The sequence below is a fragment of the Diadema antillarum genome, unplaced genomic scaffold, assembly GCF_040938485.1.
Source record: "Diadema antillarum isolate AM-2024a unplaced genomic scaffold, OU_Dant_1.0 seq00001628_RagTag, whole genome shotgun sequence".
NCBI classification, from domain to species: Eukaryota; Metazoa; Echinodermata; class Echinoidea; order Diadematoida; family Diadematidae; genus Diadema; species Diadema antillarum.
Window position 1 is genome coordinate 235,290 of NW_027272337.1, and position 72,089 is coordinate 307,378.

At 36.9% G+C, this 72,089-nt stretch overlaps 3 protein-coding genes, 1 long non-coding RNA gene and 1 pseudogene across 4 annotated transcripts; 2 read left to right on the forward strand and 3 right to left on the reverse strand.

The window, feature by feature from the left end:
* Positions 1 to 6,328: 6,328 nt before the first annotated feature.
* Positions 6,329 to 9,688, reverse strand: LOC139711232 (uncharacterized). Its single transcript, XR_011709502.1, has 3 exons — positions 9,206 to 9,688; positions 7,456 to 7,541; positions 6,329 to 6,485 (listed from the first exon to the last, which is right to left on the reverse strand). It is a non-coding gene; the product is annotated as an uncharacterized lncRNA (long non-coding RNA).
* A 9-nt stretch (positions 9,689 to 9,697) lies between these two features.
* LOC139711231 (myelin regulatory factor-like protein) lies at positions 9,698 to 14,716 on the forward strand. Its single transcript, XM_071623149.1, has 4 exons — positions 9,698 to 9,976; positions 10,828 to 10,930; positions 11,757 to 11,837; positions 12,548 to 14,716. Exons 1-4 carry the CDS (start codon positions 9,810 to 9,812, stop codon positions 12,647 to 12,649), a joined length of 453 nt encoding a protein of 150 aa, XP_071479250.1. The 5' UTR covers positions 9,698 to 9,809; the 3' UTR covers positions 12,650 to 14,716.
* A 7,375-nt stretch (positions 14,717 to 22,091) lies between these two features.
* LOC139711226 (glycerol-3-phosphate phosphatase-like) lies at positions 22,092 to 33,655 on the reverse strand. Its single transcript, XM_071623143.1, has 8 exons — positions 33,517 to 33,655; positions 29,911 to 29,978; positions 29,027 to 29,119; positions 27,936 to 28,076; positions 27,336 to 27,395; positions 26,405 to 26,555; positions 24,582 to 24,681; positions 22,092 to 22,940 (listed from the first exon to the last, which is right to left on the reverse strand). The coding sequence occupies exons 1-8, from the start codon at positions 33,596 to 33,598 to the stop codon at positions 22,718 to 22,720; spliced, it is 918 nt and encodes a 305-aa protein (XP_071479244.1). The 5' UTR covers positions 33,599 to 33,655; the 3' UTR covers positions 22,092 to 22,717.
* Positions 33,656 to 33,838: 183 nt separating this feature from the next.
* LOC139711225 (endoplasmic reticulum-Golgi intermediate compartment protein 2-like) lies at positions 33,839 to 44,145 on the forward strand. The gene is made up of 11 exons (XM_071623142.1): positions 33,839 to 33,948; positions 34,806 to 35,061; positions 35,519 to 35,674; positions 36,707 to 36,824; positions 37,550 to 37,712; positions 39,038 to 39,125; positions 39,856 to 39,954; positions 41,007 to 41,104; positions 41,463 to 41,625; positions 42,506 to 42,591; positions 43,954 to 44,145. The coding sequence occupies exons 2-11, from the start codon at positions 34,956 to 34,958 to the stop codon at positions 44,029 to 44,031; spliced, it is 1,155 nt and encodes a 384-aa protein (XP_071479243.1). The 5' UTR covers positions 33,839 to 33,948; positions 34,806 to 34,955; the 3' UTR covers positions 44,032 to 44,145.
* Positions 44,146 to 45,813: 1,668 nt separating this feature from the next.
* Positions 45,814 to 47,344, reverse strand: LOC139711229 (uncharacterized; annotated as a pseudogene).
* Between the last annotated feature and the right edge of the window lie 24,745 nt (positions 47,345 to 72,089).

The following is a 72,089-nucleotide window of genomic DNA, read 5'->3' on the forward strand; positions in this document are numbered from 1 at the left end:
GCATGGTTTTGAAATGGAAGAGTGGTGACAATGTGCAAGAAGATTGCATATAATGGTGTGTGTTTGTTGTATGTAAAGTGTAGACGTGATGACATTCTGATAGAAACTTCATGTTTTTGTGTTTAAGCATATGCATGGTGTGTGCGTGTACGTATAGAATTAAACTGTTGAAGTGGTGACATTGTAATACATTAATCTATATTATACATTAATCTTTATGTTTGTGTGTTCATGTACATGTATGCATGGTTTTGACAATTGAAAAGTGGTGACATTGTACAAAAGAGATTACTCATAATGGCGAGTTTGTGTGTATATATACTTTTAAACGGTTAAAGTGGTGACATTTTGGTACATAAAAACTTTGTGTGTTTATGTATGCGTGGTTTGGAATTGTAAGAGTGGTGACATTGTAAAAGGAGATTGCAATTAATGGTGTGTGTGTGTGTATGTGTGTATCTAAATATAAACTCTTTATGTGCCACAGTGGAAACCCCCTGTGTGCCACATTGTTCTGAGACACCAATGTGGTCATATGTTGAGAAAACAATCTATTTTCCAAATCTATAAAACCTTTATATATCTCTGTTAAAGTGTATACAAACTGAGCCAAATTGTCGAGAAAATACCAAGCTTTGCTTTGATTGTAAATTCTATGACAAATCTATAATTGCTTTTCTTTCAAATGCCCTGTAGCTACAATGTACATTTCTGTAAATGCATGACTTTTGCACAAAAAGCAGTGACAGAGACTTAGAATTTGCACACAAATTGAGTATGAAACACTGCTAGTTAGTCAATCATCGCATTAAATGCAAGTTATAGACAAAAGGAACGGAATCGTGAGAAACGCTTTCATTCGCATGTGTCACATTTAAATTTTGAGTACAATTTATGTTAAAATGGTGACATCTTAATACATAAAATCTTTGTGTGTTAAAGATGTATGCATGATTTTGAAATGGAAGAGTGGTGACATTGTACAAGAAGATTTCAAATAATTGTTTGTGTGTGTATACATACTTGTAAAGTGTGAAAGTTATGACATTCTAATACCAGGTACACAAAAACCTCATACCAGCTTTAACACATGGTTTTGAAATATGTTATCAGAGCGGTGATATGCAGATTGGAAATAATTGTGTGTGTTTGTGGTATGTGCCTTCCATCTCTTAAAGTGATGACACTACAAAGTAACTTTATAAATTTATGTCTAACAGGTGCATTTATGTATGCATTATATGTTTTGACATGTACAAAGAGTGGTGACATTGTTCAAGAAAATGTAAATAATGGTTTGGGTGTGTGTATAACTACCTTTAAACTGTTAAAGTGGTGACATTCTAATACAGAAAAACTTTGTGTGTTTACGTGTGCATGGTTTTGAAATGTAAGAGTGGTGACATTGTACAAGAAGATTGCGTATAAATGGTGTGTGTGTGTACATCTTGTACGTACATGTAAATTGTCAAAGTGATGACATTCTGATAGAAACTTCATATGTTTTTGTGTTTAAAGGACAAGTTCACCTTCATATGTATGTGGATTGAGTGAATGCCACAATATTAATAGAACACATAAGAGAAAGTTTGGGGAAAATCGGACAATCTGTTCAAAAGTTATGAATTTTTACAGTATCTGCACAGTCACTGCTGGATGAGAAGACTACTACAGTGTATGATGTCATATGTGTACAACGATATAAAGAAAATAAAAAGAGAAATTCACAAAACTTCACTTTTTGAATAAAGTGCACATTTCTTCGACATGTTACTGACATATGTTAAGGGTAGTATTATTCCCCCTGCCTTCTGAAAAAGAGAAGTCAAGTGTTCTTTTGTTATGCGAGAAAAGTGAAAATATGTTGAATTTTCTTTATTCTTTCTTGATATCGTTGTACTCATGCGACATCACAAGCTACATTGTATACTAAGTAGTCTTCTCATCCAGTCTTGAGTGAGGAGAAACTTCAAAAATTCATAACTTTTGAACGGGTTGTCCATTTCTCCTCAAACTCTCACTGATGTGTTCTACTAATATTGCTCCATGCACTCAACCCACATGTCTATGAAGGTGAACTTGTGTTTTAAGCAAATGCATGGTTTTGAAATGTAAGAGTGGTAATGTGGGGATTGGAAATGATGGTGAGTGTTTGTGGTATTTATACTTATGTATTCTTGCTAACTCTAAATATGTGATGATTTTCTTATACATAGAAGCTTTATATTTATAAATTCTTGTTTTGTATGCATGGTTTTGAATGGAAAGAGGGGTGACTTTACACTACACGCACCATTATCAGGAATCTCCTTGTACAATGTCACCACTCTTACATTTCAAAACCATGCATGCATAAACACATTTAGATGAATATGTCACCACTTTAACAGTTTAATTCTATATATTATAGACACACTCACACACAAACACACACACACACACACCATAAGTTGGAATCTTCTTGTACAATGTCACCACTCTTGTATGCCAAATCCATGCATACATAAACACACAAATATCTATAGTCTCTGTTTTAGATTATATTAATAATGCACATCCACACACCATTATTTGCAATCTCCTTTTACAATGTCACCACTCTTTAATATTTCAAGACCATGCATACATAAGCACATAAACATAAAGATTAATGTATAATATAGATTAATGTATTACAATGTCACCACTTTATGTATGATATAGATTAATGTAACAATGTCACCACTTGAACAGTTTAATTCTATACATGATACACACACACCGTGCATATGCTTTTAAAAAAACACAAAAACATGAAGTTTCTATCAGAATGTCATCACTTCAACACTTTACATGTATAACAAACACACACCATTATGTGCGATCTTCTTGTACAATGTCACCACTCTTCCATTTCAAAACCATGCATACATAAACACACAAAGTTTTTATGTATTAAGATGTCACCACTTTAACAGTTTAAAAGTATACACACACCATTACTAGGAATCTTCTCGTACAATGTCACCACTCTTACATTTCAAAACCATGCATGCTTTTACACATTTAGATTAATGTTTAAATGTCACCTCCTTAACAGTTTAATAGACACACACACACACACACACACACACCATAAGTTGCAATCTTCTTGTACAATGTCACCACTCTTGTATGCCCAAACCATGCATACATAAACACACAAACATCTATAGTCTCTGTTTTAGATTGTATTAATAATAATACACATATATATCCACACCATTATTTGTAATCTCCTTTTACAATGTCACCACTCTTATTTCAAGACCATGCATACATTTAAACACATACAATTTTTATGCATCAAATGTCACCACTTTAACAGTTTAAAAGTATATACACAAACACACACCATTATTAGGAATATCCTTGTACAATATCACCATTCTTACATTTCAAAACCATGCATACATAAACACATAAACATAAAGATTAATTAATGTATAAAGATACACTGTAAATGTATTACAATGTCACCACTTCATCAGTTTAATTCTATTTATACACTCACACACACACACACAAACACACACCATAAGTTGCAATCTTCTTGTACAATGTCACCACTCTTCATATGTCAAAACCATGCATACATGAACACATAAACATAAGATTAATGTATAATATAGGTTAAAGTATTACAATGTCACCACTTCAACAGTTTAATTCTATACATTCACACACACACCATGCATATGCTTAAACACAAAAACATGAAGTTTCTATCAGAATGTCATCACTTCAACACTTTACATGTATAACAAACACACACCATTATATGCAATCTTCTTGTACAATGTCACCACTCTTACATTTCAAAACCATGCATCATAAACACACAAAGTTTTTATGTATTAAGATGTCACCACTTTAACAGTTTAAAAGTATATACAGATACACACACCATTGTTAGGAATCTCCTTGTACAATGTCACCACTCTTACATTTCAAAACCATGCATACATAAACACATAAACATAAAGATTATTTGTATAAAGATAAATGTACTTATGTCCCCATTTTATCAGTTTAATTCTATATATACACAAACACACACAAACACACACCATAAGTTGCAATCGTCTTGTACAATGTCACCACTCATTATATGTCAAAACCATGCATACATGAACACATAAACATAAAGATTAATGTTATAATATAGATTAATGTATTACAATGTCACCACTTAACAACATATATACATACACACACACACCATGCACATGCTTAAACACAAAAACATGAAGTTTCTATCAGAGTGTCATCACTTCAACACTTTAACAAACACACACCATTATATGCAATCTTCTTGTACATTGTCACCACTCTTCCATTTCAAAACCATGCATCATAAACACACAAAGTTTTTATGTATTAAGATGTCACCACTTAAATAGTTTAAAAATACTCTTACATTTCAAAACCATGCATACATCAACACATAAACATAAAGATTAATGCATTTAGAAATAAAATCTCACCACTTTAACAGTTTAATTCTTTATATTATAGACACACACACACACACACACGTACACACACCATAAGTTATCTTCTTGTACAATGTCACCACTCTTGTATGCCAAAACCATGCATACATAAACACACAAACATCTATAGTCTCTGTTTGAGAATGTCATCACTTGCACAGTTTAAAAGTATATAATATGCACTCACCCACACAATATATCTTCTTGTACAATATCACCACTCTTACATTTCAAAACCATGCATACAAAAACACCAACATTTGTAAAATGTGAATGTATTGTTATCACTTTAAGAGTTAGAAAGATATGATATTCAAATGCACACCATTATTTGCAATCTTCAAGTCACCACTCTTTCTGTTCAAAACCATGCATACAAAACAAGCATTTATAGAGCTTCTTTGTATTTATAAGAAAATCATCTTATTTCGAGTTAGCAAGTATACATATTCACTACCACAAACACTCACCATTATTTCCAATCTGCACATCACCACTCTTACATTTCAAAACCATGCATATGCTTAAACACAAAAACATTAAGTTTCTATCAGAATGTCATCGCTTCAACACTTTACATGTATATACACACACCATTTATATGTAATCTTCTTGTACAATGTCACCACTCTTACATTTCAAAACCATGCAAACAATGTACATAAACACTCACAGTTTGCTATAAAAATGTCACCCCTTTCACAGTTACAAATATATACACACATCATTAGATGCAATCTTCTTGTACAATGTCACCACTCTCACATTTCAAAACCATGCATAAAAATGTATGCACAAATACATACACGTATATAGATGAAGTTTCTTTCATCAGAATATACATTCAAACAATTTTGTTCTAGCAAAAAGGTATGTGCATTTTTTACGCACAATGCGAATGGTAAAATTGTAGCCATAACATCACACTTTCATCACATAAAAATATATTTTCCTGTGCAAAGAGCAAAAGAAGTCGCTTCTTTATATTTTAAACACAAAAAAGTAACCCCCAATCAAAATGACATACCTTTTTAATGAAAAATTGTTGAGTGAAATAACCGAGCAGAAGTGTTTCCATACTTGACTAGTTTTTTAATTAAAATGAGATTGTTCTGTTTAGTCATGCATGAGTTAGAACACATTAAATGCAAAAATGTCACATTTCAGAAATCGAAAGAGTATTTTTTGTTTTGTTTTTAAGGGCACAAGTGTAAGTTGTGTGCTCATTCATGTAACACTCAATTTCACACAGAAGTTAGTAAATACTAGTAGGTATAGAAACAATCCTGCCAAGTTTATTTATTTTTTTTTTTACAACAATGTTTCATTAAAACCTGATGCCATTTTCCTCAGGGTTGACGGGAGTTATTATTATTTTTTTTTGTTGTGTTGATATTGCATCTTCTTTAAAGAGCACACAATTCTGTTCAGATGGTACAAACAATGGGAATCCTGTGAGACCTGAGACAATAATGGCAGATTTGTGAGCCGGCTCATCTTCAATGTACATTATGCAGCTTGTAGCTTCCATTTATAAGTGCAACCATTCTTTGTTTTTTGTTTTGCGCACTTGACGAAAAAGTTACAAGGGTGTATTCCATGGCAACCATTTACCATTGAGAGTGTGCATAAGAAAATTGCGCATCTATTACATTTTGCTAGATAAAAATCACTGAAATATTTTTAGAGATAATGAATAAAGGCTAGGGGGGAACTTACTTCTTTGAGGAGAGTACAGAAAGATTTCATATTACATAAACAGTATGTTATTACATAGGGTATAGAACATATGTATTTGTACTCACTTTCTCCACTTCCTACATATTGTATGAAATCACAAAACTAATACAATTTGACTTATCTAGAAGGAATACTGATTGCTTACTGTGTCTTTCGTCTAATCAGGTGCCTCGTCATCAATGTCTATGTGTGAAGATGCCTGTCCCTCCCTTCTGTGACAGTATCCATGGGCTGTACGACAATTGGATAAATCATATGACAAAGTTTCGACAGGTCATCATTGGTTTTGAGAGCTAGCATAATGTGCAATGCTTAAGCCTACGCAAAACAACAACAACAAAACAAACAATGTCAGTACCCACTGGACCGACAAGAAAATTGAGCATGTATACCTTTTGCTATTGCTAGCTAAAAATCACCATTTGATATTTGTAGAGATATATCATAAATAAAGGCTGGGGGGAGAGAACTTACTTCTTTGAGGAGTGTATACACAATACAAAGAGATTTGACATTTACTTGAACAGTAAGTATATTATTACATAGGGTATAGTACTAACTACACGCAACCGCACGTCTACCCTCTTGTAGATGTTGTCATTTTCAGCGGTGGGTGTACGTTTCCTTTATGAATATCTTTATTCATTGTAGAAAACTGAAATGCACAAATACATACACGTATATAGATGAAGTTTCTTTGATCAGAATATACATTCAAACAATTTTGTTCTAGCACAAAGGTATGTGCATTTTTTACGCACAATGCGAATGGTAAAATTGTTGCCATAACATCACACTTTCATCACATAAAAATATATTTTCCTGTGCAAAGAGCAAAAGAAGTCGCTTCTTTATATTTTAAACACAAAAAAGTAACCCCCAATCAAAATGACATACCTTTTTAATGAAAAATTGTTGAGTGAAATAACCGAGCAGAAATAACCATTGAGAGTGTGCATAAGAAAATTGCGCATCTATTACATTTTGCTAGATAAAAATCACTGAAATATTTTTAGAGATAATGAATAAAGGCTAGGGGGGAACTTACTTCTTTGAGTACAGAAAGATTTCATATTACGTAAACAGTATGTTATTACATAGGGTATAGAACATATGTATTTGTACTCACTTTCTCCACTTCCTACAGAAATCACAAAACTAATACAATTTGACTTATCTACAAGGAATACTGATTGCTTACTGTGTCTTTCGTCTAATCAGGTGCCTCGTCATCAATGTCTATGTGTGAAGATGCCTGTCCCTCTCTTCTGTGACAGTATCCATGGGCTGTACGACAATTGAATAAATTATAAGTTTCGACAGGTCATCATTGGTTTTGAGAGCTAGCATAATGTGCAATGCTTAAGCCTACGCAAAACAACAACAACAAAACAAACTAGAACCGGAATTTGTCAACACTGACAAATTAGGTGATCTACATCTGAAATACATGTACGTAGCAGACAACAAGCTTTACGTAACACACAAAACGCAAGGGCGTACGTAAAATGTTACCACGGTGCTTCTGGTTGAGAGTTCGTGGTAGCTAGTTCGTTCATTTTGTGAATCATCGCACAATCTACTCCGAAAAATTCAACAATAAGGTCTGGATACCAACAAAACACCAAATTCAACTCAATCATCAGCAAAATATGATGTAGGTGAGTGGTAAAAATTATCTTACTGTTAAAATCAAACAAAATAAAAGACATTTTATGTGATTTTGCCGTCAAAAGCGACGATCGTTTACAACATTAATAAACACTATATGTCAGACTGCTGTGCGAAGCACAGCGGTCTGGTTAGGCTAGATAGTACATGTATTAGTACTCAGTTTCTCCACTTCCTACTGGTACATACTGTATTAAATCACATGTTGTGCATAATTATGCAATGTCACCACTCTTACAATTCAAAGTTACATGTATGCATATTTAATATGCTTTAATAGACATACAAACATGTACATGAAGTTTCTATGTATTAGAATGGCATCACTCGTTCTCTATCATTGTTTTTTTCCCGGCCCAACGCTTAGAAATATGATATTAAGTGCTTTATAAATGTTATGTATTATTATTATTATTATTATTATTATTTAACAGATCACAAGTATAAATACACACACACTTGCTTTTTGCAATCTTCTTGTCATTGTAACCACTTGTGCACTCTTACATTTCAAAGCCATTATGCCTACATGTACTTATAAACAGCTGTGGAGTGTGGTACTTTGTTAGTGGAAGAAGATAAGGAGAAGGATAAAAAGGAGAATGAATAGTACACTATACCCATAACAAACCAGAACAGGAAGGAGGCTTAGTAGCTGTAGCACCCGAGTGCAAAGAAAGCTGATGAAAAGACAGATGGTCGGAATGAACAGGGGAGAAATTGAAGACTAAGGTAACAGAACATGAAAAGCATGACAATGATGTAACTGTTAGAGGAGGAAGGGAACAAAGGAGAATTAATGGTGAAACAGATGATGGAACTAGAACTAGAAAAGGATAGCAGGAAGAAGGGGAAGAAAATGGTTAATGGCTGACTACGGTATTATCATTATTGTTATTATTTCATTCATAAAAATTTGTGCATGATAGCAGAACAGAACACTTCGTTCATATCACTGCAAAATGCGTCAGAATTCTAGCCTACTCTACGCTAGGCACTTTCTTCTGTAGAACCAGTATACGGCAGGATTTCTACGTGATCTGGTGTCTGGTGATTCGCACATTTTTGGTGCGGTGAGCTGAGAGGCGGCGTGCAAGAAGAGGCCAGGTGGGCCATTGAGGAGTGGTCACAGAGGCCTACTACAATTTGTTATGTATGGGACTGAAGATTTGCCGTCGTTGCTACAATACGGACACGCAGTGGTGTTGCCTATTTCACGAGTATATCTTACCTTTAAAAAAATAAAATTTAGGCCTATCCAGTAGTCATCACTAACTTACCTTTTCCTTCCGAAGACACAGCAGATGAACAATGTCTCGTGCGAGTTGAGAGAGACGTCTACGTCTAGCTAGCTTCACACCTCCCCAGCAGTCAATTTTCTTCGTCATGTTAGCTACTAGCGATCGCCGGGTCGCCCAGCGATATTTGCGAGATGACGTCACGCGGCGTACGCGTACGCGTAGGTAGAGCTCCACATAACTGGTGACATCTCCGACAGAAAATTTATGGGGATTCCCCGGGTGTAAGTGAGAGATGGCGCTGTTCAATTTTTCTCCTCTGTCAGGGTATTTGCTTGTTCCTATCCAATTGATGACTATGCTCAGAAAACAGTATAATTTGAAAATTGACTCCATAGGGGGTTCCTCTTCGTAAATTTATGCTCAGTTACAACCGATGACGTCACCAGTTGTCTGTGTGTCACCAGTTTGAAGGTGTGTATCTATATGCATGTCATCGGTTGTAATGGGTGCACAAGTGCACACACACACACACACAAATCCACAAATATTTAGGACAGCTCTTTGTAAAATCTCTCAGATCTTTTTTCTTTTTTAAAATGTGTATGGAATTTTGTTATGCACATCCAAGAGGGTCTTCTAGATCATGTGCTATTATCATGCATTTTACCATTCTGACATAAAAGTTTTACCATTAATGTGTCTTTTTCCATTATTCCCACCCCTCCCTTCCCGTTGTAGGAATGGGAATTATTCTTGTGGAATAACTGTGCCTCCCCATTTCCCTGTGAAGTTCACCCAGTTGGAACTGAAGTAAGTACTGCATCCTACACTGGTTGTATAGTGCGTTATGATTTGCCTGTATGATGCACAATGCCATACTGTTGTGTACCTCTGCCCTACTTTGGCAAAAGGAAGCAAGTGACATTTTTATGAATATTGACTTTTTTATTGATTTGGCATATTTGAGGCATGCTCTATTGAACTGAAAAATCCAAAAGCTACAAGTTTGGTCCATTTCTGAGATATTTGGGTGGCAAAAGGAAGCAAGTGCACAAAATTGCATGAGAAAAATTGGCAAAAGGAAGCAATTAACAGCCTCATGATGTGATTGTCACATGCTTCCCTTTGCCAAATCATTTATATTTACACACAATCTAAAATACTTTGGCAAAAGGGAGCAAGTAAAATCCTAATGATATGATTGTCACTTGCTTCCTTTTGCCAATTTTTTTACGTTTGCTACAAATCTATAATACTTTGCCAAAAGGAAGCAAGTAACATTCTCATCATATGATTGTCACATGCTTCCTTTTGCCAGATTTTCCATGTTTGCTACAAATCTATAATACTTTGGCAAAAGGAAGCAAGTCATGTTATGATGTTGCTGCATTATTGAGCTCATGTTTGGCCCCCCCCCCGGAAAAAAAAAAAAAAAAAAAATCTTTCTTAAAGCATAAAAATTACCTTCACCAATTGTTTGGTAATTAAGGGTATGGGCACTGGAAAAAAGAAAAAAAGAGATCAAGAAATGGAGGAGTTTTAATTGATATCCCAGGGCACCAAAAACCATATGTACATGTAATGAATCACATCCAATAAAGAGTGAAAAAGAATGCTTGAATACTGACACCTCTACCCCACTCTGCCCCTTCTCTCCTCAGCACGACGGGAATGTCAGTCATGGTGCTGTGTTCTTGGACCAGTGGCTCCTCATGTCTCGAGCAGATTGAGTCTCCTGAGTCAGCCAGTGCCACATTCTCCACAGTAAGTCCTGATTTATTTATTTTATTTATTTATTTTCTTCTTTTTTTTAACTGTGATTCACAATGGCTGTAGAAACAAACAGAAAGCTTGTTACATTATACTGGGTTGTGAAAGTTTAATCTGATTTCAGATTGTTGTACTCTGCCTAAAACCGACTTTTCAATTTTTTGAGCAATTTAGATGCATTGAAATTGTGCACCTCATACATTTTTATTTTTATTTTTTGCATAAGTCTCAGATTTTTTGTTTTTTCCGCAGTTATTTTGACACCTTGATTAGAACTGGTAGAGAAAATCCTGCGATCTCTTTGGTGGAGGGTAGGGTGTTGATTTCTACGGGCCGCACAGTGCCTCACTGACAATAGCCACTTGACTGTGAACATGGTATTGTGCACTATCCAGTAAAGCATTCATGTACTTGGTAAAAAAAAAATGCCTGTTGGCCAGCTAACCATGCATAGAGTAATTACTGGATACATTTTTTGTTTGTTTGTTTGTTTGTATGTTTGTTTATTGCAAGCCAAAGAGAAATGTATCCAGTAAATTTGCCTTCCGGTTACTGTCTTACATGGCCAAAAAAGGTATTTTTGGCAAAGAAATGGTCTCGCATTCTATAAAACAAATGATGCCCATGTCTTTTAATGTGTCAGGAGGGAAAGTATGCATGCAGTAACTGTAGAATTTAGCCTATTAAAGTGTACACCATCACATCAATATATTGTGTCTGTGCCTGAGTGTATTTGATGGGGGAGAATTGTCATTCATCGATATGATCTGCTTAATTCTCACCAGTATCTCCTCTTGTCTGTGTGTTTCTGTATTCTCAGGGCTTTTCACACACCTGGGACATGCCGGTCGGGGTCTTTCAAAACAGTTCCTACACATTCCGCATTATGCCACTATCAGAGGTAAGGACACATGGCCGATCATGTGATTTACAGTAGGACCTCGATTATCAGGCCTCGTCAGGACAGGCGGGCCTCCGGATAATTGATTTGGCCAGATAAGAGCGTTATGCTCAAATTCATTGCTTTCTAGCACATAATGCAAATGTTATTACCAATTTACCAATCATTATGATTATCTGCATGACATTGTCATGTGTGATACTTCACATGATACAGAAATAAAATGAAATATGAGTAAGATATCCCTTCATGTATTGTCTGTTTGATTAATATTGACTGACAATGAGATTGATATTGCGACATGTCGAATACTGCCGCTGCATTGTACTGTAACCACTGCTGTGCACTCAGTGCCAACGACAAGCGTGGCACCACTACATTGATATTGTCTTATGAACTATAAACTTAAAGTAACGGTTCGCTGTGATGATTGAAATATGTCCCGTCATGTATGTGCATGATAATAGTTGAACGTGTGTTTGTTTTGAGTGAGGTATGGCGCTGAAAATATGTGAAAACATAAAAAAAAAAATGTCAGCCAGTCCACGTCTGGATAATACAGGAACCGCATGATCGATAGCCAAGTAATCGAGATCCTATATTCTTTTGATCCCCTCCCTGGCAACCTGTGATTATCTGCAAGTATCTTATGGCAGTCCTTTTAGTTTGTCTTGACCGTTACTCTTTCCTTTATGCGTCTTCCCTTGTAGGTGCAGACGTATGACTGCACACAGGACAGCAGTCTGATAGGAATGGATTACATGGAGTATAGCTTCAACTTCGATCGGGACCTCTCCCTCTGCCCCGCGTAAGCGAGAACGCTCTGCACCCCATCACCGCCGGCTGGACATACCCCGCGGTTTCTGTTCCGTTGGGTCCGCGAAATCAGCGACGGTTATTTTGGATGCAGATATCAGTGGGAATAGCATCTAGAGATAATGCCTTTTCCATGTTTTCGTGAAGGTATCTCGACACAACAATAAATAATCATCATGGATATCTTCTGCCACAGCTGCTTTTCATTGAGTGTGTAATAACTCTCAATTCATTCTATATTTCTTCATCTCTCTTCTCTCCCATTTAACAAAGAAAAATCTTTGGCTGAAAGGCATCAGGAAACTATTTACCTTTCAGTAATTATCTCTCTAAAATTGAATTGCTGTTATTGTAACCCATTCCGTATACACAGGTCCCAAGACGGATTAGTACTACCCAATCCAAATTTCATTCTACTCACCAGTACTGCGTATATCACACATTCCTAATATTACGTGACCTGTCATATGAAATTCATTTTCATTTTCTTCATTATCAATGCAAGTTACCATGGCATGTGTATAGTAAGTGAATGCCCTGCCCTCAGTAAGGGCTTGTAGGTGGTGAAGCTAACAAAAATATATAGAATTTTGTAAAAAAAAGCAAAAAAAAAACATAAGTTCTGCGTAGCAGATGTTATACTTTTGTTCATTTTCATACCGTATATACTCTGTGTGAAAGGTCACTTCTTTTAATGCAGTACTAGCATCTATATTAAGAATTGTTCTCGCAAGTTTGTTCAGTACATGGGCAGCCCTTTGGATCATGAATTTATGTCAAGACTTTATAATCAACTGCAGCTTCTTTCAACAGTAGTGCCCTGGAGTTTGCGTAATTTGAGGAAGATTCTCGCGAAATTGCGTCAAATTTGTTATGATGCTGAAGAAGTGTAATCATGAGTGTGAACATGCATGACTTTTAATACCATGAGTCATCAAACACATGTATGCAGGTGGAATGTTTAACAAGGGAAGCTGATTCGTGCAGGGATCACAGTGCATAAGGTTCAGGAGTGAATTATGAAATATAAATGGGGAAATGTAATTGTACCGTGGAATTTCTTAATTGTTTGCAGCAATACTGTTGTTGTGCACGATCAAACATAGGATTTTTTATTCATTTTTTTTTTTTCCATGGACAATGTTTTATGCAAGAGACATTTATGGAGTGTCTATTTCAGAAAGTTTCAGAAATTCTTTTGCATGAGCACACTTCATGTTATTGAAATGATTGTTTTCACAAGTAGGTGTATCATTTTTAGAAGCATGTGGACTGTGATCATTGGATAGACATGTAAATTCAAAGAACACCTGTAGGTTGTGTGCTCAGCCACGACGCAGGCACAATGTTTGATACGATAGCACAGAAGACCTGGATGAAACATGTGATTCAGGTAATATTTCAAGCAGCACTAGATAAAGGTCAGTACTGCTAAATTTTGTCTTAGCATTTTGCAGATCGACGACATGCACTATGGCCTTGTCATGCTCAATTTCGATGTGTTTCTTCTAATAGATTGAATGTGTACATTGTTAACATTGGCAAGGATACTTACATATATATATATTAAAAAAAAACAATTATGTGAGCACATTGTACAGTTCATGTGTTTACGTATGTAATCACCATAGACAACTTAATAGTACTTTTGAAAAATAGAGCCATATGAGATTTTTATACTGTGATCAATTTTATTAGAAAATGATTATGATCAAAAGAAAAAAAAAAAAACTATTCTTTTGTTTGTATATATTGCATCTGTCAGAAATAAGTGTATTTTTATAGCCTCTAGGGCACATATTTGAAAGTGCCAGTTTTTAATGGTATTGTAATTTCAAACTGTATGTGTGACAATGGTAGAGGGTGTCCCTGTTTGCGCGTTTTATATCCATTTGCGAAAGCCATGACCTTTTGTGGAAAGCAATATCCTATTAAAAAGTGATACTTAAGCCATGTGTGTGTACATAACGTAGTGTAAGTTTACTTGTGTAAGAATGTGATTGAAAGGAATTGTATGGTCCAATTTTCAAAGGCTTTCTGCAATTAGTGTTTCATACGGGATGGTAAAATGTAATACCAGTGGCGGATCTGGGGGGGGGGGGGCACACCGGGGGCCTGTCCCCCTCTTTATTTGTTGTTAAAACAAAAGAAATAAAAAGAAAAAAATGAGATGAAACCCAGAAGTATCACCAAAAAATATTGTTTGCGCTCCCCCCCCCCCCCCCCCCCTTTACAGAATTCCTGGATCAGCCCCTAAATACATACATTCATCAAACAATATCAGAGACCGTACTAGATCAGCATGTTCAGTTGAAATGTACGGTCAGTTGAAGGGGTTCGCAGTTGTGAAATTTTGTGATAAAAAAAGGTTAAACTCACACGTGGTAACACTGCTCTAAAAGTCACACACTTCAAACCACAGCTAGCACATTCTCTGTTTCTCTGTTACATATTGTAAATACTAAGCTACATGTATATCTGTATGACCATGTGATTCTGTAATTTAATTGAGTCCCCACCCCCCCCCCCCACCCCCAATTGAAGTCACAGTAATTATACTCTTGTTTTGAAATGCATTGTAAATAAATTGATAGAATATTATATACAAGACATAATTTTTAAATGTAAGCAAAGAGTGCATTTTCCTGTGGGAGAATTACATCCAAAAGTATATTCTCTAAACCGTGACTAAATTGTCTGATTTGATCATGTGTCTAAAAGATGTAAAATCATGGAGAAAGGAATATACTGATAATAACATATGAAAATGTGTTGAACTTTATCCTGTGTACTTTAATACTACTTTCAGGGTGATTGAGTGAGAGGGAAAAAAGTTTTAATGTTTGAATTTTTTCTTTTTTTTCCCCTTTTTTCTTGTACAGTGTATTTCTCTCTGGGTCATTAAAGTACACCAATAATACCTGAGATGTAGACAACATGTACAGAGTTTTCCTGCTAGTAGTTCATGGTAAATTTGGATTTATGTAGACATCAGCTCAGTTTATGCTATGTTTCCCCACACAGAATATTACAAAGTGGTGCCATCTCGATGTAGGTCGTGCATGCTACAAGCGTCCAACATAAATACGAATTTGTGGGACTAACGGATGTGTAGTACTGAACTGTACTGTAGTTCTCAAGCCAATGCTTTCGGGGAATCAAATGCGTAATGTAAAAAAGGATTTGCAGTGAAACTACCTAGAATAATTAGTGTACCTCAAACTGTCGACAAATTCCAAATCTGCGTGTTCTACACTCCATTTTGTACATTCCAAAACATTTGAATGAATTCATTTATAGGTTTTTATCTTTCTCTCTCTCTTTTCCATCATTCATTGCATCAAGCACAAATGCAGAAAAAAAAGAAGCTTTATTACGGAAAGTGTGCCACATTTTCAGAAATAAGAAAATAAAGGAAAACAAAACAAGTACTTTCCGTTTGGTTTTACCTGCAAAGAAGTCCAAAGATTAGTCACCGTGTACTGTTGATGATACCTGCCATATTCAAGTACATATATATTATCGTTCCTTTGGGTCTCTTACAATGACACTGTATAATGGAATGCAAGTATGTGTATCTGTGTACCGATGTGTTGATTTTCAGTGGCCTTGAAGGTAAGGCTTGTGGAATTGTGATTTTCTGTGTGACACATTGTCAAAGAAGAAGGAAAAAAAAAAAGAGACACTGACCGCAACTTTCACCACACAGCCACATGTTCGAGAATGTTTTACACAAAACTGGTGTGATTTCGAACCAGAAAAAGTGCCGATACTTGTATTTTGTACTCTTCATTGTCCTTTATGGTTACACTCTCTCACATGGATGCTTACAAATAAATTTCAACACAACCACAGTCACTCTCCAAAATGCTTGTTTTGTCAGAGTACTGTATGAAATTGTTTTGTGTGTTTGTGTGTGTGTGTGTGTGTGTTTGTTACGTACTTTTGTTCCAAGAGAAGGTACATTGTACTTTCATTGTACTCCCAGTACAACAAAGTCCTCGGGACCAGCATATTTCTTTTGTTATAATATTGAAATTTTGTTACAACTGTACAAGTAAAAAAAACAAAAAACACACAGCCGATGATTTTGCGACCTGGATTTTTATTTTGTTGTAACCAGAATTTCGTTATAACCGTGTTCGCTGTAATGGGACAACTGTAGCAGCATGGCAAATTCTGCAACGCGTGATGCTCTCGCTGCGACATTTTATGACTTTTTTCTTTCAAGTATCGCGCAACTTTTGAGACCAAATTTGTCGCCCCCGTGCATACCGTTTTGAAGCCATGACCCTTTGAAAAAAATTTGTCGACCCAAAAATTGCTCAAAAACATGATTTTGTGTACAAAAATCAAATGTAAATTGTGATTTTGTAATTAATTCATATAAAAATAAATATTTTTACTTTCAATGGCTGACAATGATTTACTTTAGCCTGATTATGCTTTAAAAACTTTCTGCGACAAATTTTGACGAAAAAAACAAAGAAATACACAAGAAATTCAATAATCAATAAAATACATAAGAAATAATTATGAAGCCGAATTTTTGCTTCAATATTATTGTTGAGGATATTGAAGAGAATATGTTCACCAAAAATTAGAAGTCTTGGAGCTTTATTTTTTGATTTATAGGCAAAAAAAAATGCATAAATTAGCATAAATTAAATAATATAAAGTACATTAATTAAAATTTGAAAAATCTAACTATACAGTCTTGTAGATTACATTCGCCTCTACCTTAGTGCAAATTTTCGCGAAGATCGTGCGATCCATGACCGAGATCTGAAGGGGGGCCAAAAAGGCCCCCCGGTGGTTTCAAGTCCCTCAAAAAACCCAGTGGGATTAGGGTTAATAATACCCCCTTTCCACCCTCAGAATTCTGCAATAACGTTTACGCAAGGTTAGCATCCATGGTCGTGGTCACGACAGTTCTTATTTCCCTGATTTGGCTCTTGCTACGAGACGCTGGTTGCCATTCTAGCATGAATTGTTATCCGAACATTTTTCATGAAATGAGATCTGTGTATGACGTCTTCAAAGCACAGCATGAATACATGCACATCTCCAAACCGAAGCATTGCAATGTGTATTTCAACAACCAGAACAAGAAAAAAAAATGTTGAAAATATGAGCAAGAACACAATTACTTTATCGCGGAAAAGAACTCTGTGGTTTGTGGGCAACTCTTACATGAGTTTAGCACAAGACTTGGGTGGTTTTGTTCCATTTTCCTTCCTATTCCCTAATTGTGCTTGAGAGGATCTCACTGAGGTAAGATACACATTATAGTCCAGAGAGGAGTTTCGTGGGTTGCATGCTGTTTGGACATGAAAATCAGATTTAGAGAGGGGAAAAAATGAATGATTACCTTTATTTTAGATAAACTTGTAAGAAATTGAAGAATTGTTCACATTCTGCTTGAATTTGGATCATTGCCTCCTGGTGATTGATTTTACTCGGATATTTGATACTAAACTCTTGTACATGCACACACACACACACACACCAATATACACTTCATCATACACACACAAAAACAACAACAACAAAAGAACAGTTAACTGTGCATTCAAAATTGTTACATTTTGCTGGTAAAGTTTCCTATAAATGTAGAGATTTACACTTCGGTCTCTCCACGCCAATAGAAATAGAAAAATTGAAAAACAATATTAAAACAAAAAACAAAAAACAAAACAAAGCAAAACAAACAAACTCATGCAACACTGATACCAAGACTTTAGCGATTACAATGTACAGGAATATGCAATGCCTCAACATTATTACTTGTTAAGGCCGGGTAGCGTGGGAGAAGCTACATAATCCAGCTGAATTAATCTTCATTTGGTACCCACCGGGGTACTTTCACGGGGTACTTGTTTTTTGGAATTATCAAATTTATTCAGGCCTTGCCATTGCATTATATCCCTGCATTACCGGGTCTTCAATTGGCAAAGCACACTGTCCATTCCAGGCATTACCACAATAGAACATTTATCAGTGGCGGACACAGGGGGGGGGGGGGGGGGGGGGGGGTGGCGCAACCGGCGCATGCCCTCCTTTATTTTTCATTAAAAACAAATTAAAGAAAAAAAAATGAAATGAAACACAGAAGTGACACCAGCAATATTAGTTGCATCCCCCTTTACAGAATTCCTGGATCTGCTCCTGATAATGCCTTTCACTACTGTGCTGTACAGTTGAACCTCTCGTATCCGGACAAGTCGGGACCGGGGCTCATCCGGATAAGGGATTTGGCCGGATACGGGAGACTCAATGCTTTATACATGTACATATACATACACATGTACTGATGTAGCCCATTGTAGTACCACATGTAGTAATGTGTATACTGCAACCTTTTCATTGTTACATTGGGGGATGTTTGGGGATGTTAAAATGTCTGAGGGAAAGCAATATGGAAGGAAATTTGATGTAATGTATGTTAATCATGTTGGAAGTAATATGTAATTCATGTGTGTTTGTGTAGGAGTTTTCAAGGAGTTGGGAATCCCCCTTTCCTCCCGTAATTATTTAAAAAAAAAAAAAAAAAAAAAAAAAAAAAAATCACGGCGAGATTGCGTCCGTATAATAGAGAGACCCGGATAAAGGGAGGCCGGATAATAGAGGTTCAACTGTATAAGCTTGGAATTCTGGTGATTACACAGAATACGGATTGCTACATTTTACATTGTATTCCCATTCATAATGTTTCTGGAGTGGCCTTGAATCCCAGTGTGCATCTAGAACGTGTAAGTTCTCCTCAAAAGATATTTGAAGAAAGAAACCAAAGTACAGTGCAGTACAAACACACAAACAAACATCTAAACAGTATACATTGTACATGTTTCTTTTATACGGAACTTTTATTAAACGATATTCTCTTTCAACGGCAGCTTTAGAAAGTATTAATTATGCGCACTATGATTCAGTTCTCATGCTATTAAGCAATTGGAGAACTAGCTTCAACATTTTCCAAATATTTTCATTTTTAAAAAAATACTACATTTTATAAAACACACCCATGCACACACACACACGCACACACAAGAACAATACAAATTATATGGCAGAGGCATTATTACACCAAATAGGGAAGAGATTGCAGGAAGTCAACTGGACCATTTTGCTCTATGAAAGTGCTTTAGTACCAAACTTAAATAACAGACAATGGCTCTAACTTTATAGTACACTTGCAATCGAATTCCTGTGATAAAGCTAAGAAAACACATGTGGCACTGCACATATTGCTGTATTTCAAACTTAATTTGTCACAATCAATAGTGTCCTACGCCCACCATCGATCCACAGACATTGAAAGTTTATAATGTGGTAGAGAATTAGCAGGTGTGCTTCTAGAGAACTGAGTTTTGGTACAAAAGTAGTCAATTTTGTCATGCTACATTTCTTTGAAGACATAAGATGAACAACTGCAGCCGACTCAAGTAATGGAATTCTTCTTCATAGGAGCGAAACTGGGACACTGGGGGATTTCCCTAGCAAATGAAACTCGGCCACGTGTGTAATAATTGAACATGCAGAGATCAAAAGGGTTCAACAGAAAATAAGTGCAAGCCCACTGTGACTATCTGTAAATACGACTGACCAGAAAAGAAGTTTTGAAGAATTCTACCCATGATCAAAGAGTCGTTCTCCTGCATACAAATGATTTGGACTGAACAGGAATATCAAAGGAGGACTAATAAACCTACTGTATAGACTGAACATTCTGCGAGTTTTTTATGTTTGCAAATTTTGCGAGTCAGGTGCTATTCGTAAATTTAAAGACACACAAAAATATTGACTCTGATCCCAACATGAATGTGACGTGCATGTATACATTTCTCCATTCAGTTCTGTACTCCGTGATCGTGAATTCAACCACTCACAAATTTGATAGGAAGTCCTGATTTTCAAAATACTATGAAAACTCGCTAAATATATATGATTGGCATATTATACAGTAATCCCCACATGATTTCATCATCCCACACACAATCAATATTGCATCAGATCCACCACCTTCCAGTTCGGTAGACTAGGGGTCAATTTTCCTTTATGAGTACAATGTATTTTCAGCACATCTGTAGATCTGATATGAAGTGCACCAACTTGACCATGTCATCATCAGTCAGGAATGCAAACGAGCGGGTTCTAGGCTGATAATTAATATGAGAGATTATTCCAACTTTCCACGTTAGCATCAGCTAAAATAAGCCGAAATACTTTAAATTCACACTTTACTGTCTTTAGTTTTGATATCATACAAACGTATTTATACTCTGTGACAACCATTGCAAATTCCCACAAGCAGCATTCACTTTATGAGCTATCTTTACTGTTCTTTTTTGTTTATTTGTCTGTTTGTCTGTTTGTTTTACAAAGTTTTTCACCTGCCATTGATATAATCTCTGGTAACCAGCGATGTTGGTTTGAGAGAACAGATGGGCCAATATATGAATGCAAATTCACATCTATACTAGAAAAACATTCAGAGAGTAAAGACCTCCACCCAGCAGCTCATTTCCACCCATTCACTCCTGCTGAAAATTGCCCAATTTCCCAATATACAGGGATGCCAGTGGCAAATTGCTCTTGGGCCGGAAATTTTTTTTGTGAACGAAACTGATGTGCGCGAAGCAGCAGCAGCATCGCGCTAGTTTTGCATGACAGTCGTTTTGTGATATTCTCATGCCCAAGTATATGCGAAACATACTACGGAAATCGTGAAAGTGAATGTCCCGTAAGTTTAGATGATCATATTTTTTCGTTTTTCTTTCTTTCTTTCTTTGTTTCTTTCTCGTGTTTTCCGGCTTTCCCACACAGACGGAAATAATATCACAAAGCCGGAAATTGGACACCAAAATATGAAAAAGCCGGAATTCCGGCTATTGCCGGAAAACTGGCATCCCTGAACTATATAGAAGCCTAGTGTTTTCGTCAGCAGCTTCCTGCATGCTGCACGGCGCCTCAAGCAGAACACGCGCTTTAATACACCTATTCAAGCAAACCTGAAATATGTGCAGCTTGAACTCTAAAGTTCATTGACCCTATCTGCTAAAATATCAAAAATCCTTCAAAAACTCACAAAAATTCGCTGATCATTACCAAAATTTAATCTTATCTGTTCTCTGTGTCATTATCAACTTTTCCTATAAGTTTCATCTAAATCTGTCCACAACTTTTGAAAATTATTTTGCAAACAGACAAACCAACCTTGACAAAGACATAATGTCCTTCCTTAGCAGAGGTAACAAGGCTGTTGTGAGTGGCATCGATGATGATAATGATGATAACAATATGAGGATGATGAACAGGGTAATACAACTGTGATGGCAGTATATTAAAACAAAACAAAGCTAACCTGGGGCATACACATATCTTAAACTTTCACAGATATAACATAACATATACATAAAATATGCTCTTGGACACAATTTTCAAACTCTCTACATTTTGCAAGCTGCTCTGGACTATATGACAAAACTGGCACATCAAATAGTGACTCTTCACACCACAGCCAAACTGTGTAACACCGGGGAACAGAATGATGCCGCACAAACGAAATGCAAGTGTAGTGCAGCAGCATTACAACAGGTTCAGTTTGATACCAAGGATTGTGTTTCCACAGAAATGAGGCTTTATGGAAGGCAAGTGGTAAAAAGGGATGGTACAGTTTTGATTGAGATGGGGCTTTATGTTTCCAACTCTTTTGTGAGATGACAAAAATCTCTTTAATATGAAATATGAAAGAGCATATGAAAGAGAGGAATTCAAAGTCTATTTGATGAAAATCACTTTTGAAATGTCCAAAACACAGAGGTTCTTATAAAAGGTGGGACCCACCTTTCATCAGGACCACTTTGTTTCACTTTGTTTTGGGATATCTCAGGATTTCAAAATGGAATTTCATCAAATAAACGTTGAATCATTCTTAGAAGTGTATGCTCTTTCAGATGTCAGTTGTGGTTTCAATTATCTAGCAAAAAGTTAGATTTTGAATGCCAAATCTCAACCAACATGTTATCCCTTTAAACTGCATGAGACCTATGTTGGTACATCTATCATTCTATAAGTTTGCCTAAATGGCCAATGGACTCGATGTAGAAGTCGGGCACCATCCTCCTCTCCTCAGGACTCTCGCTACCTTGGCAACGGAGGATCTCCTCCTCGTTGGTGATACCGGTCAGTACGGCCAGTGTCTGCAGGCTACAGTTCTTGCCGAGGAGAATGTCCGTGCTGAGGCGGTCGCCCACCATGACGGTCCGCGCGGGGTCAACCTTGAACCTGGAACACGGACAGCAAAGGTGTGAAACAGATGTCCAACTGGAGTTTAGAAGAGTTTCTCAGTTGAGACTGAGCAGGGTGAACTTCGTTTGAATGACGCTATCTTTGGAAAGATAGTCCCAAAATATTCAGCAATGTACCTCAGCAAATAATCTCCTATACATAACAAGCTGCTGAGTGGCTTGTGACGGACATTTTTATCATTTCTCGAAGATGGTTTGCTTGGATCAAGCTTAGTGTTTCCATGCAGCTACCATTTTTGATAAAAAGCTCTGCTTGAGTGCATTGGAATGGTACCATTTCAAATTACTGAAATTGTGTTATAAACCTCATAATTGAGATTCTTATCACTGATTGGTCAAAAGTATATCATGTGACAGGACGCAGTTCCGTCTATCATTGCCTCAGGGTTTCCAGGTCAAGTGATAGAAAGCCAAACCCCTTGTAATAGTAAGTCAAAACCCTTGTGATAGAATCTGTAAAATCTCCTCGACTTTTGCACACTTAACAAGTACACGTAGACTTCGCGCGCGGTGTCCGCACCCCCTCCAACGATGTTCACTGTAATACGCGCATCCTACATATTTTAACACATGCACAATCATCACACACACTAGCTATTAGCGTACAGGCATGTTTCGACATGGCATGGTGAGTGCTCCTCCGTGATTTGAAGTGAGTTGAATGCGGAGCCGGAGGGTTTGGAGCAGTTCTACTCCAGGATTTGTATGAAGCAAAGACAAATCTCAACAGACAATGTTGGAAATATCGAATTAAACACAAGCGACGGGAAGTTGGATACTGTAATCTTCAGTCAAGATTTTATGCAGGAGCTCGCAGAAGGCCACGTGAGTAATCCTGGCTAGTCTACGAAATGTATGAAAACAATGCAAGCAAGCGCTGTGGCCTGTTTAGCTCTACGATAGAACCAGGCATAGGGCTAGACCAAGAATCTACTTCGTATTTGACTAGCCCAAGATCTTGACATAGCTAGTAACTAGTTAAACCTAGTCTTAAACGATGAGGTATATATTTTTAAGACAAATATTAATTGCTCTGTGTTGGGATGGTGGTGGATGATGGCTAACGCCTCGGGGTGATAGAAGGGTCGGTATGAAAAGCACCATGGGAATGATTATTTCCACCATCGTCCTCATGAGCAGTCAATATTTGTATTCTTGACTAGCTAATGGCAGACTGCAGCACTGAATGATCATTGCTACCTAGGGATGGGATTTGCTCAAGATGAAAGACCACAGATCTGAGACACATTCATGACAGTGATGGGCCAGAAATAACATATCACTGCTAAATGTAGGTTTCATTGCCTGACAATTTGGTTGAACACTCGAGGAAAACTGAACATTTTATCTTCAGCATGATAGCTTCATTTACTCATAAAAGAAATAATTTGTTCAGTCTAATGCACTGGACTGTTGTTTCTCTGTGTATTATTCTCCTGTTAGTCCAGTTGGCCAGATTGAATAACTTGTCAAACTATTAAACTCAAACATGATTTAGCAAAAACAAACGTCCCCATTTTTTGTCAATGTTTGAAAGCCATAAAATGAGGCAGGCAATTTTTCTTTCATTAAACATCGCTAGCTTTTACATCTGTCTATATACATAAATCACACTTACTTTTCTTGAATGCATTCAAACATGAACCTCTGTGGCTTTCCCATGACAGTTGCTCTCCGCTTTGATGCAGTTTCAACTGGCACCACTAGTGAGCCTGTTCCTAGTTTTTGGATAAAACACACACATGCAAACAAATTAAGAGAAAAGAAAAGAGAACAAAACATCGTTTCCCTTGCAAAGGCAACTTTCTGTCGGTGAAAAACTCTGACATTGGCTTGTTTGACCTCAAAGATTCAACTTATTCTCTGAATTTAATGTTTATAAAAAAGGAGGATTCTGCAAGTCAATTTTTGTGACCAAAATCCCTCTTTTTATGTATTGTATATTGAAAAGCACTTCTTGAAACAGATTTTGTTTTCAAATGATAAACCTGGAAATCAAAGGAGTAATTTGAAATAAAGAAAAAAAAAAGACACTTTAATACTAGTTTGACTTTTTACTGAATACAAATAAAAAACAAGAGTTAGCATCACTAATGTTTCAAAAACACTTCTAGCAATATGCATCCTACACTTGTCAGGTGCTTTTTGTTAAAGTCAAAGATTTTTGTTGTTGTTGTTGTTGTTGTTATTATTCTCTTCTTTTTCTAAATGCTATTCATAGTTCTTTGTATGGTGTACATACTGGTATAATGAGAAAATGTTGCTAATGTCACTGGACTAATATTATGCCAGTAAAAATTGTGTTAATTCAAGTCTCATTTGAATATTACAAAACTAGTTTCACGAGGCTTAGGGTTCCCTAGTGCTCATAAACCAATTACACATTGCACAATAACATCATGACTTATTCCTGTAAGAATAAGTGTATCTGGCTGGTATTCATGGGCCTTTTTAATGTTACTCAACCTTACTTGTTCATTATAAACAAAGTGCAAAAGCACTCTAGCATGAGGAAGTACAAAGTCTATGATGTTATGCCTGGGTACCAAGACATAAAAGCAATTGATTGCTTGATTTTGCGTGTGGATGCTACCCTGATGAAAATAACGTTTGGAACTGTTTTTACTCTCACAATGCACATAATAAAGAGCAAGCAAAAGAAAAATGTCCCCACATGAGATAGCACCCCTGGGATATACAAGGAACATGAACTACAGAGTAGCTGCATTCATATGCATGTCATTATGAAAGTCTGGTCTTTATAAACTCACTGACACCCACATACATGTATTGCAATTTTCATACAAAGGGTTACTGTATAACATCCCTGTGTCCAGATAGCAATGAACACTGCTCCCTGTTTTATCCTTGACTATCTTCCCATTACAACTGTGGTGCATGACCTTTAAAGTGTGTTAACCCATTGGAGACTAGAGCAGAGTATACTCCCTCAGGTGTCTAAGGGAAAATGTGTGTTGTAGCAAAATCAGTCCGTCCTCACCTGGTTATTACAGCCTTCATGTGGTCAGGCACTCAGCCGTGTTTGCCATGCTTTTTCAACTTTTTCAATAGCATTCAGTATAGAAAACTCACCCAAACTTGACCTAATTGAAAGTTAAGCCAGTGCACTGAGGTGTAACAATGAGCCTCTCTCTATAGTCTATACAGAAAGGCCATGGAGACAGGAAGGGGATTACCTGGAAAGTGGATTACATTGTAGATGATCTCTACTCATTGGCCATTGGTTTCCAGACATCAACAAATGGTGCACTTCAGTTGATGTGCCAATCAGCTGACAAAGCCCAGTATTGTAAAGATTTAAAGCCCCTTTCAGCAACCACCTGAGCCCCACCCCTACTACACCACTCCCCTCATCCCCCTCCCCCCCAACACACACACACACACCCCTACAAAAGAGAACCCATGGTCTTCAAGGACTACCTGGTACAACGACATCTGAGCCTTTGACAGGGAACTGCGGGTCCTCGTTTGTTGCGATGAAGAAGCTGCCGGGCCTGTTGAGATATGATGCCGCCCTCATGATCTTCATGTAGCTGAAGTGGTGGTCGAAGCCCAGAACGACACCCTTCACCTACTCAGCATAGGAAAATGACGATCATTATTGCAATGACAGTACCAGGATGGCGGTACCAAATATCAGTCTGTGCAACTTTTTGTGGGGATGTTTACTGGTAGTCATGGTTACAAAATACTACCTATGCACAGCACTGAAAAAATAAATGTTTAAATGTATATTTGCAAAGACATTTAAATGAAGGAAACTTAATGATAGTTATGATATCATGATAAACAGACTGAAAATCAACAAGCAATAAACTGAGGTCATGCACAACTGCAGCGAAAGAGGCAAACAGTGTACAATGTGCAGGAAGCATTTTTTTTTTTAAATCCCATCAGATATTCCTGAAAATGTATACACACTGTATCTAGTCAATTTAATTCATCAAGTCCGAGGGGAATTTTGCCGCAAAATTTTCATCTTAACATCACTGAATTGAGAACCCTGAATTTTTCTGCACATCTCATATTTCAGAGAGTTTAGAAAGAACTAGTGATATTCATAAACCTCCACACAAACAGACATTTAATTTACAGAACTTTGTTACTATGAAAGAGAAACAGGACCTTTGTCACAAAATATGTTGGCAATTCATAAATCACTTAATCATTCAAGATTTTTGTTTTCTTTAAATTAATAGTTACAACACGGTCTTGAAAAATAGAATGTTTCTTGAAAGCATTCATGCATTGTGGTCGCTGAATAATGTTTCACTAGGGGGTTTACACCATGGCACACATAACGGTAGAGTTAAGTAAAACTCTCTACCGTTAGGTGCACATACCAACTCACCTCTGGATCGAGTGTTACTTCCCCTGTATGCTCCAATACATTGTCCGGTGAATGGTCAGGCTGTTCAAGAAAATTTTAGAGCAGGAAAGGACAGAAAGGAAGCCAAAAATTAATTTGATCCATAGGCTGAATTTTCACACCCTAGAAAATTCATGGAAAGAGTGCATACTCTCAGAAATGTAAAATCTGTTGCTTTTGCAGTCTAGAAAATTTAAAAAAATGGCATTCTCAGGGAGAAAGTATGTTCAATTTTTAATTTTGGAAGAAAATATCAGTCAACATGAGACTTGTAGTTCTGTGTATGTGATAAGAGTTTGCCTTCCATAATTCTTCACAGAAAAAAAAAAAAATCACTTCAAAAATTTCGCATGTCACTATGTAATATCAATGTACAAACTGTATGAAGAAACAGACAGCACATTGTAACTGGAATGAGGAAATGGTGAAAAAAAAAAAAATCAAAAGTTGTGACTACATGTAGATAGATAAATCAAGACATCTAGATGGACATACAAACTATCAAAAGGGAGTGACAACATGACACATGCGGTATCTTCTGTATTGAACAATAACTAGGAGGCAGGGTCAAAGGTTACCTACTCCTGTGCCTGTGTATGCGATGCCGTGAAGTTTCATCTCTTCTTCCATGCCCTTTGACCCCATCAGGTAGACCTTGCCGGAGAAGTTCATCTTGTACTTGAGGTAGAGAGCTGCAATGTACGCTGTGCCAAATATCTCGTCCTGGTCATCAACCACAGAGAGAGAGAGAAATCACAGATTTTTGCAATAAAAAACAGAATGTTACATGTTTTGCAACAAACAATATGTGGTACGTCATCAGATTACTCATACAAACTTGAAGATTACTGAAGGAAGAAAAATGCACCTACAGTTGACGTTGGAAATAATCTTACAATATACTTCTTTTCTAAGATATTTTTCTTGCAAAAAAGTAGGGCAAATTGGGTATCTATTTAAAGCTGCTTGATAACTGAAGTGTAATAATAATTGATTGAATTCTGAGAACTTTCTTGCAAGAATTTTCTGATTGATTAACTATCATTGTCACTTGTAATTGATTAAGTTATGAATATGTGTCATATTACTACTGTAATAGTAGTGACAGAATGATGATAGCATGATAATGATCATTATTTACTGGATCATAGTACTACATCCAATCAATATGTACAAAAAGAGTTGAAAATCACCTAGGTTCATCATCACGTTATGACAAATAAAAATATTCGCAATAGTCTTTGTTAATTTTTTTTTTCCAGACATAACAGTGAAAATGAGTAATTTTCCAAAATTTCAATGGCATATATGCAATATTAAAGGAACCTATCAAAATAAATGGTTATCTTAATATCATTTTTCAAGAGTACATGTATAAAGACTAAAAGAGTATTAACAGATCAATGTTGTAGTCATGCACCTGCCCTGACTGAAGTTGTACTCATGATTTATGGGCACACCTTGTATGTAGCTTGGAAAAATGACAATGTTATCAACAATTAACAAACACAATATTACTGTATCCTGCACTAAAACAGGCACTGGGGCTGACTGGGCACCACAATCACTTTCTGTACTAGAGTATAACAATTAGAAAACTAAACTGTACAATGTTCCAGGAGATCACTACTAAAGTGATATGAGCTTGCACTTGCTGACAGATGGGATCGTACCTTGGAAACCACAAATCCCATCTTGTTGAACTTCTCCAGGTATTGTGTTCTTGACTTTGTGCTGTTATTGGTGACAAACAGAGGTTGCTTTCCCTTGAAGGATGAAATTTAAAACAAAAGAACAATCAAAGTTAATCTCATCTCATAGAAAGTACTGTGCATTCTCTGAAGGATGGTATGCAGAGACAGTGCACATAATTTAACTACACATAGGTATGTTCCTGGAAGAATTTCCTTTCATACATGTAGTACCATGATGCTCCACCCCCTCCACCCCCCCCCCCCCAAAAAAAAAAAACAACAACAAACAAACAAAACAAAACAAAACACCGACAACAGCAACAATGAACTATTTTCTTCTAGATTACAGTTACATGACTTAGGTTTACAGGTAGGGTAGTTTTCTTTCTTTCTTTCTTTTAATATGGTACAATTTAACTTTTTCGATATGAAGAAAGTATACAAGATAACCTGTTGAATTTCCTTTCATTCTTGTCAACAGTACACAAATTCTAAAGACTGTAATTAGGATTTGAAAAAAAAAAGGAGAAAGCAACAGCATGTTATCTTACTGAACCAATATTACAGTAGCCCCATATAAAACGCTAGAAGAGTTGTGTCAACCCTCAAAATGTTTACCACAAGGTCTAAAGAGATTGAGAAATAGAATCCTGACACATGACTTACAATGTAGCAATGCAAATATAACGGTATGTCAGTTGTGGCTGAATACACTGGAGTTCAAGGATTTTTAGATACTTCAGGTAAGAGCTTTACAGTGGTCTAAAGCCTGGCTCTCTATATTCAATTGATCTATTTATCTAGTATAAAGCAAAGTTACAGGTTTGGATATGGCCAGAGCAGGCACAAAAACAGACACTTACCATTGATCTAAGTTTGTTAATGGTGTCCACTGCCCCAGGTATTGGTGTGGCAGAGTGCCATAAGACCCCTATGGATGCAAAGAGAGAAAAATAAAATGAATACCATATATAATACAAGCCTATTATTGTCAAAATGCATATGAATGTCCCCAATCCAACAGCTGCTATTGATTGCTGGTGTATACACTTTGTACTACTGTAGACGGCTTCAACCTCAAACTCTACTAGCAAGTATAGACCGATTCGGGTTCGTTGAGGGCAGCAGACAATTTGTAGCACTGTGCGCAGCCATTAGCTCATTTTGCGGTGTCCCAGCCGACCCCCCCCCCCTCTCCCCCACCCCACGGGCAACATGTTTATCGTGCACTTGTAACAAAGGTTCGCGCACTAAGCAAGCATTCGCGCACTCAGTACGAGACGCCCATTGGCTAAAGCAACCATGCATCAGTTTTTCATTCCGTGCGCGTGCTAATGTAGGGAGAGGGGTGGGGGAGTGGGGGGGGGGGGGGGTCGGCTGAGACACCGCAGTAATGGCGCTGCCCATGCCAAAAATACACATAGCGCATCACAGAATCAGTCTATAGTATTTACACTCGTAGCACTGATAGAAATAGTGAGATTCCTACATGTGTAGCAAGTGTATTGTAGGTCTATTTGCTAGGCTAGTGCAAATGACTTTGTACAATACAGGGACTCTATTTTTTTAGAGTATTACAGTGGGGGATAGACTTACACTTGTTCATTCACTTGGGTTTCTAGTAGTAAGTAACACACAGCTGAACACGTCTTCAGTTCCACATCCAAGAGTGTGACTATGACCATATACCCAATGTACATGCACAATGGGACGGGATGACTATTATTGATGCTAGAGATTGAAGATAGGTATTTGTGTTTAATTACTTCCTAATAGATTGGTGGTGTAAAATCTGTATTGTTACATACCAATATTGTGTAACTTGGCAAAATGATAAAAATCAAGATTAGGTCTGCAACTTGTATGTTGTATGAAATATAAGCATGGGATCATAACATTTTGTTGTATACATTAGTTTAGTTATCTGTAATTCATGTACAGCTGTACATTAAAGCCAACAGGACCTGAGGAATAAGAGAAATTTACATGTTTGTGATAAGAAAATCAAGTACATGACCTACAGACTCTCAAAAGACCAATACTGGACTACTGCTCAACAGTTTGGGAGCCCCACTCTGGGGACACTCGTAATCAGATCTTAGACTTACAGTAAATAGAGATAGACTGGAAGCTGTAAAAGACAGAGCACCATGATTTGTTAAGCGGGACTATCAAGATTCAGTACAGAAGCATCATCAACCATGAAATGTGAACTGGGCTGCTGGGAAACGCTGCAGTGACGCATGGAGATTGGTAGGTAGGACTAGGAGCAGGACTCATCATTACATTCCGCGGAGGTGCTTGCGGCCATGCGGGTTGTCGGCCTATCCATTGGCCATCAGCCAACAGCCATCAGCCATCGGCCATCAGCCAATCTGAAAGGTCCTTCAGAAGTCACCCTCTACAGACTACAGTCTCAAGTAGTACAGTGTACGAGCTAGTGTCAATAAACTCTCAGATTCTACTTAAATTACTAGTCTAGTCTAGACTGCCACAAATACAATCTGCTACTAAGTTAAGTACAAGACTAGAACTAGAATCTACTAGTACTTAGTAGTACTAGTACAAGTAGTACGAGTACGAGAGTAGATCATATAACCGGACGCTTTTTTTCCGTGGCTCTGAATTCCGTACTCAGAGGATGATATTTCAGCTAAAAATAACACCACTTATTCACAGACTCCTGGAAATTACGAATTCAGCCAACTTATGTCAATTGTTCGCTCCAGTTTTTAGAAAATATGCTTCTAACGTGAACCCTTCTAAAAAAAGTTGTCTTTTTGCGCGGTGCAAAATCGCATTGTAATTCCGGACACAATTTTTGCAATGGAATACCGGTAATCGATGTCTTTAGCACCTTGTCCTTGCACCAGAATCACAATTTATCCCACAAATCACTGTTCACATTCTCACCGAGCGGACTACAAAGAAAAAATTGGCAAATGAGGCTCAAATTTTGTATTTTACAGTAAAATGTCTATCTTGAACATTTCGAACAGTTCGCACGATAAAACCTTATGAAAAAAATCACCAATCGAATTTTATTACGTGCTTTGTCTATGGGAGCGCGAGTGTCGAGTTGCGGCCTCGCCGGCCCTTCCTTAGCACCTAACTTTTTGCATCGTTCGCATTTGAGGAAGATAGCTTCAAATTTTCGGTATCGATCAGGGAACTTGTGGTTCTATTGGAATTTTCACTACTTCAGCATTTTTCCTCTATAATATATGAGCAGGATTTCATAGAATTTCGGTGACGAAATGCACATGATTTAAACATGCATTAGTGGTCTATATTGACTATGAGTATGACGAGGTGCGGGTCATTCAACTAGTGAACTATCTCAAAATCTGAGGTAAAATGTGAATTTCTTCGCGTTTTTACATTTTTATGTCGCATTTTTGCAATTTCCGTCCACACAAAGTTCTCTGAGCTGAGGCTAATCTACGAAGTCTCGCGTGATCGCGCGTACTGAATGTCATCGATAATACGCAAAAATGTGCGTGTCCGGAATTACCATATTAATACCAATACCATACCTATTACCATGCTGTCCGGTACTAATACCATAATTTACCTGTGGCGGCTGTGCTGTGGTCTAGCAGACCCCCTGCCCTAGATTTCTATTAATGTAGGCACCTATACTATAGGTAGGGCCTATTGACCGATTCGGGTTCGTTGAGGGCAGCAGACATTTCATGGCACTGGGCGCAGCCATAGTGGGTGTTTCAGCCGACCCCCCCCCCCCCCCCCCCCCCCCCCACTCTCCCCCCACCCCGGGCAACATGTTTATCACGCACTTGTAACAAAGGTTCGGGTTCTAAGCAAGCATTCGCGCACTCAGTTAGAGACGCCCATTGGCTAAAGCAGTTTTTCATTCTGCGCGCGTGCTAATGTAACGTTAGGGAGAGGGGGTGGGGAGTGGGAAGGGGACACCGAGTGCCAGTGGACACCGAGTGGGAGTGGGAAGGGGACACCGCTGAGTAATGACTAATGGCGCTGCCCATGCCAAAAATACACTTAGACGTGGTTCTAGCGCGTCACAGAATCGGTCAATAGTCTATCTGTACTTGTAGTACTAGTAGTTTTGTACACAAGAGTTCTAAGACGTCTAACACTTAAATTTACATAGTACCGGTATTAAATTTAATTTAGAAGTACCTAAAGTAAGTTTATTCTGCTATTTAAATTGTAACATGGACCATTAATCGTTGATCACTGGCATTAATTAGAGTCAGAGAATGATCGGCAGTCACACACAGACTTGCACTTTCAAAATAGCAGCCATTCCTCACTAACTGTTAAACTCTAAAATTAAAATTTACATCATTCGGGCTGGGGGGCTTTACCTCGCAAACACACGCCTTTTTCAATAAGTGGGACTGTGTGTGACTATTCGTTGGACGAGCGCGAGACCCAGTCAAAACACTTTGAATATCATAGTTTATGTTCACTACAATATTCACACTTACCATCGCAGTCAAGTAATATTGTGTCAATGGAATCCAGAAATTCTTTTACTAGTTGCTTCGTTAATTTGCGACAAGTTGCCATAATATTGTAACATGTGTCAGTTCAGCTCTGCCAAAGTACAGTCAATCCACACGCGAGAGCCACGCGCTTGACGTGTAACGTTACGGTACGAGCGTCGCATGATCGGCCGTATCTTTCACGAGCAGATCCAGAGAAAGCCCCCGCCGGCCGCGGCGAGCTAGCTATCCTAGCAATAGTAGCATAGCTAGCACTCACTCAGTACCATTACCAGGGCTCACCAGCAGCACGCGTGAGACACGTCATACATTTCACACAGGCGGAACCTGAACAAGCCTTGTCTTGAGCGAACGAAGATAGCTACATATGGCTGTGCAGCCATAACCAAGGTCTACATAGAGCCATTTTTATTGGCAAGTATATTTACATTGACCCGATATACGTGAGGGGAAGACATAACTCTAGATATTATAGGTTTATTTGTTGTGAGATTGTTGTAGAAACTCTATGTCGATATAGCTAAGTGTTGTCAAATATGAACAGTCCCATATATTGATATTTGTGTTATGTGATCCATTATGTTTTGATGGAGAAAACCCCCCGTGTGCCACGTTATTCCGAGACACGAAAGTACCGGTAGTCATGTTTTGAGAAAGAATTCTGTTTTTCTAATTTGTATAACCTCTACAAATTTCTGTTAAGATGGGCATAATAGTAGGCAAAATTGAAGAGGAATGCCAAACTTTGTTTCGATATAAGTTCTATGATGAATCTATTCTCTTTCTAAAGGTCTACAGTGACAGGGTTGTGTTTAGACCACTTTTAGTTAACCTGCACTCTTAGTAGTAGATTGTCCACATGAGACAGAATCTTAAGTGGGCCTGGCGTGTTTTTGGGATCGGGCGAGGAAGGGACAAACAAACGCTGTACTCCTGTAGTTAGCTGGACTTCAGAAAAATTAAGAGTCAGACTGGATATTGCACCCGTTGTACAATGTAGGCCAACAAGCAATTGTTACCATAGTACTACAGTCTACGTACCTGGTATGAATTTTATGATCGTGTGCATTGCGCACGATGTGTTCGTAAATCTTTCGGTAGGGCCTAAATCTTTATTTTAACCAGTTTCCCTGTGGAGATTGGTGTGCTTTGTTGTCTTTGCCATCTTCAAACTTCACATCTACGGCAGACGGGTTTGAGAGGAGAGGGTACAGCACTGTCCGGACATCAGCTTGAATTGATGTACAATGTATGTATTTTTCTTTATCCAGAGATGGTGGAAGCAGCGTGTACATGCCTGGGTTGGCCCACTTCCCACAAGATTCCGAAATCCCTGGTTCTGTAACGGCAAGCTCCGTACAACAGGATCCCACTCTGCGCTAATTCTCTCGTAGGGTTGCGTTTGACTCTGTAGACTAAAGATGAGGAGGTTGAACAGGAAGCAGACCCTGAAGGTGGTGAAGGAGCTGGATGCATTCCCGAAGGTTCCAGAGGACTACGTCGAGACGACGTCAACGGGCGGGACAGGTGAGTGTAGGAGGATGAGATGGCAGACAAAAGTGCAACAAAGTACCAATATTTTGTAATAGGTCAGTGACATGAAGATGGATGAAAGGAGACTCCAGATGGGATACTCGGTTTTAACATTTTCTGATTAGAATGGGACAACCAGCATACATTGTGTCATGAATGTTTTTTTGCATCATGTACAGAACTTGCAGACAAGTCACAGAAATGCCCTAAATGCCAGAAAGGCCTTGTGTAGGGCTAGCCTCCCGATCACTTGACTCACAACTACATAATTGTCTACCCTAGCTTTGAATTTTGTCACCACTGTCGTAACATACTGCATAAAGTTCACTGTCTTAGACACCCATACTTTTATGGACGGATGTTGTCATCATCATCATTATCATCATCATCATCATCATCATCATCATTATCATCTTTCCTCTATCTCTCTCCTTCCCCTTCACCCTGATAGTGTCCATTCTGACCTCTGTCCTGATTCTTGGACTGGTCATCTCAGAATTTCAGTACTACCTGGACACCAAGATGAAGTATGAGTATGACGTGGACACAGACTTTGACAGCAAGTTGCAGATTAACATTGACATCACTGTTGCCATGAAATGTGACTGTAAGTATTCTTTCAAGCGTTCATCTACACCCAGCACAACTATCCCCATATGAAGATCTGAGCACTATAGAATTGTAGGTCTTTTTTTAATTTTTTTTTTTTTTTGCTCAAAATTATATTCTTGTTATTGACTCATAACTTTTTAATTTCACTGCATGATATTTGGAAAAAGGTTACAGCTGTACATCAACTCTTTCAATTCCTTATTAGTCTGTATGAAATCAGAGACAAATTGGAACAAAAAATAAGTATAGAATAAATTAACAAATTTGTGAGAGAATGTGGAGCTTTTATTTTCAGAATTTGTTGTAATCAGGTTTGGAAATTTCTATACTCAAAACAAATAATCAAAACAAATAATCAGTAATGTGAGCAACAAAACACTTTTTGCCACTGTGTAATTTGAAACACCAGGGAAAATTATGAAAATTACAATAAAGATACCTGTCTACAATACAAGACCACAGATATGTGATTTATGAGACTTCATGGTATACCAAGTTGATGCATGAATGCTATGAAGGAAATGTTCTAACCATACAGCATAGAGCATACCTGAAGATGAATTACTAAAATATTTGTTGTTAAAAGTATCAACTTGTATTTTGTTTTGTACACCATGTCTGCAGTCTTTCTACTATTCTTCATCATTTGTACATATGTGTGAAGGATGTATTACATATGTGTACAATATTTGTTTATGAAATGTTGAAATTGTCTATAGTGGTTGCTATAGTTTTTGATCTCCATTCGTTGCATACAATAAATGGAGGATCAATGCTGTGAACCTTAACTCCAAAGCATCTTTTCTCTGAACTAGCTTTCACATGTAGCTATGTTTTCATCTTTTATTATGATGGGGTAACAACATCTACTCTTGATGAGTTATATAACATTTTAAGGCTGAGAATCTTGTCCTGAGCTGTCAGCATTCTATCTTAATTAGAATGTCATGTCAGGCCACTTTTCTTGTGAGTTTTGTGATACTGGGTCACATGCAGATAACTATTTCCTTCTCTCCCTTTTCATCAGACATAGGAGCAGATGTCTTAGATTCGGCTGGGGACTCTGCAATGTTCAAATTCAGTGGCAGACTCAATGAGGAACCGACAGTTTTTGACATGACGCCAGAAGAAGAAAGGTGGCATAAGTAAGTAGATTAAGGGTCCGTGAATACAATTGGCTGGTTTGGCTCTTTCTTTTTTTTCTTTTCTTTTTTCCCTTTACACATGTGTTGCACTCCTGTGTGACCTGAAAGACCTGATTATAAGTTGCTAATAACTTAATTCCTGATATCTTCTTCTTCTTCTTCTTGTGTTTAGGTATTGGGTTTAAGTTGATTTGGCACTGGACTTTTTAAAGGTGTGTAAGTCATCATCCTTACGTAGGTAATAATGATCTATTTTGAAAACTGTATGACATCCTATTAATAGATAACTTGTTCCTTTGAATATATATGAAGAGTTTTATCGCAAAGCGAGCTATCTCCATTCTTGTTAAGTTGAGATATTTGTGATTAAAGCTGTTAAAAATCACAGAAAGTAATAAAAAAATGCAGGATATCTTTAATCATAACTCTTTAAATAGAATATTCCTTGTTTTGTTTATTAGTGAGGTATTACTGGAAAGGTTTAATTGTGCTTTATCTAATGATAGACTTACATGTTTATTTTGCAATAAAACTCTTTCATATATAATCAATTTTTTGTCCTATAAAAGTAGTAAAAGTCAGTTTTCAAATGTATCTTTTCAAGATTCTCTAATGATACTTTCTTTGTCTAAGTGTTTGAAGTTCTTGGAAAGGAAAAAAATCAATAACTGGAGCTGAGATTGTGTATTGACCGAGTCATATATCCCTCTAATGTCACTTTGTAGAACTCTGCAGACAGTGCGTAGAGCGTTGAGCGAGGAACACGCTATACAAGATCTCCTCTTCCAGTCTGGCTTTGACAGTAGGCCAGCGGCACATCCCAAGAGATCGGCCAAGGCAGGCAAGCCTGATGCCTGCCGTTTACATGGCTCCCTCACAACAAACAAGGTACCATATAATATGTCCACGTATAAAGTGCACCCCTGAATTAACTGCACTCGCATATTCTGGCATATTTATTAAGAAAAAAAAAAGAAAAAAAGATGAATGAATGAATAAATAAATGTGACCCTGCATCACAAAACCAACGAAAAGTCACCAGACATGGATTTTTAGTTGAGAAGAGATTCTGAAAGAGCAGACTTTAATCTTTAAGATGATGTATAAGTCAATTCAGATAATCTCTCCTGACCTATCTAAATATTGGAAAGAAAGCACACACTCTGGAAAAGTGTGAACAGAGAAAAGAGGCTCTGAAGTTCCTGGTCTATTCAAGCACTTAATCTTGACCAAGCCGTGCTTGCTGTGCGATGAATGGGACAAAAACAGGATGTAAACCACTGGAGCAACAACAATGAAGGGATTACCAGATTAAGCTGAAGTTGAGCATGCTTTATTATGACATTCTGTCCATGATAAATGCCAACTTTCAAAACAGTAGCATCATCTTTTCTAAGGTTATCAGAGTTGAAAGTAAAGAGTGTGTACAGGGTTCTTAAGAAATCAGAAGGGGACTCTAAGACACACCATGCTACAAAAAAGTGTTCAAGAAAAACTGCTAAAAACACAATTTCCTGTTCGTTTTATGATCCCAAACTCAAGCATAATGTAGAAGAAGAATAGCTCTTTCAGAAACTATAAAAGCCCCAAGATTGGCTATGTCCACCCATTTCACCTATTTTCAGGCCTTGCACAAAATCAATGCATGCGACTTTTTGTTGGTTTTGTGATGCACGGTTACAAATAAAGAGAGTTTATTTAGCTTAAGTTCAGTGGTACTTATGACAGCCATGAAGAAATGTGCCACATGGTGCTCGGGACTTACCAGTCCAATCCTCTGAAACTGAGATGATATTATTTGATATATTGCCTACCACACTCGAGATTACCTCATTTTGCACTTCTGTAAATTAGGATGGTCTCCGGCTCATGGAGACAAGTTTTGCTGCACTTGCATTGGTTTAAGGGTCTCTACAATCTACTAAAAACTGCAATAGACACTTTATACCAGGTATGGTTGAAAGACAATGAAAAGTACTCTGTGTAGGAGAGCTAAAGACAGGGAAGAAATGCTGAGACTAGTTGCATTGTAAGTACAGAATGAAGAAAAAAAAGTAAAACTTCACAGTTTGACAGTACTAGAGCAAAACTGAAGTGATAATTGATGGATAAATTGAAAAATGTCCTTGTCATAGTGACATTCATTTCCTCTTTGTAATTGTTGATATCCATTTCTTTCACTCTTTCTCTCTCTCTCTCTCCCTCTCTAATAGGTTGCTGGTAATTTCCATGTAACCATTGGCAAGAGTATACCCCACCCCAGGGGGCATGCACATTTAGCACTAATGATAGATCCAGCAAGTAAGTGACATGATGTGAATTTGAATGTTTTATTGGTAAATAACCCAAAACTTGCCTCCACTATAAAAGTGGAGGTTTATGCAAAGATAATTTTTTACACTCCAATAGGCAAGCCAAATTGTTTTCACATTCTTAGATTTATCAGTCACAGGTTACAGGAGACATCTCATATGGATTCATGTGCACAAAATACTTTTGCCACCTACACTGTGGCACTTGCAAATGTCCTCCTCTCAAATATTCCACATTAATATCACACTGCTGTGTGGATAGATTATTGTATTCCTGCACTTTCAGTCCAAGGACCCACTGTATCTTCTTACCCTTTACCTCCTTCTTCCCCCCCCCCCCCTCAAAAAAAAAGTAAATACAAAAACAAAACAAAAGAAAACAAAAAAGAAATGAGACAAGTCTTTTTTTTCCCTCAGAGAAGTACAGTGAACATTATAAAAAAAAATGTAATTACCTTATTGTTATTTTGTTTGTTTGTTTTATTGTAACAAGTACATCTCGGACATTTATATTTTACTGCGACTGTTGGGTAGCTTTTTGATGTATTTGCAGAAAGATTCCTATTTAAGGGGCTATAACATAAATGCTTTAGTTATGGTGGAGTTGCTAATATGGTTCACACATTTCGTGCTGTCTCATAAATCAATAAATCATGGAAAAAATAACATGCATTAGAAAATATGAATATTCATTTTGCTTACTTGCCATCTTTCCTCAGAATATAACTTTTCTCACCGGATCAATCATTTCTCGTTCGGGACCCCCGTGAAGGGAATTGTGAATCCGCTGGACGGAGATGTGAAGATAACAAATGAAAGTAAGTGTCACAAAAAGATGGTGTTGTAATATTCACGCATTTTGCGCAACCAGAAATTAGCACAAAAATAAAAGCAAGCGAACATTTTTGCTTGCCATATTATGTTCCAATAGTTACTGAGTGTCTTCATTCCGCAGAATTAAAACGATGCCAAACTCTTCTTACGTCACAAAGCGCAAAAAGTTAGTCGTGCAAAAATATCAAATTTTACAAGTAGTTATGATTTTAAACCATTTATTCAGTTTTTTTTTCTTCACATTGCTAGCATTATTACATGGGGACGAACAAACTGATCTCTTCTTTTTTTTAAATCTGCATTGTCAACTTCTGAAAATATTTGAGGAGAGGCATACACTCTACCATAAGGACAGTGTCTTAGAAATGAAAAAAAATATATATATAAAGACAGAAAATGAATATCACATTGGAATATGAATCTGGGCTACTGTGGAATCTGAATTCATTCAAAAATTGATACAGAATTCATTCCCTTTGTACAACTTTGATTTAACTCTTTATGTGCCATGGTGGAAACCCCCTGTGTGCCACGTTATTCTGAGACACGAAGGTAGTAATGCTTTGAGAAAGAATTCTGTTTTTCCAATCTATATAACTTCTACAAATTTGTGTTAAGCTGGACATAGTAGTTCGCAAAGTTAAAGAGGAATGCCAAACTTTGCTTCCATATGCAATGTATGACAATTCTATTTTCAATTTTTCTTTTGAATTACCAGTTGCTACATTACTGTAAAGGCATGAATTTTGCACATAAAATAGTGACAGAAACTTAAATTGTACACACAAATTCAGTTGGGAACACCGCTTGATAGTCAATCACCACATAGAATACAAGCCGTATGTGAGAGGAACAAAAGCGCGAGAAACGCTTTGATTGTACCGCGGGATTAATAGCGATTTATCGATCGGTTTTGGTGGCTTTGTTTGCTGAGTAGAATATGCGAAGTTGGCACGCCGTCGACTGAGTCGGACGTGCGAACGTGGCACATAAAGAGTTAATAGGAATATCCTGTCAATCTTGGTGTCTCCTCCAGGTCTTCAACTGTATCAATATTTCATCCAAATTGTGCCTACCAAAGTAAACACCAGGGCGGCCCGTGCAAACACACACCAGTTTGCAGTCACAGAACAAGTAAGTGTGCCATTTAAATCTTGTACTTGGCTTAGAGATATTACAAGAACGCATTCAGATATGTTTCATTGTGAAGAAAAAGCTATGAATGGCATTTTACATGCCAGTGTATGCTTTCCATGCCTACATATTTTGAACCATAAGTATATTTCATTTATACTAGTCTTACTTCTATACCATTATAACTGACTGAAGTTCTGTATCTTGGTAATGAGCCGACTGCTGTCAGCTGACTTACTGTTTATAGTGCAGTGAGTGTCACATGGTGAATACTTGGTATTAGTTGTTAGGATTGTTGTCTTTAGAGCGCTGGCAATCTCTCCACCTCCCATCCGTTTGCACTTTCTTTCTCTCTAAGGAACGTGCCATCAACCACCATAAGGGCAGTCATGGCGTTTCGGGGATCTTTTTTAAGTACGAGCTGACATCGTTAGTGATATCCGTCAAAGAGGCATATGACCCAATCTGGAAGCTTCTCGTTCGGCTGTGCGGCATTGTTGGAGGGGTCTTTGCCACATCAGGTGAGAAATGTTGCCACATCATTGTACCCAAGTGGGACTAGGCATATTTGTCTAGCTGAGTTTTTTGTTTGTTTGTTTGTTTATTTGTTTTCTGGAAAAAGGAGGAAGGCTTTTATTCAATGAAAAGCATGTATTGTGTTTTTGTACATAATTTTCAATGTCTTTAGCATGTGTATTTCCACTTTAGTATGGTACAGTAAAGTTTGGAGAAAATAGGCTTTTACGTGTACACTGAAAGGACAATTCAAATTGCCACATTATGTCTGTTGAGAATGAGAAGGGCTTTGATTTATCTCGAACACTATAGGTTTAGTGGCAACTTTAATGCCCTTATTATTCTCAACCGACGAATTATTATTGATCTTTCCAGAATTAAAAATTTTCATGGTAATCTTGAAATATCCGTAGAATCTGAGCTGCAGAAATTGTGAAATGAAGTTACAAGTTGAGTCAATCATTTAAGTTTTTGTAGATATTGTTGAAAAGCTTCTTGTTCAAAACAAACAAATAAACAAATCTGTAGTTTCTCAGCTTTGATGAGCTTGGGCTGTGTGAAGGTTTGGTGGAGGTATGTCATTTGTCATGGGATGTAACTTGGACCTGAAGGAGGTGATGGTACCATGGAAACCCATGCTTCCTGTCAGGTGTATTCACATGAGAAATGACTCTTTTGGATGTGACTGATGATTAGCAGAATTGTCATGAAAATGCCAACAGTGAATTGAAGATTGTAAGTCATGAATATCATGCTCTATGAGATTTTAAATACAAAAGTTTTGGTTCTATTGATGAGAGCTGTTGGAATTACATTCACTGTTTAACCGTATTGAATGAAAGGTTATGTGGTGTTTTTCCTCATATTTTATTCCTTGAAATCCAGGTATCATCAATAATTTGATGGGATTTTTCATGGATGTGATATGCTGCAGATTTGACAGATTAAGAGCCAGAAATACAAATAAAAAGGTGGGTTTTGCACAGTAGCACAAAATCAAAGGATTCTACATGTAGGGGCATTACAGCTGAAATATAAACAATTTCTACATTCACAGTATTACCAAACACAAACATAACTTGTAAAATATAAGTGAGTAACGCACAGTGTTACAGGGGATTATCATTAATTCCTTTTTTTACACATACACTGTATGTACAACGTATAATAGTGCACAACGAGCTTGATATAAAAAGCCAATTTCAGAAAGAGTAAGTTTTCAGAGGTACGACAGGCTTTTTTTTCTTTTTCTTTTTTTTTAGTAAAGCAGTCATTATGTGCCTAATAATTATGCTTTATATGATTGTGTTCAATTAGATTGAAAGAATGGGGGAATATGCTGGACTTCTCAATACGTACACAGTGCAAGGATTCAAAACCAGGACCAACATGGTTTACCCATTACATGCGCACAGAATGCAAAATGTCTTCATTCCACATTCAGTGTGTAAACACGCCATTTCTTTGGGGGGCATTTCAGCCAGGCCATCAAGTTACTCTGTACCTGGGATGTAAAAGACAATGTGCACAGTGCAGCTTTGGGGGTTTTCTTAAAGAACACAAGGAAATGCATGATCTGACCATAGACGTATACATCTGCCAGCAAAATGCCCATTTGAGTCACCAGTGAAGGGAAGAGTTATGTAGAATAAAATGTCTTCTGAAGAAGGCGCATGCCATACTGTAAGACCAGACATTTTTGTGTGCATCAGACTTTCGTGAATTTTGTGAGAAGCCAAGATTCGCAAAAGTAAAACGCGCAAGAGCGTTTTTTTTTTTGTGTGTGTACACAAGGCATTGAATGCCAGTACAATGCTGTACAATGTACAAGGAAGTTGAATTGTTGAAACAGTTGGAGGAAGCACACAATCAAATATGATTAATTTTTGTTTTTTTCTCTATCTTAACTACGCAATAATTAGTAGTGAGCATTCAGTTTTGTTTTGTGCTTTATGTCGACCAGCATTTCATGTTCAACGAATGCCTGTTTTACTAGTCGGCATTACATGTAATATACTCATATCCCTTTTTTTTTTTTGTAATGGCCAGCAGTTCCCGAAAGTTTCATGCCGCGAAAGAAAGGCCTTCAGCCCCAATCTGCCAAAGCTTCATTCCAGCAAATGTTTCTGATTTTACAGCGTTAGGGCTTGAACTATTTACACTCTGAATGACATCACAATGCAAAATTCTGGAGACTCGTAACACCTGTGCATCAGAGTCACATGGATTTTTACTTACCATCAAAAAGTCATTTCAACATCAATCAACTGAATGAGAAGTTTTTACATGAGGAATAATAATTGCCCTTCCCCCTCCCTATTGTTTTCTGACAGGAGCCACTCCAAGGCCACCAACTAGAGACTTCACAGCCTCCACCATCCCCTACCCTGTTGTCATCTCCTGGTTCCTGAGTTGGCCTACAGTCCAACGTGGATCATCAGGCCCTTTCTTATCCAGAGTTCTCCATCATCTGGATGTATTCACACCATGAAGATGGAAAAAAAGAAGAAGTGCTTTCAAAATCGATGATATCTCCTACAAAGTCGCAAGATTTACCTGTGATATTCCAACAGAAACATGTTTCGTTGTGCGCACGGCAGATTGTTGTTAGCGCGCTTCCGTGCGCATGGCAGATTGTTGTTAGCGCACTTCCGGGTGCATGGCAGAGTGTTGTTAACCCTATGCGCACTCCCACATCCTAACGACAATCTGCCATGCGCACTCCCACAGTGTAACGACAATCTGCCAGGCACGTGGAAGCGCTGTAATGACAATCTGCCATGCGCACGACGGTTTTATCTTTTATTCTGAAAGGTTTCAATTTCTGTAATAAGAAAAGACTATGATTTCAAGTAAGCTAGCAGAGACTGCACAACAGTTACTGTGCATGCTACCTATTGATAACTACCACTGGATTGGCAGCTACATGTACATGTACATCAACATTGTATATCCCTTTATCCGGCTAAATCGCTTTTCTGAATGGGATCCAGTCCCAAGATAGCTTGATAACAGAGGTCGGACTGGACACGTTTCCCCTGCTTCACAGTCACACAGTGTTACATCTAAGAGCCTCAATCATGTGACCAGGATGGTATCAATTCTCACGTTTTTCTCTCTCTTTTTTTTCATTCCATCCAAACACGAATACTGAAGAACCTTTATCAGGAAGAGAGGAGATATTTAAGTTTAAAAAGAAAAGAAAGAAAAAAACTTTTTGTATCGAGGTGATTTTGCAGGTCCCAAGTCATTATACTTCTTTATTTTTGTATCCCAGAAATGTGAGAAGCCTGATATAATAAAGCAATTTTCCTGGTTTCTAGGTCTTGTTAAAACGAGGTTTGCAGTGAAGATGTACAGCTGCACCAGCTTGATAATGTTCAATTTATTCTTCTTTCATTTTCAACAGGCATCTCATTATTGTGGTTTTGTTGTTTTTGATAATTTGTTTGACCCTGCATTTTCTTCTCTCGCTATTCAAGCAATCAAGTACTATGTTGCAGATAGTCACGGAAGTGGAGTTACCTACGTAATGATACCGGGGAGCCTGAAACCATGACATATTGCTTTGGTAGGCCTATATCGGGTTTCTCACTATATCAGGATGCAAAAACATAGAATTATAAAAAGTTGGGACCTGCAAAATGAATTTACTGTATTTAAGAGGGTTTTGTTATACACGTACTGTACATCCATCCTCTTTTAACAACAAGATTCCCCTGTAAAAGCATTGATTGGTAGTTGAAAAATTCTGGTATACTGTGAGCATCTGCCAATTACAGAGGCAGAATAGAGCTTGTGTTCACTTTCTTACATTACTGTCCAGATATTAATATCTTTCAATCACTTGAAAGCAGAATGCAAATATGGAAAATATGAATGAATTTAGAAATGGAAATTGGAACATGATTCAAAGAATCGTATGTCAGTCAATGAAACGGAAGCTATCATGAATACAACTGAAATAGCAGGAATGCTTATAAAGGTAACAGGGTTAATTGTACTAACAATAGAATGTGATCATGAAGATGATATGTGTAATGGTGACAAAAAGTTAGTGTAAAATGAGTATACATTGTTGTACATGTATTGACAATGGTAACATTGATGACAATAACAAGGACGAATAGTTTTGCTTTTTTTTTATAATTGATGGGGTCGGTGCAATATAGTGCTATAGTACAATTGTACAACTATTGCAACTCACCTTTCCCATCAATCCTCTGGAGAGATTTTCCCACTTTTGTGATTTCTTGGACAGCCATTGGGGTCTGGTACACATTCTTATTTATGTCCTCAGGGTGGCCCATGTCTTTGTAGAACAGAACCCGTTCTTCAGGAGGCAACTCCAGTGCTGCATACATTGTGCTATCTCGATGTCGGTTCCTTGTGGCATTCAGTCGTTCTTTGTTCTCAACTGCAGCATTCTCACACAGGTTGTTCAGGGCATGCCATCCTGAGAAGTGTTCTTCCGAACCCTTGGTACTAGCAAATACATAAGGATTGGCTAGACTGATGTGTGCTGTAGATCTCACTTCCGGGTCACATAGCATTCTCATTGCAGGAAAGGTATCCTTGGGAAACAGGACAGAGACTAGGTGGTTGTTGCCTTTGCCCGTTTGATAACATATTTTGAGTTGGTCAAGCAGCTCCTTCTCTATTGGGTCTGTAATCTCCTCATCATTTTCTGCGTCTTGCCATTCTTTGATTGTTAACCTGCATGGCTCTCCTCCTCGCCTTGCATTAAAGAGTGTTAATCTCGACACTGTGAGATCACAAAGCCTGACGAATTCATGGCTATCCCAGAAAAGGTGTTCGTCACTGATCATTGATTCAACTTCCTGCAGTGTATGGACACGGAGTTTTTCAATATCCTCTTCTAGAGGTAGCTCTTGTGGCTTTCTCAAATTCATCTGCCTGTTTTTTGTTTAGTGAGTACGTGGCATCGCCGAAAACCAAGTTCTCATTTAGCTTCAGTACTTCAAGAAACTTGTCGATCTCGGTGGCCTTGTCATCTTGGGCATTAGCCAGATAGGTAGCTTTAGTGATCGTGGCAGCTTTCTTGAGGAGGTAATAAACCCCCATCTTTCAGCCTGGCTTGAGCTTTCCAGACTCATTGTCCAGTGTGAAAGTCCGTATGCTTTCAGCAAGCACCTGAAAATTAGTGCGGTCAAACAAGTCACCAGCATTGTTCTCTTTTAGTTCTTTGTCATTGTTGTGCATTTCATGTGCCTCTTTGAAGGTCAGATACAGAGCTGCTAAACGCCGCATATTTGTCCTGACGGATTTGCGAACCTCAGTCTTTTTGTCAGCTTTTCCCCTACCTTTGTCCCAAAGACACATACCGATGGTTCTAATTACTGGATCCTTTTTGCATGTTTCACCAATTTCATCATCCTTAAGTTTTGACAAGATTTCTGAAGCAAAGCCTTGAGAAGAAACCTCTGTGCCAGCTGGATCAGTTGAGAGCAATGATGCAGAAATAGAAGATGAAGGAATGGCAGTATCTCCTCGACACATTCTACGATGTCTTGAGAAATACTTTTTGGCATAGAAGCCTTTGCAAATACCACAAATGGTAAGCGCATCTTTCTTGCCAGTGCATCGTTCTCTTTGATACACAGGTTTTTCTTCCTCCTTTGCACATTTTCTGTTTCTTTGGAGAATATCTTGTTTCTTGAACTCTGCAAATGCCCTCAATTGTTCTTTCTTGGGTAGCTTCATTGCCCTTTGGACATCTTTTTCATTCTTGTGGACTTTACGGATGTGTCTAGACAACTTTTCCCCACAACTTTTTTTGACAGAATGGACATGAGCGATTAGGTTTAGTGTATCTTGCATTTACTTTATCATCCTTTTCATTTGTCTTCATTGTCATCTTCTGAACTTCTGGTGATGAACAAGATGACCAAGGCTTTGGTGACTTTGTTAGCTCAGACAGATTACATCGGGATGAAAGTTCTGGTGTTTGTGAAGGCGGTTTATCCTCAGAGTCAGATGGAGGAACATCTGAAAGGTCATCAGGTAGCCATTCTGACCCACTTGATATGACTGAAGAGGTTTCAGTCAAACGCTCATCATAATCAACTTCTTTTTCTGAAACAGATCTTTGGAGCCATGCGCCCCTATGGCTGTCTTTCTGGAATGAAATGAAACAATATATAAAGCCTCCCTTTAATTTTATTATGCACACAAACAATTTGCATTTCTAAACTAGTCATGTTCTTATTATCACAAACCAAATATCTTGCTCTATTGGACAGGGCAGATAGTGTGATATATGAAAATAAGACATTCAAGAAGTAGAAGGCAATTATGTCAATTATAGCCTAAGCATTTCATGATGGACACTCTAAGGTTGTCAGAGAATCTGATAGTCTGAAATAACCTAAACGCCTGAAGGAAAGCTGTTGCATGCATTGAAATGACATAAAAAGACCTAAAACGAGGTAAACTCAAAGTAACCCACTCTTGCAAAATTGGTACAAATTGGCATTAAACATTGACATTAATTAAGGGTCACTCTTTAAGCCCATAACCCACACTTTTGTCAAAATTGAGTTACATGCATTTTCATAATCCTTATCCTTCACTTTAACCTCCGTGAAAATATCGTATTTGAATTCAACTAATAAGATGGTAAATAATGCATGCATTCATGTTTTATTAATGTACAATGTATGGACTTTCCAAACATTCAACAGCAATTATCTCAAAATGACTATTGTGTGGGTTAGCACTGTATTGCATCGACCCCCTCAATTATAAGATTTGTAAACACTTGGCCTGTGTTTCATAATGTTTGTATAACTCCTACCTGGAATAAAGCTAATGGAGTACAATGTATTGTAGTTCCTTGGAAGTGTAAAGTGAATTGGCTACGTGCTTGCTCTGCGATGTTCTTGCACTGACATTCCAAAGTAGCCTTGTCTTCTAATGGCCCCCACGGTTACAAATTTACATTTGACTTTTATCCTTTCAAGTTCTCTTGAAGGAAGCAGGGTCCATTCCACTTCAGGACTTTGCAATTATTGTGAACAAGAGCAAAGCTAGTTACCATGGCAACAACTGAATCACATATGAATTGTAGATACCCAGTTTGTATACCTCAGTTGCTTCCGGAGTATAACTCACAAGTACATGTATTGTACTCGTACATTGCAAGTGTTGTGAACTGCTTCATTAAATGGAACACGTTATTTGACTGTAGGAGTTTACCTGGTTCAAAGAACAATATCGACTACAGCAGCAACAATAACAGCGTGTCGACATGTTAGACAATAGATGTTAAAAAATAGAAACATGTATATATCATTTGTAGAGCAGTAGCCCAAAGCGTGTGGTATTGAACTGTTGCAGCAAAGCTTGTCACATTCTGAATTTGATATTTTAGTCATGCTAATTGTTTCTACACTGTATAAGCCCCTTGCGTGAGAGATCAACTATAGGCAGTTTTTGCACTTTCTGTCTTTAATAATGTAGAAATCTGAATGGAGTGGAAAATGAAATAGAAAATATGAATATGATAAATATAAAAGCTGGAAGAATGCCAAAATAATTTGATGGCCTGGTTATAACAGGCATCAATGTCCTATTGCAAAGAATAAAAATGGTTGTTATGTTGTATTGTGCTCTATGTTGACTTGTCTTGTAAAGTGCGATGTGGCAGTGTTTCTGTACATTTTTGTAGCACACCAGCTGTACAGTTCCGTATGTCTTGTCTTCTCAATGGCAATAGTTTTTATAAAATTATATATTTTCAGAAAATATATCTGTTAATATTCTGTTGGATATCAGTACCATGTATTGCTGAGGACTGAGGCAGTGATGCTCATGTTTTACTGTACATACTATATAGGGCCTATCAGTCATGAGCACTCAACTCGTGTTATGCACCTTTTTTTTTTTTTCATGATGTAATAAAACCATGTTCAATCAAAATGATTTTTGGTTGGTGTAAGGAGGTACCTTCTTGGTTGCTATGAATCACATTCATTTTATTGGACCTGCTAGTTCCTGTAGGTAATTTTGTCAATCGTGTGAGGTCTATTTTGTGTCACCGGTCGTAAGTCCGCCGCCAGAACTTGCAGCCCCATACAATCGGCTCCATTTTCAATGTTGTTAATTCGTCTTCTCTGCCTGATGTGTATCTACGCCGGCAGTTGCCAAATTGTCACGGAAATATTCTAAAATTTGAGAACGAACTCGATGCAGAGAGAGAGAGAGAGAGAGAGAGAGCCTGAGCTTATTATAACACTGTTTATCCGTTTTTCTATATTACTCAGATAAACGAAGACCATCAAAAGTAGGAAATAATAAAACATCTATTAAACACAACTCATAAAACTATTCGACTTCCTTCTGCTATTATTTATGAACTCTAACTATACTACTCCTCTGGTAGTGATCTCTTAGGCAGAGTAAACATTCTGGTGTTATGTTAGTGCTCTTCAAACGTGATTTGTTGACTCAGTAGAAATGGGAAATTATGTGAGTAAAAAAGAAAAAAAAATCTTCAAAATCCCCACATTGCACGGTACTGTTCTTTTTGCCCATATATATTATACTGCAGATTTCATGGAAGATAACGTTTTCCCAGTGTCTTCGATAACCGTACCTGGGTAGAAATTATCTTGTTTGGTTTGTTTGCTTATGTCAGTGTTTCACCATACAATGTACTGTACAATGCTACATAATAGTAATTCACGCCCACTTTATGACAGACTCGAAGATGTTTCAAAGTTGCATCCAAAATGTTTCCTTTCTCCTTTTGTCCAATATCAATTAAAGGGGATGGCTAGCAACTGATCAGTGGGAATCAGTGAGAATGCTGGGGGATGATTGTTCCAATCCTTGTCAGATTCATTTAAGAGTACATTATACATCTATTTTGGGTGAAGATTATTTGCTTCAGAATGGTCTCATATTCAAGTAATGTGCAGTTCAATGTTTCCAGGTTAACATGCCTGTGCAGTGACGGGGCGATCGTTAACGAGCTGTATCGTGGTGAAGTTGTAAATAAGCACATTAAAACAAAAATAATGCTCAATAGCTGATCCTGGTAAGTGGCAGTTATAGTATTGTGTGTGTTGAACGAGAAAGAGTTTGATAAGTCCAGGAGAATGCACTCCCACTATCAGTACCAAGTAAGACAACAGTTAAGTAGAGTTCGACCATTAACATGTGTACACCGTCAACCTATAAAGAAGGTTTCTGTTCATCCGTTATAACTGTTGCATTCATAACACTCGCCATTCTTTTTATGTATGTACTTTTGGTTGCCAATTTATCCCCTATTAGTTCCTCATTCATTCCACTGTTTGTGTGTGTGTGTTTTTTTTTCAACGGATCTTCTTAAGGATCTTCCAAACGGATGACGCAAATAAACGTTTTGTATGTACACGTAACAGACTGTGCAGATGTTACGAACAAAGTGTGTATAATTATGTGAACTGCCTCTTATAACATCAAAATAACCTTCATATCTGAAAAAAAAATCAACATAAGTTATTTATTGTACTCTCGTTTGTTATATTACTTATTTCTTTATTCATGCATTCGTAAGTCCATTCAAAAGCCAAGTATGTATTCTTTGTCGAAGCAACAACAAGAAAGGCTTACATTTTCTTTTCTTTTCGTATCCTTCGTCCGTCTTGTGATTCCACCCATATGCAGTCCTCCATTTTTAAGCAAGCAAAGCCGGAAATTAAGTGTTTTATGTGAAACTAATGGAAAACGTAACCCAACATCAGTGGTATTATCTTTCTGTACACAAGTGTCAAACAATCGCGATTTGTCAAAAGTTTCCATTCCCATATCATTACTGCGCCTTTTATCTACCCCTAACCAGGGAGGTGGACCTCCCTGGTCATACATAGGCCTACAGCTTAACGATAAAAGCTGCACCATCTTAATTATGTTCAATTTATTTTGCTTTCACTTTCAACAGGCATCTCATTAATGTGGTTTTGTTGTTTTTGAAAACTTGTTTGGCCCTGCATGCATTTTCATCTCTTGCTATTCAATCAATCAACTACTACTAAGTACAGTGGCGTACCGTGGGTCACGACCTTGGGGGGGGGGGGGGGGGCACCTCGTGGAAAAGTAATTTTGAGGGTGTGTATGCCTGTGCGTGTGTGCATGTGTGTATGTGTGTGTGCGCGCGCTGTCAGTCTGCAAACTTAATGGGGACTACATTACATAACGGAGTGTGGTACATTCCACAGCATAGTCATTGAGCAGCATTGTAAGTTTTCCTTACATGGATTATGAAATGACGGTGTGTAACGACAAATTACTGGCAGCAACATCAAGAGAATGGCATAACGATTAGATGCGAGCGAGCGAAGCAAGCGAGCTTCAAAATTCTGAGATTTTACCGTCCAAAAACTGTCGTTCGTAGCTTTATTTTTTCGCTTTCGTAGGTAAAGCGTTTTTTTTTTTTGTTTCAAACAATATTTTATTTCGATTTCATCATCCATCATTGATTACAATTCAATATTTAATTGTGTTGCTTGCAGCGTGACATTTCAAACGTATATCAAAATATTACAAAATAATTCTTAGGACTGTCATTGTGTAAATTTCCGATTGTTCTACTACTAGTATACAATACACAGTAACTGCTTCACAAATATAATCATCTCCGCATTAATTATAAAATCAATTGTTAATGCCTAATGGGTCAGCAAAACCAAAATGTATGTACAATACACATTACAAAATATACCCATTGACTGCGTCCGTATACTCGTCACAGCAGTGATTATGAGATAATGAAATCAATATTGTTAAGGGGTCAAACACAAGGTCTGCATACCTATGCATCAGGTGTCAACAAAAAGCCTACATACCTATGTACACACAATCCAATATACAAACATTTTACAAATCGTCATGATCAATGTCCGTACATAATTCATACCTATAAACATTACCCCTTCATCGCTCACCCGTATAACCTCAACAACACTTCCCCCTCTAAATAGGCATACTCCAGGTATACCTCACTCCAGCACAGATACACACACATATTTGCACGCACACACACACACACACACACGCCCACAAACATCGAACCTGTTCACCAAACACTCAACAACAAAAAGCACAAAAAAGGTATCAAATAGTAGTGCAGTAAGTATCCCGTGCCATTAAATGATTCCATTTCCTGCTGTGCAGGGCCAGCGTACCTCGTTTCATTGCTAATTTCCTTTCTTCTTCTCTACTTTCTAACATTCTTTCTCTAATTTCTCTTATCAAAGGGGGCCTGCTCTTTTCCTTCGAAAATACAAATATCATCCATTTTATCAATAATATCAAATGGTTTATGAGTTGTCCTTTTGCAATATCCTGCGTTTTAATACCAACATGAACAGATTGCCAATCTAACTTTTGCATCTGGGGTAAAACAAAAACTTCACTACACAATTTCCAAATCTGATTGACTTTCCTACAATGAAAAAACAAATGTTCATAAGTCTCAACCTCAGAATAACAAAATGTACATTGATTATCTCCTACAAAACCAAAAGAAAATAACTTAGCTTTTGTATATATTAAACCATACAACATTTTATATTGAAATTCACGCAGTTTACAATCAAGAGTAGACTTCCGAGGCTAATATCTATTTCTTCAAAATTATACAAACCAACTAAATTATTATATGCTGATGATGTTTCAATTCCATCCCTCATCAATGCTTTATAAATACGTTTTGATGTTATATCCTGTATATGATATATTTTATTCTGCAAATATAATTCAATTTTCAGTTGAGTATCCTCCATATTCATTTCTCGCTTTAATGTACCTTTCCATGATGACGGTAAAGCTAAAAATATTTCAAACATTTTTCCAATCATTTCTTCACTAAATCCTAATCTTAAAAACTCCCTTCTCCCTTTAAAGTCCCCATTTACATCTACCAAATGATGAACTTTATATACATTCCTAAGAAATAACTCTTTATCAAATATTGTATGTCCATCAATCAAAATAAATTTATTATTAAAAATTACCTCATTCCTTTTTGAATCCTCTTTCAGAATCAAACTTCTACTTCCCATCCAAACCTGCAACATATCATTATAAAATTCTGGTAAAATTAGCCTCAACAACCCCAAAATTGCCTTACTATAAAAAATCAAAATACCTCCCACCGATTTAGTGAAAAACTTAAAACATAACTTCCACTTCATACTATGATCCCCAGAAATCAAACGCTTAATCCACATAATTCTTTGTGCTTTAACAAACACTCGAAAATTAATGAACTTTAATCCTCCCCTATCATAATCTAAATACAAAATATTCCTTTTTATTTTATCTCTACCCCTCCAAATAAAATCAAATACCACCCTATCTAACTCCTCAAATACCCAATCAGGTGTTACCATGAGTGAAGAAATATAAATCAACTTTGGTAAAACAAAAACCTTTACTAATTGAACTTTCCCCATCAGCGTTAAATCTCTCTGTTTCCACCATAATAATAATCTCTTTATCTTACTCAAAATCTCCTTATAATTCATAACTTCTTTAACATCAGGGTTCAAAGAAAAATATATTCCTAATATTTTTACCACCTGTTCTACTCTACCAAAAGGCAACACACAATCCTCCCTCGGAATACCTAATAACAACACATACGTTTTATCATTATTAACTTTTAAACCCGAAATTTGATAAAATACATCAAATAATATTTTAACCTCCTCAACAGAATATCGATCCTGAAGAAATAAAGTAACATCATCAGCATACAGAATTTGTTTAATTTCAACATTATCAACCATTAACCCATGAATATTAGAATTCTTCCTTATTGCCTGAGCCAAAATTTCAATACACATAATGAATAAATACGGGGATAAAGGATCTCCTTGTCTTACCCCCTTCTGTATTGGGAAATAACCAGTAGACTCCTTACCATTTATAACACAACTACAGCTATTCAAATACAATATTTCAACCCAGTTACATAACATTGATCCAAAACCAAATATATTCAAAACTTTCTGCAAAAATGTATGACGGATCGAATCAAAAGCTTTCTCAAAATCAATAGCAAACATATAACCAGGTAAACCACAGCTCGATGTATAAAAGATCATATCATCGATCAATCGAATAGCCTCTCCAATATTTCTTCCTTCTATATATCCAACTTGATCAACATTGATTATTTCATGCAAAACATGCTTAATACGGTTTGACAAAACTTTCGCAAGTATCTTATAATCTACATTCAATAATGAAATAGGTCTGTAATTCTTTATATATAAAGGATCTTTTCCTTCCTTATGAATCAAAGTAATTACACCTTGTTTTTGAGAAGCAGACAATTCTCTTCTGTTATATGCCTCATTAAAACTGTCCAACACCACATCCCCTATCACTGACCAGAATGTAATATAAAATTCTACACTTAATCCATCATTTCCTGGAGATTTATTCAACTTCATCTGATTCAAAATAATTTCACATTCTCTTTTTGAAATATACCCCTCACAGGATTGAATAGAATCCCTACTTAATGTTGGCAAATCTTGAAAAAAATATCTACTATCACCAGATATAAAATCAAAATTCTCAGAATAAAGATTACTATAAAACCTTTTTATTTCTCTAATTATTTCCTTAGAATCACAAACTACCTCATAATTAACCCGTACACTTTTAACAATCATTTTCCTCTTATTAAATTCCATTAACTGTTTAAAATAAGATGAGTCACCTTCTTTACCTTCATACCACGAAGCCCTTGAACGAATTTTTATCCCTTCATTCACGTAATCATAACATTTTTTCAACTCTTTCTTTTTATCTTCCAACAACGTGATTCTATCACTATCTGATCTCAAAAATACATCATTTTCTAAAAACTCAATTTCTTCCTCAATTCTCTGAATTTTTTCCTTACGTTGTTTGGCCAAATTGATAGAATATTTCCTAGTAAAATTACAAATTTTCATTTTCAAAAAATCCCACAAAACCCTTTTATCTTCTATTTCATTCCGAAATTCTCCCAATATTTTTATTATTTCATCTTTCATTTTATTAACATATTCACTATCTTTACACAAACTGTTATTAAATTTCCAATATGACGCCTTAAAACATCTATCATTTTCCTTATCATCATTAGGTTTATTCAAAAGTTGCAAAAAAATTGCTGAATGATCTGGCGCAATAGAAGTTAATATCTTGCATTCCTTTACAATATCATGCAACTCACTCGAAATAAACCAATAATCAAGTCTACTTTGCATAAACGGAAATACCTGTCGATAAGTATATTGTCTATCTAAATTATGGGTGACCCTCCATATATCTATCAAATTACATTCCTCGACAAAATTATCAAAACACTGATCAAAATTTGTATACTTCTTTACCATTGCTCTCCCATTATAATCTAATTCAAAATTTCGTATCAAGTTAAAATCTCCACCAATAATAATCAAATTTCCATTATCAACAAAAGGATGCAGAATCTTTTCAACTTCAGACAGAAAGTCTCTCCTCTCTGTTTCTTTACCCCTCACTGGAAAATATACATTTACAATAACAATTTCCATACCTTGTAAAACACATTTCATCAAAATATATCTACCTTCATGATCTATATCCACATATAAAACATTCAATTTTAAATTTGCATTAACCAACAAACAAACACCTTTACTATGTGGTGTACCATGACTAAAATAGGATACTCCGTCCCACTCCTCTCTCCACTTTTTTTCAACTTCAGGAGAGCTATACGTCTCTTGTAATAACACAACATCTGCTTTTTTATACGTACACCAGTTAATAATATTCTTTCTTTTCCTTGCATCCCTAACACCTTTTACATTCAACGAAAGGCAATTACAGCGAATATCTAAATCATTCCAAGCCATAGTTACAGACGAGTACCGCCAGAACAAGCACAGTTAATTCACCTGACTCCGAAATACATTTACAGCTACCTTCTGCATACACACAAACACACCACTTATACACACACTCACTCACACCGATTACACTCACAATTACACTTACACTCGTGGAGTCCGGAAGGACGTCCATGTACACTTCCATAACCAACGAAACGAGTCTCCCCCCCCCCCCCCCACCTCCCACTGCATTGCACTAACGAAGAATGGACACAGGCAATGATTTCCCCTATACCTATCCAAGTGCATAACTCTTGCTCAGCATCTGAAAAAAGAGGAATGGAGTAAAATGAAGAGGAATAATCAAGAACAAGAAAAAATAAATTAACGCCCGACTAATACAGCTTGACCTTGTATTGTTCCTCTCTTGGGTGCCCCTGGGCTATGGCTAACGAAATTGTAGTACCTTCGAGACCAAATCGGACTGTGCATAGCTGTGACAAAAAAGACAACTTGAGAGGGATACGCCCTGTTCAATATGCAATCTACTATAAAAAAAAAAGAAAAAAAACCACAGTGTTAAGGGGAAAAGAATTGTAATCTAGTATCTTCTGTTCTCTTAACGAAGGAGCATTTTTGTCGACCAGACAGGAGTCATTATCAGACTACCAAACAAATTAAACTAGGACATGACATAAGGAAAAGAAGGAAGAGAGAAAAAAAAATGGGGACATGACAAAAGAAACAAAGGGTACGAAAAGAAAAGAAAAAAAAAACCTGAGAAGCCATTAAGGCTTGACCACCTGCCTTCCCATTTACTGCACTATGCACTATGCAGAACGATTTATCTGTGTGTCTATACTCATTATCGGCGCTTACAAGAATCAACTTACAAGAATGAAACAGTGCAGCTATTTTTGGAGGACACACCCATAGAGACAGATAATTGCATTGCTTCCATCTGCATGCAGTCTGCATGCATTCATTACACACCAACTGGGTTATGTAACAATGTCTTCCAATAGAACAAACAAAAAACGACAAGCGCAGATTGTTCTAACTCGCTTGTATTGACAAGAATCTAGTTCGTTTCCATTTAGATGCGTGACGATCGATCGTGTCGTATAGTTATCGTACTTTCTATACAAAGTCCATAGCGCAGAAGATCGGTTAGGAGGCCTCCTGCTGAACTTTGCCCGATTTGTCGATTATCGATAATCAATTGTAGAAATAACGTATAACAACCATGATTGGGTATGCTCATATTATGGACTGTCGTATTTTCGTCAAATCTTATTTTGGCTGATATTTCGTATTTTTGTCCTATGATTGTGAACTAAAGGAAAATTCGCTCTCAATAAACTTGATTTCTTGCTCGCCCTAGTGCGCGTAGAAGCGGTGATGAGAGTTCAGTGTTACATCTGCTCGCTGACTGAAGGAGTAGGCGATCGCGGATGTGCAGAGCCATTCAATTCCACGGGCATTAGGAAGGATGAATGCACCAGCGGATGTCTGGTAAAGTAACCGGGTCTTCCAATATTACGCAAGCGAACGAAAGATATCGTCAAGGATCTGGGGGTTGGGGAGGGGGGGGGGTGGAGGGGGATACATGTGCTGAATTACAGCTAAGGGGTTTCTCCGTTTTCTTAATCCTACAATCTTATGGTACAATCAAGTACATTGTTTTGATACGCATGATGTATTACTTTTTGAAGAACCTAATGTAGTTTAACCCTATAAAGCCAAAGCTATTTTGACCCTCCGAAGCCCAAGGAGGGGAGGGGGACAGCATGCCCCTATATAACTTCTTTATTATTTCATGTATCACCGTAATATTTGGCACATGGGTAGAGCAACTCAACCTCTACATGACCTTAAACATTTGAAATCTCTCAGGGTCACCCCTTGAGGGCGCTATTAACCAAGATATAAAGGAATGCATAGGAAATATGGTAATATCATGGTTTTTCCTTTATAATTTCTTCATCAGGCTTTATCTTTGACGAGTCATGTTGACCTTTGCCACGAAAGAAAGGCAAATCAAATTTCCCTATTTCTTATGACTGAAATTTCTCGAGGTCACCACATGGGGGCGCTATTCGTTGCAATATACACCTATCATGTACATTATTGTTTGCCGATAGGTATCACGTATCTAGCAGGTGTCACATTTCATATTTCCATAATATTGGAGTTTTTAGTTTGCAGATTGATAATGTGATAAACAAATGACACTGCATGCAAAACATGTGTGAAATATCTAGAATGACACAAATTAATAGACTAATCTATCTAATACTGTTTGTTTTTCAATTATCTCTATCATAATTTTATCTATTGTTTGATGCCTGTGTAACATGACAAATAAAGGAAGTAATAAGAAGACCATTTCAGGGCCGTTCCCAACCATGTAATTACTTCATATTTTAATCCTTCACCACATTACAGCCCCCCCCCCCAAAAAAAAAAGACAAAAAACAAAAAACATTTCATCCACTGTTGTCAACTGAAATTGAAACAGAAAAACACGCAAAACCTAACTGATATAATGGTTGTCAGTTGACGGTTGCCATAGCAACCAGCATTATCAGACGTAGATAAGTTATATATCAAAATGTTTGTAATAAAATTTTAAAAGGATAGTCACCACTTTAATTTTGGTTTATGGGTTAAGGTCGTAGAAGTGGCAAATCAAAATATGGTGTAGGGGCACATTAATTGTTTCTCCCCCCCCCCCCCGGCATTTTATGGTTGATAAAGACTCATTCCTATCTTCGATGGGAGGCATTCATTAATAATCATCAAGGGGCTTAATCAAGGCGTATTCTATCTGTAAAGGCAGAAAAGTCCAGTTCTTGTCAGATAAGAATATTTAAGATAATGATATTTTATTTTAAAAAGCAAATTCGTCATTCAAATTCATGAAATTCTTCCGTCGAGATGTGTGTGTGTGTGTTTTTTATTGCAATGGATAGACTTACTGACGTCGATGTAGGGCAATTTGTCAATCAGTTGCAAAATCGTCATTGTTTGGTTCCATTTTATTATTATTATCATTTTCTCCACTCATTTCAGCCATAGCTAGGGCTGAATTTTGAACCGTCCTTTCCGTCCATTAAAAATAAAAACAAATTAGAACTTAAACATACATTCAACATTGTATCAGTGAAGACAAACAGTTGACAAAGTAGATTATGTTGCATATCATATAATACATATCATAATTGTTGAAAAATATATATGATATCTTTGTTTTGATCAATGAATAGAGTATGTCATTTTATGGGCACGCCTAAAACACAGAATCCTCTTTTGCAAATATTATAATAAGCAATCCAAAAATAATGGGAGCACTCCTTATAAAATGCACATCCAAGAAAAGAGAGGTCTTCCTTCGTGCAAAGTTATGGTATTGGGATTGAGGCAGCTTTATAGAGGCGCCTGCGAGACACTTTATTGCATGATTCTAATACTTACAAACTTTTTTTCTTTCTCTCTATTCCTTCGTCACGCATTATAGAAGAGTTTTACTACTGTGAATGACATATTGTCCGTCGCTGTAGGCCCTACGCTCCTGTTGGAATAGTTCAAAGTCGTGCACGGTTCAGGGTGAATGCGGAAGTGGACAGCAGGGCGAGACCCGTTGCTCGACAAACTGCTGCACGGAGGATCTTTGCAACGGAGGGGGCACTCTTTCCATTAGCTTCATCACCATGGCAATTGGAGCAGTCGTAGCTGTATCACTTCTGTAGCGAGCTTTTAGTGATCTGTGATGTAAATATGGCTATCAGACAACAAAGAAAAAAAGAATGTTCTGCACATGTTTTTGCCCGATGTTAGTTTAGCAATCGACTAAGTATCATGAACACTTCGATGATCATCTTCATCTAAATTCTGTATTTTACTCAATGTAACTAATATTTTTGGAATGGCCATTCAGTTATAACCAAGACTCATTGTTACTCATCTTTTTTACCGCCATTATAAACAAATTCCTAAAGAACAAATTGAATATTTTGCTTTCACTTCAAAACAGGAAAAAAACAAACTTCATGAGAATAAAATAATTGCTCGAGAGGCGGGGAGGAAAAAATAATTGGAAAATGAAATATTATGACAACCCTGTTACTTTAAATAATGAATAACAAATATTTCAGCAGATTTGTTTCTTCTTATAGACTTCTGAACATTATACCAGTGGCTCTTTGGGCAACAAAACTCCAAAACTGAAAATGCAAAATGTTCAGGAGAGCGAAAAACATGGCAGACAAAGCGATATAATAAATGGAATCTCCTTTCCTTTGACATGTCAAGGTGGCCTCAGTTTTGGGGTAAGACAGCTAGGATTCGGACCGTATATAACTTTATGATCGTGTAACAATTGATTAAAAAATATATATTTTACCAAAATTTGAGATACAAGGTCTTGTTACGCCACCGACAAAAACAAAACAAACAAAACTGAACCATTTGTGCATATTTTTATAGCACACGACTTTTGACAATCCAAAGTATACTGTATAATGCATTCTAAGTAAACAGAAGAGACAAAGCTTTGCACCTAGGACTATTCGAAATAAATTTTCCTGAGTAAAACTTTGTTTCATTCATTTATGAACTCCATTGTCTCGCTTTTACTACTCACTCTAGTAATCATTTTGGCAGACGTGTTTTACGCGAATGCCGTCTGAGAAATTGCATTTACCCCTTGCGATACTCTTTGAGTTTATTTTGAGTTTGAGTTGATTCGATGTCGACACTGTCGCTTACTTCTGCCAAGGAGTAATCCTCATTGAGTCTTTGGAGCGGTAAAGGAGCGGTAAGGACAAAACAAAATAGCGATAAAACAGTTTATGAGTACACTTATAAACAGAAATCACACACACAAAAAAATAATATCCAGTGTAACAAGATAAAACATACAAACAAGCACACACACACACACACAAACAAACAAACAAACAACAAAAACAACAAGATTACAGACAAATTGTTACAGATTACAACAGGAAAGAGGTAACATGAAAATGGTGTACACATAAAAAGCTAATAAGACCTGTAAGCGTACATCGTTGTCAAGCTATCAAGAAATGGAATCTAAACAGGGCAAGTATTTTTCAGAGATCAAAACTCTGTTTTATACAAAAGAAACACAAAATATAAACATAACACAAAACAGAAAAATTAAAAAAAAAACATTAAAAGATGTTGGTTAATAACATATTTTTTTTTTAAAATACTGCTTCTTGAATTTAATCATTAATTTGCTTATATTATCTTGGTTTATTGCATTCCAAAGAGCTGGAACTATATGACAAAGAGTTTGCTTTCATTTTATACTAGAACATTTCCACTGACGAACTTTATTAAAACTCAGGGTGATAGGTGTGTATATTTGAGTTTAAAGTGAACACATTCCTGAAATGAGGAGAGAATGCATCATTCTGTGTAAAAACGTTGCATTAAAGTTGTTATTAAAGTTTGAGGTTTATTTATATCATGCTACTTAAGCGATTTCCGAATCCGAATACGTGTATTCGGGTGGATTCGCAGCTGATTCGGCTCCGGTGTTACCGAGGCTTTACAGAAAATGAAAAATCAAGCCACGCAAGGAAGTTGCAAACTTTATCAAAATTGCATGATAAACTTCGTGCATTTATAGGTTAAGCTCAAACTGGAATCTACTTTATTAACTGTAAGATTAAATTCAGCATCAGCCACATAATCTACCCTTCTTGCGCCATTAATTGAATTATCATCACCATCATATGAATTAAACTGAAATCTGCTTCCCAGATTAAGATAGTCCATTTTCTTTTCTGCATGGTAAAGTTATTAATATTAAGATCAACAAACTCCTCAGCGTTATCGCAAAAAACAAAACAAAACAAAACCCGAACACATTACAAATTTAAAAAAAAAATATAAAAAATGCAAAAACAAAACCCCCGGTAGAATATTTAATGAATTATCATTTTTCTTTGTAATTCAAATGTGCGGTGCACACATTTGGAGGAATATATGTGGGAAGTTTTTAAGGAAAAAGTAAAGTATCACTGCCGCGGTCATTCTCAGCGTTGTTGAAATTAGTTCAGTCTTAGCCACACTGCTGTATGTAAGAATGGAGTGATTCACACGGGATAATGCACCTAACTTCGACTGTGCCTTATATTACTGTGTGAGCGTGTGTGTGTCTGTGTGCGCGCGCGCGTGTGTGTGTGTGTGTGTGTAATGTGTGTGTTTCCTGCGTACTATAACACATTCTTTTTCCAGTCCGGTGTGGTTTGATAATATTGATATTGTCCACAGCGCCATCACATATGCATTCTCCATTCTTTCACTCCTTGTTTATTTTCTTTGAAGTTTTCATTAACCATACAGCGAGAGGGCCTTGGCAAAAGGCTACTTTAGACCAGACTCCTACCACAACCACGCCTTCCAATCCTTAACCCCTCCCCCCTCCCCCTCCCCCAACCATCGCCACCACTCGAGGCAGTGCTATAGGAGCACTAGAAGAAGACAGAAAGACTATCTTCGTACTCCAAATGTTTTCCTTATGTTGTCGTTGTTTCTTCTTTAAAAGTAATAGGCCTTTCCTGCTTTTACAAATCACCGCACTTTTTCTCCCACAAACAATTCTTAATCAGTTTATAAAATTTCGAAAGAAATCATACGAAACAAATTCAATTTGGAAAGAATTATTTGCACTGCAAAAAAAGAAAATGCGACTCGTACCAAATGTATATGAAGACGTGTTCGTTTAAAAGGAATTTTAGTATGGAAATGTGTCGCAAAGTTACATCAATCAAAGACGAAGAGAGGCCAACTTCACCGAAAAAGGGGATGGTTTCTTTGAAGATTAAGATATTAAGCTCATTAATTATACAGAATATCGTTATTTTTTTCCCGGTTCGCTACCGGAAGTGGCGTTTAATCTGTGGATTCCACTACAAATTATTTAATCAGGACATTTCTGTGTAGGACCTATTGATCGGAGGCATAATTACTTCATGCTTTCACTCGTATGAAATTGCTACAGTTCTTTTTGTGATAGTGATAGCATCTGAGTGATAGTGATAGGGATAGTGATAGTAATAGTGATACAGTTGTAGTTTTACAATGTTACAGCCAAAGTCATTGGGAACCCTGTTATTCTTGTTTAATGAATGACAATGTTTCGTGAGCCTGCAGGTGTTCTGCTGTGTCCATGATAAAATGTATAACTAAAGTCGAAAAAGGTAACATGGTGATTTTTCCCTTTAGGTTCTTGCGCATGAGGATAGAAATTTCATATTTATTCATATTCCTGAAAAAACAATGTTTTTATTAATGTCATGCATGCATATGAAGAGATTCTTATATCTATATGTGTAGACTTTCGTAGTGGGTGGGAGGAGGGGGGGGGGGGGGGGTGGTGGGAGGCGGCGACCCGTGACCCGATGGGGCGTTTGTAACTCTCTTGACCTCACTAAAAGTTCCTACATTGAATTTCACAACTTACTACGTTGCCGTGGTTCCCATGACAGGACTAGTTTCTTTGGGTTGTCAAGGAAAGAGAAACGGCTATGGAGGTCTATCTTGTTGCAGCAGCCATCATATTATGCCTTGATGATTTTTTGGTGTGTTTTCTATTTGTTTTCTATTTCATCATTTATGTTTTATTCATTATTATATATTTTTATCAATTGATTAATTAATCAATTTATTCATTTATGTAAATTATTTGCATCCGCGGAATTTACACTCGGAAAACATCATCCGCCGTTCCACCTCATCGCAATTATGGTTATTTGTGTAAGAACGTCTTCTTAAGGATCAAAGTCTTGAATTTCAAAAATAAGCCTCCACATCACGACGTGGTCGAAGTTATTTTGGAAAGTCAAATCAAGTCTTATTTTCATGAAACCTATACCATTTTGATTACTCTTAAATTTTGATTATGTAGGACCAACACTACAAGAAAAAATAGGTTGAACCTTTATCTTTACATGTGACACAATATTGTAGCACCTTTATTGGCAGTGCAATATTTCAGACCTGTAAGCAACATTAAAGGTTCAAAATTGCATCTTTAAATGTGCTCATCGATCCGAAAGGTGCAAAGTTGCACCCGTAAAAGTGCTACAATATTGTGTCACGCGTAAAGGTGCCAAGTTGGATCGATTTTCTTACTTTATAGTGAAGTCATTTTGATCGCTGTTTGCAGTAAAGACATCATTTTTCATTACTGTATACGCCTCTAAAATTTTGATGAGGTACGGCGAAATCTCTTCCATTTGTTAAAATACCATAAGTCTTTTCTGGTCCTGATTTCGTAATTATGCTTTGGATTATAAGTATGGTAAAAAAAAACCCAATTTACAAAATTTCCAATATGATGAAAGAGCAATTGACTAACCGCTTTCAAAAAGCATGGGGAATCATTGCGGGTGCTGTTCGTTATTCCGAAGGTTCGCTATTCCGAAGGTTCGTTATTCCGAAGGGTCGTTAATCCGAAACACGCAAATTCCCTATACCTAGAGGTTCGTTAATCCGAAAATGAAAAAGGGTTCGTTATAAATCCGAAAATTTGTGGCTTTATTCCGATGGTTCGTTATTCCCGAAGATTGGTTAATCCGATAATGAAATTCGGAACAATTAACCTTCGGAATAACGAATCTTAGGAAGAAAGAGCCTTCGGAATAACGAACCTTTGGAATAACGAGCTGTAACCATAATTGCTACCCTTTATGTCAGTATGAAGTTGATGAAATGTGTAATTTTCAAAAATTTTAAAAATTCATTAACTTTTGCATCGATGGTCCGATTTCCCTCAAACTTTCACTAAAATGTTTTATGTTGCTGCTTTCACTCAATCCACATTTCTCTTTGGGTTTCGGTTTCCTGTTAGAGCCGAATATGATTGCCGACACCCCTGTGAGTTTAGGCTTTTGGTTTAATCCACATATCTAGAAATGTTTAACAAAGGCAGACTAGAGACATTTTGCCAATCCCACTCAGCCACAAATTATACTATCAACAAAACTGTTATTCGCTTGATAATGGCCATCCTTGCATTGACTCATTATCTCCACTTTGCCTATTTATGTTTCCTTTGTTTGGTCAATAAGTGAAGAGTTTGTTTACAAATACCGATAAGTCCATATTTGTCAAATGGAGATATTTGCCATTAAAGGTCAAGAAAAATAAGGAGAATAATAAGGAAATTTTTGCTTCTTTTGACCATAACTTCAAAAATATACCTTTATATGTAGTGACCAATATATCATTTAAAAGGTATTATTTTGTACTTTATGACAAAGACCGTACTTCAGAATCTTCAAAAATGGACTTATCGGTTTTTGCAAACAAACTCTTCAAGTGCTATTGAATAGCACTCGAACATCTTATTGACCAAACTGTGGTTAGCTCTTTAGTTTTGGGCATGATTACTGTGACACATACTCACAAACACGCACGCAACCACACAAAAGTAGTGCATGTGGTACTAGCAGTGTCTCTTACATAATATGTACAAGCATTTAAAAAAATAGCGGGTAAAACGAAAAATGCTTTATGTGAGAAGTGAAAGATCTGTAAATGACCAGATTGACAAAATACTTCATATCAAAAGAATGTATTCCCGAAATGCTTTATCAGTGTAATGATTTTGCTCATTATCATACTGCTAAATGATACTTACTAAATAGTTACTGTATAAGACCTCTCTACCAACAAAAGTCGATGGGTTGTACTTTACGCATTACACGAATTTGTGTATTTTGAATGTAGCGAAATTGGAGATATTGAAGTACTTAAGTTTTAAGTCCGAAAGGAATACTCTAATAAACTTCAACGACGGATTTAATGGTGTCTTCTTTATGGCAATTTAATGGGCATTTATATTTCTTCTTAATGACCATCATCATAACATAAAAAGAAAAATAAGAAACGCAGAAAAGCAAACAATCATGTCATCATTCTAGAGGATGGTCTTCACCAATCTTGTATATTGCGTCATGAGTAAACTTAAATTGCAAAAGCCATTCTCAGTTGATGTGTATACTATGTAGACATTATGTATAATTCTTGTTTGTTTGTTTTCATTTCCGAAACAATAAAATCATTTGCAAGATAAACAGTGTTGAACATGCCATAACTGAAACATGAATCAAGATTGAAGTATCAAAACACAATAAAACAAGTTGACATGTGACAATGATGATAACATGTAACGGTGGATATCCCATTTTAGATCTATCAACATGACAAACTTCCATGGGGTACAAGATTTATGAACCTATATAATAACTAACATGTCTTTAATTCATATCAAACATAATCTGAAATCATATCACTAAACAATCCCTCAAAGCAGTCCCTCCCCTCCCTATACTAATCTTAACTCTCTGATAATTATGGGGTAATGTACATAATATTATTATAAATATAATACAAACCGTACATACATAACACATATTATTCATCAATTCATTTCGAATAATTCTACTATTGTACGGTTCAAAATTTACATTTACAATTTGTTGATTTCTGTATTGAAATCAGTGAGGCTGCTGTACTGTCTAAGATCGTTGTAGAATTTACTGCCACGATATAAAGACTGTACGTTTGCAATTTTGAGAATTAGGTTTCGGTAAAATCAATTTCTCACATTGTCTTAAAGAGTAACCAATTTCTTTGTAAATTAAATTATCACGTAAATAAGTAGTTGCCATTTCATGAAGAATTGTGTACATCATCAGACAAACATGCTGTGTGCTGCAACTTTCTAAGGTTTCCCACTTTAGATTATCATGATTTTCACTTATTGATTTATGTTCAAACGACTTTACTTTGCATATTATCCTGCCTGCTCTGTTTTGTAGTTTGTGCAAAGTTTCTACATGGGCTTTGGTTGCTGAGTGCGAGATCATGTCATTATAATCAAAATTTGGTAAAAATTTTGGTTTTGTATAGAATCATATATGTAATTTCATAGTTGATTCGTTGACGAATCCTCTCACTCTTATTATCTTACTAATCTTTTCACACAATTACACAATATGATTTGATTTGATTTTGATTTTGATTTATTTATTCTCTGTATGCCATTTTTTTCAAGTACATCAACTTTCTGCAATTTCATTAACAGAGTACAAAATACCAGTAGTATACTTTATACAATTGTCATCATTTTCATCAATTATGCAATACATCTGTAGTATAATTACATGATTACATAATTACATTACAATATGTAAGTCCAATTTTTACTGCGAATCAATGATAATGGCTAGATATACTTATAGCTTCCAACTTGAGATATAAATTTTTTCGTTATTCTTGGGTTGAGTGTCCTATGTTTATGAAGCGTGTGTTTTTGAGCTGTTTTCTTTCAACTTATGCTTCATCCATTCGCTTAATTTCTGTAATTCCTCATTGAGTAAATTTTCTATTATTTTTGGATCTCTATCTGAAAAGTACATGACCGTCTAAAGTCTGCATAGAAATGTTTCGAACATTTATCAAAGCAGTTTACCAAATCGTTTATGAATAACAAAAACAATATCTGACCAAGTATAGACCCTTTTGGTACCCCATGAGTCACTGGTAATTCTGATAACGTACCGTCAACTAAGTTACCCTAAGTTTACCCCTAAGTCCTAAGGTAGAAGCAAGCTTCTCCAGTAGAATGTCAATGTCAACCAGAACAAAAGCCTTTTGGAGGTCAACAAAAACAGCGCCAGTGTATATGCTTCAATCACCATTTATTTACACTTTCCATTCAACAAACCAGTTTGTTTCACTTGAATGATATACATAATTATACTAATCATTTCGAATCGCAAACTGATACATACATAAAGTTTTACCTTAATACGTTATACACGTGAAGTGTGAAGGAGAAAAATGCGATATAAAAAAAAAGACAATCATGATCTGTTCTGTGTAGCTTCTTCATGACTGTCAAGTGCAGGGCCGATGATAGAAGAGTCTAATTCAGCGAAAGAAAGACGGGATTTGTTAACGTAGGTTTCTTAGTCCATGAAGGGTAAGATAGACTATTTTATGCGTTCATGTGACGTTCATTCTATTTATAAATGGCGGTAGAGGTAGACTTACCGGAAATTCGAGGAGAATCGAATTAAGAAACCGCCTTCAAGGTAATAGCCGTACGTAGCTGCCCACAAGTGGACATATCATACACGACGTAAATTTATGTACATGAATGTGAAAATAATATAAGTGCACGAATGTACATCATGTAATGTTTGTATGTATGTATGTATTGTGTGCGTGTTTGTGCACATAGGTAATTGTATATATAAATGAGACATGTTTATTTACGCATTTACAAAAAATTGTTTTTATTGATTGATTGATTGATTGATTGATCCACTCATTCATCCATATCTGATTTTACTCTCATTCACGAATGTATGTATCCGGGCGTGTTTTTTGTTTTTTGTTTTTGTTTTGTTTTGTTTTTGTTTTGTTTTGTTTTTTTGTTTTGTTTTGTTTTTTTAGTAGGCCTCTATACGATGACAGGCTAAATAAGTAAGTGCTGATGAATAGGTGTTGTGTATAATGGTGATAATGTCATTATTTGTGAGCCGGGAATCAAACAAACAGATTAACACAATATTACGGCCAATTTTCCAAGGCACGTTACTGCTCATCACTTGACCCCGTGACCTGACCATTCCTTATAAAGTCTGAGGGGCGAGCGATTGGTTAGTGCAAAACTCAGTGTCGTCCCTACTTTGTGCGACAGAATGTATCCCGAAAAAAAGGGAAATAAGATAATGATCGCAAAATGCTTAAAAAAAACACAAGAAAACAAAAGTGAACATACATTGATGACCGTAATCACCATACTCGTTCTCCCCCGTGTAGATTACTTGTTTAAAAAATACATGTGTATCTTGGAATCTGTTTAGTGTTGGCTTCCACTCTCATTATTGAACTTTTCTCATCAAATTAGCACATTTTTATTGTTTAAAATCAATTTCTTTACGAAAGTTCTCCATACAGATTGGGTTCACTAAATTTCGTTTCGACTCTGACTTCCATTTTTCGGGCATAATCATTCATTATCACATGTGCGTCATTTATGCAATTCCATCTGATGTCATTCAATTCCGTCGACCGAACTTACGTATTTATTATTACGATTATTCTCTGATCAATTTCCTTGTTATAGAATTTAAGAAAAAAAAATGTTTTGAAACAAGTGGAATATCCTGACGCATGGTGGGATGTTACTGTTATTTTGATAGAAACCATGCACATTTTTAAGATGTTTGCTTAAGTTTGTGTGTGCGTGTGTGTGTGCGTGTGTTTTCGACTGAAAATTATGTGTTTGTCCAAACAACGTTACAAAATGTCTTTGTAATATCACTTGACTTTCTTATGCTTCCTAGTGCACGTAGAAGCGTGATGGGAGTCCAGTGTTACAGCTGTTCGCTGACCAATGGAGTAGGCTATCCCAGATGTGCAGACCCGTTCAAGTCTACCGGAATTAGAAAGGAAGAATGCGCCAGCGGGTGTCGGGTAAAGTATAACCGGGGGCCCGGGCCCGGGCCCGGGCCCGGGCTTCCAAGATTAGTTAGTAGCGAGAAACACATTGTTATGTTGCTTTGCCATTAATATATATATGTATGGGGGCAAATGTGCTGAATCACCAGTCAGGTTTACTATGTTTGGACTTTCTTTTTGGACTTTCACCATTTTTGTTCCAACTTTCGTTGGAATTTTGTGGAGAGAATTCTATAAGCCTACATTTGGGAAACGTTCCAGAATTAGCAATAAAAAAAAAAAAACAACCACAATGTTTCCAAATGCTCCGAGTCCTATATGGTACTTATCTTGAATTTGCAAGATGGTAAATATATAAATAAGGTTTTATTGACATATCTCAACTTCTAAATGACCTAGAGCTTTTATTTTAACAGCTAAACTACCATTTTCAAGATTAAAGAATCCAATGCTCCTAGTTCCAAGTAATGTGCTGAGAAATTGTTACAGCAGTTCTTTCAAATACCGTTTTACTAATTTCGAAAGGCAAATTGGTCAATAGGCGTACTCCAGGTAAGCAATGTTGCACAGTTTTAGTACTGTACTCTGTACCCTAATCATGAGTGAAACCACAAGCTGCCAAGTTGGCTACTCGTCATGTTCAGGATCCTATCAGTTAAATGGAACCATTCTGGTGCCACCGGACAAGGAAACCCTAAGTCTTGTTTGCAGGCTGGGTATAGACATACAACCTCGCATACACTCCTACCAGCATTGTGTTGGTTATTCAATAGTAGAAGAGAGGGTCAGTGTGCATGACGGCACGGTTGAGGTTCAACGAAGATTGCAAAATTGGATAAAGAACACTGTCCAGTCTGTATACATAATCATCTGATCATAAGGCTGTTTATCATTGCAGCTGCTATGCTGGATAATGGTGCCTTACCTGTCGAGCTGAGATATTGACGAAAAACGACAGCCATTTTGTACAATCCAAGATGGTAGCCATAGGAACCCCATGCAAAGGGAAATTGTGTGTGTGTGTGTGTGCTGTGTGTGTGTGTGTGTTGTTGTTGTTGTTGTTGTTGTTGTTCTTTTCTGGTTGCTATTACACCAGCGGTTCAAAAAATGTATAGATTTTATTCTCTCCACAGAAATCCAGTAAACAATAAAATTACAAAGTCATCTTGACTATAGGGAGGTCTCTCATTTCTCCTAATCCTGAAAATTCATTGTTCAACCATGCGAGCACTGTATTGTTACACGTGTTTACTTTTACATAGTACTCCACGTCATTGGGTTTCGCTTAAACGGGTACTCCGTTTAATTGGGTTGTAATGTCAAAATCAGTTCCAATGCACATTAGAATTACCTGATAATCGGGTTGCCTCTCCGCATAAATGGGTAAATAATTTCCTTCTTATCTACTTTCTACCCACATTTTTTTAGCAGATATAACACTTTAAGAAATCATGAATGTCAAATTTTCCACGGCTAATCGCCTTCTCTGTTTAATTTGCAAAGAAGATGGACCATTTGGGGAGTGGTTAATTTTGTCCATAAAAAGAGCGTAAATTATTGCTCTTGACTGAGTAAGTGCAAGGTATGTATAATGTGCGGTGCAAGCGCACGCGTGTTAAGCATATACAGTGTAGGTGTTTGGTGCAGTGTACGATGAATGTACATACACACTGTGTGTGTCAACTGTGAATGAGACGTGTTCTTCGTTAATAGGGTACTCCGCTTAATCGGGTAAGAAATGCTCTGCCCGAGCCTACACGATTATGCGAAGAGTACTGTAGTATATTCTAAAGAAAGCTCATTTCCCTTTGTTTTTCGATATAAAGTATCCCGTAAGGATCATATTTCATCTGTCAGTGTCTGTAAACGTAGAGATGTCTAGGTTCTTGTCAGGGTTATAGTGGAATTACAATATGTACTATGCAAAATCGGAAATGGGAATTCGTCTTTGTTGCGTTTTCATTCCATCTTCGAAGCACCAGAATGAGACAAAACAGTGATATACTGGTGCTCAATCATACTCTCAGACAAAGAATAAACTCGCTGTAAGCTCCGAAATGATATTG

Bases quoted from the DNA above. Each gene is read 5' to 3' on its own strand.
- LOC139711231 (XM_071623149.1), top strand. From the start codon at position 9,810: ATGTGCTATTATCATGCATTTTACCATTCTGACATAAAAGTTTTACCA. The intron at 10,931-11,756 runs GTAAGTCCTGAT...CTGTATTCTCAG, and splicing joins CCAGTGCCACATTCTCCACA to GGCTTTTCACACACCTGGGA. The intron at 11,838-12,547 runs GTAAGGACACAT...CTTCCCTTGTAG, and splicing joins GCATTATGCCACTATCAGAG to GTGCAGACGTATGACTGCAC.
- LOC139711225 (XM_071623142.1), top strand. From the start codon at position 34,956: ATGAGGAGGTTGAACAGGAAGCAGACCCTGAAGGTGGTGAAGGAGCTG. The intron at 39,126-39,855 runs GTAAGTGACATG...ATCTTTCCTCAG, and splicing joins ACTAATGATAGATCCAGCAA to AATATAACTTTTCTCACCGG. The intron at 42,592-43,953 runs GTGGGTTTTGCA...GTTTTCTGACAG, and splicing joins CCAGAAATACAAATAAAAAG to GAGCCACTCCAAGGCCACCA.
- LOC139711226 (XM_071623143.1), bottom strand. From the start codon at position 33,598: ATGGCAACTTGTCGCAAATTAACGAAGCAACTAGTAAAAGAATTTCTG. The intron at 27,396-27,935 runs GTAGGTAACCTT...TTTCTTGAACAG, and splicing joins TCGCATACACAGGCACAGGA to CCTGACCATTCACCGGACAA. The intron at 26,556-27,335 runs GTGAGTTGGTAT...TATGCTGAGTAG, and splicing joins AAGTAACACTCGATCCAGAG to GTGAAGGGTGTCGTTCTGGG.